Source organism: Pocillopora verrucosa, chromosome 13 (genome assembly GCF_036669915.1).
Source record: "Pocillopora verrucosa isolate sample1 chromosome 13, ASM3666991v2, whole genome shotgun sequence".
NCBI classification, from domain to species: Eukaryota; Metazoa; Cnidaria; class Anthozoa; order Scleractinia; family Pocilloporidae; genus Pocillopora; species Pocillopora verrucosa.
Window position 1 is genome coordinate 14,363,305 of NC_089324.1, and position 71,034 is coordinate 14,434,338.

At 39.0% G+C, this 71,034-nt stretch overlaps 6 protein-coding genes and 3 pseudogenes across 6 annotated transcripts; all 9 read right to left on the reverse strand.

The window, feature by feature from the left end:
- The window catches only part of LOC131777444 (E3 ubiquitin-protein ligase TRIM71-like), a 1,735-nt pseudogene extending 1,206 nt beyond the window's left edge, over window positions 1-529 (reverse strand).
- A 2,272-nt stretch (window positions 530-2,801) lies between these two features.
- Window positions 2,802-5,267, reverse strand: LOC131770804 (E3 ubiquitin-protein ligase TRIM71-like; annotated as a pseudogene).
- A 4,535-nt stretch (window positions 5,268-9,802) lies between these two features.
- On the reverse strand, window positions 9,803-11,983 carry LOC131770807 (E3 ubiquitin-protein ligase TRIM71-like). The gene has a single exon (XM_059086534.2). It carries the CDS (start codon window positions 11,981-11,983, stop codon window positions 9,803-9,805), a length of 2,181 nt encoding a protein of 726 aa, XP_058942517.2.
- A 2,695-nt stretch (window positions 11,984-14,678) lies between these two features.
- Window positions 14,679-17,109, reverse strand: LOC131770818 (E3 ubiquitin-protein ligase TRIM71-like). The gene has a single exon (XM_059086547.2). It carries the CDS (start codon window positions 17,077-17,079, stop codon window positions 14,890-14,892), a length of 2,190 nt encoding a protein of 729 aa, XP_058942530.2. The 5' UTR covers window positions 17,080-17,109; the 3' UTR covers window positions 14,679-14,889.
- Window positions 17,110-19,189: 2,080 nt separating this feature from the next.
- Window positions 19,190-21,684, reverse strand: LOC131770835 (E3 ubiquitin-protein ligase TRIM71-like). Its single transcript, XM_059086566.2, has one exon. The coding sequence runs from the start codon at window positions 21,548-21,550 to the stop codon at window positions 19,985-19,987; it is 1,566 nt and encodes a 521-aa protein (XP_058942549.2). The 5' UTR covers window positions 21,551-21,684; the 3' UTR covers window positions 19,190-19,984.
- Window positions 21,685-24,097: 2,413 nt separating this feature from the next.
- LOC131770824 (E3 ubiquitin-protein ligase TRIM71-like) lies at window positions 24,098-26,502 on the reverse strand. Its single transcript, XM_059086554.2, has one exon. It carries the CDS (start codon window positions 26,446-26,448, stop codon window positions 24,250-24,252), a length of 2,199 nt encoding a protein of 732 aa, XP_058942537.2. The 5' UTR covers window positions 26,449-26,502; the 3' UTR covers window positions 24,098-24,249.
- Window positions 26,503-32,781: 6,279 nt separating this feature from the next.
- LOC131770758 (E3 ubiquitin-protein ligase TRIM71-like) lies at window positions 32,782-34,023 on the reverse strand (annotated as a pseudogene).
- A 1,289-nt stretch (window positions 34,024-35,312) lies between these two features.
- Window positions 35,313-37,022, reverse strand: LOC131777442 (endonuclease domain-containing 1 protein-like). Its single transcript, XM_066160679.1, has 3 exons — window positions 36,977-37,022; window positions 36,514-36,902; window positions 35,313-36,164 (listed from the first exon to the last, which is right to left on the reverse strand). The coding sequence occupies exons 2-3, from the start codon at window positions 36,814-36,816 to the stop codon at window positions 35,328-35,330; spliced, it is 1,140 nt and encodes a 379-aa protein (XP_066016776.1). The 5' UTR covers window positions 36,817-36,902; window positions 36,977-37,022; the 3' UTR covers window positions 35,313-35,327.
- A 2,903-nt stretch (window positions 37,023-39,925) lies between these two features.
- LOC131770785 (flagellum-associated coiled-coil domain-containing protein 1) lies at window positions 39,926-49,733 on the reverse strand. Its single transcript, XM_059086505.2, has 21 exons — window positions 49,264-49,733; window positions 48,314-48,364; window positions 47,640-47,706; window positions 47,172-47,279; window positions 46,852-46,868; window positions 46,671-46,691; window positions 46,377-46,470; window positions 45,721-45,782; window positions 45,438-45,498; window positions 44,944-44,980; window positions 44,469-44,521; window positions 43,912-43,956; window positions 43,674-43,728; window positions 43,197-43,300; window positions 43,001-43,072; window positions 42,722-42,811; window positions 42,439-42,480; window positions 42,211-42,278; window positions 41,272-41,335; window positions 41,142-41,177; window positions 39,926-40,961 (listed from the first exon to the last, which is right to left on the reverse strand). The coding sequence occupies exons 1-21, from the start codon at window positions 49,434-49,436 to the stop codon at window positions 40,572-40,574; spliced, it is 1,710 nt and encodes a 569-aa protein (XP_058942488.2). The 5' UTR covers window positions 49,437-49,733; the 3' UTR covers window positions 39,926-40,571.
- Between the last annotated feature and the right edge of the window lie 21,301 nt (window positions 49,734-71,034).

Sequence of the window (71,034 nt, forward strand, 5' to 3'; positions counted from 1 at the left end):
TCACAGTAAGTTCACGCTCCTTTACCGCCACAATGAACGGAGAGATGAGTGTATCTCCATTAATCTTCACTTCAATGCTGTAAGCGCCGGGTAGTTTGGGTATAAATTTGACCTCGAATCTACCGTTTTCTGTGTTGGAAACAGTGACTTGTGTGACATTTTTGTCTGGTTGTATGAGAACTTCAATTTGCTGTTTGAGATCAGGCTGGTTACTAATTTCGCCATCAGGTGTTTTGGGGAATAGAATGAACTTTGCTTCTAAACCAGCCTGAAAAGTTTGATCCAGTCCCTTCAGAGTGGACCGACTTGCGTCTGCTATGTCTTTGGTGGCGATGTCGCCCAAATTGAAGCCCACAGCAGGAGTGGGGTAAAACTTGATGAACGAGGTCTGATGGTGTTGTGCAGCTTGGATTCCTCGAAGCTCCTCAAATCTCTGTTTCTAATTTGGCTTGTTTTGCATGACGTCCCAGCTCGAGCTTTTCTGTATCAAGTTTTCGGCAAAGTCGGCGACTTTGTTGTTTTGTTTCATCAGAGATCCTATGGCTTGTCGGGTCGAATTGATTTTTTGGAGTCTCTTCTAAACTTTAGTTTATATCCTTTTGATTGTGTTTGCGCTAAGATTTTTCATCTAAATTTGTTAGAGGGGTGTTGAATGGAAAGCAGAACAGGTAAAGGTGCGTGGGAAGAAGTGCCTTTGATATTAGCATAAAACGGATTATTTGTCATGATTCGTGGGTGTTTCTGTTCATGCTCTAAGACGTTTTAAGAAGTAATTTTTTATTTGGAGTCAGTTGAAAGTTATCTGTGATTGCTTTAGCTTCGCTTTACTTGGTTTTTTGATTTGTTCTGAAAATTCGTGCCACTTTCTTAAATCAATCAGATTCAAAAGTATAACCAGTCACGTTTTCAGGTCACTCGCGTTTCCCTGCACTTTGCTCTGTGATCGCTTTTATTTTGATTTTTGACTCATAAGCCATTTTCGATATATTAAAATTCAAACTTGGCTCCTTGGGCGAATAACACAAAGGAAAGCACATCGGGGTTGAGGGATTAGTTATTCATTTCTTTTTGTCATTATCCATAGCCTCAGAGCCATGTTTGTGGGATTGTACTTTATTTGACCAGGGCAATGTTTATTCGACTTCAACATCACCCAACAGTAACAACACTGGTATCATCTCTAATTCGCATTAAATCAACCTCGCTCCTATTCGGCAAAATTTTGTTCGCTTTGGCGTCTGCCTCTTTTGAAAAAATAACTAAAAAATTTAATTTTTACAACTGCCATTTACCATGGTTTTGATATCCGAAAAACGCAATCCTACCGATCCATTTAGCCTTTCCAATACGTTAAGTGGAAGGCCACACCACTTACAGAAGCCGAGTTTTACGGCGCTCTCACTCCGAGGAATCTTTATGTTGTCGTTCATTCATAAAACACACGCTTTGGGTAGATTGTTTTTAATTGTCGTGCGAAGAAACTATTGATATGAGCCACAATTCAGCCGGATTTCACCGAAAATTTCACCTTCAGACTCTTTATTAAGAATAAAAAACTTCAGGCAGAAGTGTTTAATACAACCTGCCGAACTATTTTAGTTTATGGACTATTGCGTATTGTAAACTTTGATGGTTGGACATTTTTGAAAGCTTTAAATTAAGAGAATAATCTGATTGGTTAAAAAAGACCAGTGGTCCTATTCCACCGATCAGATTATACTCTCAGTTGCACTCAAAAAGTAGGGAAAGACACTCGACTACGTCTCGTGTTTTCCCCTACATTTCTCTCTCGCTCTAGACGCCTCCTGCGTGCTCTACTACAGAACAGAGCACATTCGAATATGTTGAATATGGTTTGATCCATAATGATTTTAGATATATGAAATTCATATATTTGCACTGCGGTGAAGAAACGAATTTAAGAGATCCTCGCAGCTAAGATCACTACTGAACTAGTAGTTGAAAATAGGACCTGAAAAAAATTCAGGCCCGCACGGGATTTGAACCCATCACCTCTGCGATACCGGTGCAGCGCTCTACCAACTGAGCTAACAAACCAACTGGGAGCTGGTCAATATGTTGGGTCCAAATAAACCATCCAAGTGATGAATAATGTTTTGATGTATCAGCATCTATTTCCGCTCATGACATCTGTCAAATACAGGTAGATTTCGACGTATCAAAAACATCCTCTCTCCAATCCCTCTCTTTCACGACAACAATGGGAAGTACAATTACGAACAGTCTTACAAGCACCTTCAAGTTATAAGACAATTAGAATTTTAAAAAAGTTATCCTTTAATCCTTTAACTCCCGGACGTGATTCACATGTAACTTCTCCCTATAATATCTAAACTTTAACCAGCAAACAGGTCATGAGAATATTCAAACTTATCAGATAGAAGTTGTTATCGTGATCTAACACCAAACACTTGTAACTTATTTACAAGGAAATGTGTAGCAGCTAGAGGGGAGAATTAACAATCAGATCTTGGAGTTAAAGAGTTAATTTTACAAAATCACGCAACCGCATAAAACGGTTCTTTCTGTATTTTTTGTTTTTGGAAGCGAGGGCTATCAAGAGCTGGATATCGCATAGTACTTGTCTATTTCAGCACCAGGCACGTATCGCTATTTCGAGTAGAAGAATGCAATATGCAATATATGCAATTAGTGCTAAGTTATCGAAAGAAAATAATGAATGTAATGCGACGTATCTAGTGCAAAATATTCTTTAACAATCAGAATCTTATAATATTTACATGTGCTACATTATTACGAATATGCATAAATACCACTAACATACATAATTTTAAATCTCTAAGCTAAATAGTTCAGTTGTATTTGACAAAGCTTCTTCGAAAAGAAGAATAAACTTACAAATTCCAGTCTCCGATTATAGCACATTAGGAAAGAAACGGTGTGGGTCATTAGAAGTAGAATACAAACTGTGAAGTAAATAAGTGTCTATTGAAACAGCTACTTTAATATGAAAATTTTTTTAGAGGTAGTCACGAGAATACGTCCGTCTGGTGTTGCTGCTATTCCACGAGGATTAGGTAAATGAGTGATACTTTTACCAATGAAGCGACCGTCCAGAGAAAACTGCTGAACTCGGTTATTCCACTGATCACACACCAGAAGATAATTGAAGCTGTCTATAAGCAAACCACTAGGGTACCTAAATTGTCCATCTTGATTGCCCTGTTTGCCAAACTTGTGTAAGAATGTTCCTGACTTGTCGAAAGCCTTAATGCAATGATTTTCGGTATCGGAGATAAAAAACTTGTTTTTGTAAGGCAAGCAGCTCTTTGGGTGTTTTAATTTTTCTGCGCCGAAGTTGCCAAAGATGGAAATGGTCTTTCCCTCACGTGACATCGCCTGTTATTACAAAATTCGGTCACAACAATGCGACGATCTTCATCCAAACAAACATCACCTGGGATATCAAAATCTCCTATCCCTATACCTTCTTTCCCTAAAGTTTTCACAACAGTTCCTGTCTGAATATTAATTTGTTGTATTCTGTCGTTATTTGTGTCCACAATCAAAATCTCGTCATCGTTTGAATATGTCACGCCACGTGGGGCTATATATTCCCCTACAACCTTAATTTTTCTTAGAAATTTACCATTTTTATCGAATATGTAAACACATTGTTTACCACTGTCAGTTACAGCAATATTCCCTTTCGTATTTACCGCGATTCCAACGAGAATGTCGACCTGTTCTCCTTCTAATAAATGCAGATCCAACTCACCGACCACGATAAGTTCGCGCTCCTTCACCACCACAGTGAACGGAGAGTTAACGAGTGTATCTCCATTAATCTTCACTTCAATGCTGTAAGCACCAGGTAGTTTGGGTATAAATTTCACCTCGACTATACCGTTTTCTGTGTTGCAAACATTGACTTGTATGACATCTTCGGCTGGTTGTATGAGAACTTCAATTTGCTGTTTGAGATCAGGCTGCTTACTAATTTCTCCATAACGTGATTTGGGGAATAAAATGAACTTTGCTTCTAAACCAGCCTGAAGAGTTTGATCCAGTCCCTCTAGAGTGGACCGACTTGCGTCTGCTATGTCTTCGGTGACAATGTCGCCCAGTTTAAAGCCCACAACAGGAGTGGGGTAAAACTTGATGAACGAGGTCTGATGGTGTTGTGCAGCTTGGATTCCTCGAAGTTCCTCAACTCTCTGTTTCAAATTTGGCTTGTTTTGCATGATGTCCCAGCTCGAGCCTTTATGTACAAGGTTTTCGGCAAAGTCGGCGACTTTGTTGTTTTGTTTCATCAGCGATTCTACAGCCTCCCAAGCCGAGTTGATTTTTTGGAGTCTCGTTACGCACGTTGTCTCGATTGTTTCAATGGCTTGTCGCTCGCGCTCTCGAATCTCTGCGATCTTCTGCTCTGCTGCTTGCGAAACTTCGCGTTTAGCGAGTTGGGCATTGTCTCGCAACTCAGAAGCTGTGCGGTGAAACTGTCGAATCTTTGCCTTCAAATGGTTTTCCCTTGTTCGACTCATTAAAGCACCCGCCATGATATTTCCTTTCTCGTTGTCCGCCGCATCGTCGAGCAAAATAACTTCATGGCTTTTATGATTCGTCACGTTGCAAAGATGGCAGACACAACACTGACACTGAAGGCAGTAAAATCTCGTCATCTCTTTCTCGTGATTCTTCTCGGTGCAAAAGGGCTGTCGCTTAAACAAAGCTTCGTAGTCTTGATCTTGGAAGTCTTTAACAGGCATCACTTTGTGTCCTTCGAATGCGCCGCGCATAATTTTATGTGCGTTCAGACATTGAGAGCACATAAATCGAGCACAATCAAAGCAGTAATGGACATTGGAGCTGGTCTTGTTACAGTTGCCACAACTGACGTTTGTTCCATCGCCACTTTGTCGAACGGCAAGGATATTCAACAATCTGTTGTAAAAAAAGCTGGTTGGCAACGCTTCGAAGCGATTTCCTTGTGGCAGGTGGATTTCAGCCTGACACTCGGGGCATCGAAATCTTCCATGTCTTTGGCTCACTCTTGCGTGTTTTTCCAAACACTCACAGCAAAACGTATGAAAACACGATATAATTTTCGGTTCTTTGAAGGTCTCGAGACAAATCGAACAAGTAACTTGTTTGGTGAGGTTTCTCAAGAAGGACTCCATTGTCAGCGTTCGACAAAATTGCATGTAAACACAGCCTGTAAAAGCTATTGTTTGAAATTCTGAGAAAAACATAGCTTACGTGTAGCCGTACCCTCCCCCGCAAGGTTAAACGGAAACGAGGTTACCGCGTTTCCGCAAACCTGACACTTGTGTCAGATTATGTCAGTTAATGCAAAATAATGTCGCTTGATAATATTTTTTTGCGAAGTGGCACGTGAAGGTTATCAAGATAAACAACAGCATTGAAGTGAATTCATTTTCCCTTTTTCGGGTAAATTTGCAATTCAGCATCCAAGTTCAAATATAAACTTCGTTTTCAGGATAAAGGAAAAGATTATGAGCGATTTTTGGTATAGAGTAAGAAGAGGACGATGTTCGATTAGCATCGCTCTCGCGAAACTAGACTTTAACGTCCACGCGGTTTCTGCTTGCATTTGTAAACAGTGCTACAGTCGTCGAAAAAAGTTGGACCATTGGATCAAGGTTTTTACAGATTTCTTTTAGCAGATTGTTACGCTGCAAGCGTGAAGAAAGAGCAACTCTTTTCTCAGCCGAAAGAATCGCTGCAAGAGACCGTCTAGCTTTTATTTCGTAGCTTCGTAGTACCGTTCGCAAAGAGACCGAAAGTTGAAGGCGGACAAGCCTCTTTGCCTAAGTACATTAAGATAGTGCACTCGGTCTTCTGTGAGAGCTGTTGTCTGAAAAGTTGACTATGAAAGCATTTTGTTTAACATCTTGTTCGTTAGTATAAAAATAAATTACCAACTCCCGCCAATCAGAATTGACGAAAGAATAGGAAAAAGGGTTAACCAATGAAAAGTAATTATATATTTTATTGCACACAAAAAAATGACGTGATTTGTGTCAGGTTTGCGTAGATGTTCCCTCGCTTCCGTTTCAGTAGGGGGGGGGGGGGGGGGGAGGGTACAGCTTAACGCTGACTAAGAAAAACAGGTTTTACGTGCGTGACCTCATGAACTGAAGCTAAATAAATAATATTTATAAACTGGGCTATCATCACCCAGTCACGCTTGAGTTTCTTTTTTGTTTTAATTATTTGCATGTCTTCACGCACTACTGACTTCGAATTCTCGCTTAAGTTTTCAAGTCGTAAATTGACGTGTGGAGTAAAACCGATCTATTCCTCTTAAACCCTTTGACCCCAAAGAGTGACCAGCATCTGATTTCTCCTTACAATATCACCCCTGATTTACACATTAAGGTCACGAGAATACAAGAAGTGATCACCAACTAGGGAAGCTTTTGATTATTAAACATATTCTCCTTGTCCGCACCTAAGGAAATGTATAAAGAACAGTAAGGAGAATATACAGACTGATGTTAGGGTGTAAAGGTTTAATGTTTGGACATTTAAGAATAATGCATTCTGTAGTCATTATATGGCCGATGGAGTTTCTACTGCTTCTTTTTGCCGTACTTCGAAAAATTGTTTCCAGTGTTATAACGTTGTAAGGATTTTCTTGTAAGCAAAATATCGTTAACAGTAGACTTACTAGTGAGCTTCCTGTGCGTTCATTTTGTCAGGGAATTGAGCTGCAACGCTTTGATTTAACTTTTACAATACAACACCCAACATGGTTTCCAAAGTCTCACCATATCCCACACTAGCATGACGAGGAGAGGAAAGGAGCTGGAAACGACGATGCGATACACATCAGGTATTGTCTCTATGGCGAACCGATTTCCGCCTGATATGACGAGCATCAGAAGTTTTTCGTTCATCGCTAGTGCGTTTTTTAGTAAACCCACGTCTAAAATTGTAGAAACATGGGACAGTTTTTGGTCGCCCATACGTGTCGGAATCTAGATAAACTGAGCAAGTTTTGATAGACTGATGGCAGATACTCCTTCAACGAATTGTTGAGTAGGATGTGATAAAGAAACATCGATGTCAGCTACAACTTCCTAGCCCCAGTTGTTTGAATGTCAGATAACACTATTCAAAGGATAAAATTTCTATCCAGTGGATAACGCTATACGTTTTGCTATCACTTATCTGCTGGGTAGCGATTTATCCGTTGGATGGTGTTATCCATCCTTTATTCAAATGGGCCCTGACCAATAAAACGGAAGCTAATCTGATTTCGTTTATCGTCCGGTATCGCCGTCATGGTGAGTATCTTATCGAACACAAAGTATTCACTGGAGCTATCAGTGAGCCTTTAGTTTTAGATATTGCCGCCGGCTAGTAGGAAAACAAACTATTCTCTTTTTCAGATTTATCGGTCGAAAAAAATGGTCTCCGGGGTTTTTTACACACATCACCCCCTCCTCTGGGGCAAGATGTGGCGGGATTCCGACCAGGTGAGAAGGGGATACTCTCAGGTTGGCGCTCATTCTTTCTAGCAATATGGCCTTCTATGGTGGAAGGTTGAATTTCAGGCTATTTTAAAACTGAGTGTTAAATATTTGGAAGGAACGGTTGAATGTTATTTGAAACTATAATATCAATTCCTCAGAATTCTTCGATTTTGAGTTGGAAAGTTGTGGAAGCGTGATCTAAGATGCTAAAACACTTATCAGAACAGAGAATGCGACATTGTGGAGAATTATGTAGATGTCTAAAAATGCGAGAGGTCCTATCACTGACTAAGTGCTCACGCATCTATCCACATCCAGTGCGAACAACCCACACCTAATCCTCAACTTCATCATTAGCACCCTAAGCAATTTCCTTGTAAATTGCATTCATTGTTCTGTTACTATTGTTTTGTTTTTGTCCAATCAGCATTGTGTGATACACTTTTAAATTCAACTTTGTACTTTGTGTAAATCAAAATTGAAGATAACAGAAGAATTGTCGAAACATTTCTTTAAAAAGTGTCGTTTATTTTCTAAAACTCTTGAAGTTATGGAGAAAAACTGTTTATTCAGATTGAGCAACGGTATATTCTTCAGACCAGGCCTTTGTAACTGAGGTTGACGCATAAAAATGACACTTTGTAACAGTGAAAGTTGTCTTAAAGTTATCTAGGAAAGGAGCTGGTCATCTAAAACCGAAGAAGATTGAGTACTTACAAATCGAAAAGGTTATAGAAGCCAAGAATATTTTTTTCAAAAATTTCTGGACTTTGGAGGCAAGTAATTTTCGAAAAGCTCATGTAACCAGCATGAAACAAGAAGGTAAAAGTTGGTCATTTCATCATAAAATATCACAGTTACGCCAAATGTTCACGTCCTTACTGTGTGCCATTCAAACCTCATGATGTTAGTTCGGAGAATTTGTTGTTGGTTCACGTAATAATCCCTTAATGGTCATTTTTTCCTTATTCTTATCATTCGCCTGCTTGACATCAGTGTTGTTGTATTGATATCGTAAGGAGAAATTCACTGAAACGAATAATTCTCTTTAACACGAGCCTTGAAAGACTCATGTTAAAGAGAATTGCTTGTATTCATTCCTGATGGGCATCATATTATCTGAGTATGTTCGTTAGCTTAAAAGATTTACTACCACCAAAGATTGACCAATCTTATGTTATGTCTGTAATTGAAGGTGGTGGTTGGGTAGCCAGTGCGAGTAATGCGCGTTTGTACTTTGAGGACGATCAAGATCGCAAGCGAATCGGAACGTGGTGTGCTTCCAGCAGGGATCCATAATGGATCAAGATAGATCTGGAAAGAGTTAAGCAGATCACAGCAATAGCAACACAAGGTAACACAGTAATGATAAGTAGTGGAAGTCCTCAGAAGTATAAAGGGAGTGTAAAGGGACTTATTCCACCAATCAGATTATACTCTCAGTTGCACTCAAGAAGTAGGGAGAAACGCTTGACTATGTCTCGTGTTTTCCCCTACACCTCTTTCTTGCTCTAGCCGCTTCCTGTGTGCTTTACTACAGAACAGAGTACAGTCGAATAAATATAGCCAGTTTCTTTACTTGTCGAGTTCGCTACGTTCGAGTCCGCAACATGTTCGCCACTTACTTAATTGTACCATTCTATCATTTTACTTCCACGACTTTTTAGAACCAACATCTTATGTTAAAGAAAACTGCCTTAGTCAACCTTAAGTGGGCGCCATGTTCTAGCACATTATCGTGGTTATCATCGAGCCCAAGCATCGCTAAAAATGGAACAGCGGCATTGACAAGAGAGAGAAAGCAGAAAACCTGTAAAGACGAGTCAAAATAATTAATTTAACAGTACTTTCTTTATTATTAAACTATATATTTCAGAGTCTATAAGCACGCTAAATAGATTTCTACTCAGAGTAATGTAAACGAATGGAGTCTAAGGTACCGAATCTAGCCAGGCTACTACACACAGCACTTGAAAATCTTACTACGTAACTTTGATTACAATTATCCTCTAAAATCTTGCTTTGATTATAATTAAGAAGTAAACTACAAGGCAATTTGCGTATGATCAGTTTAACTGACTCCTAGAAAGGGTAATCACGCATTTGGGAGTATGAATTACAGATATTGCTTGTGGTTTATGGTTAAAAAGAGAAATTAGAACTGTGAGTTAACAGAGGCAGCGAATTCCGCATGTTAGTAGCGAACATGTAGCAAACTCGAACGTAGCGAACTCGGATTATTGCACATCAGGAAAGAAACAGTTCGGGTCATTAGAGGTAGAATACAAACTGCAAAGTAAATGTGTCTATTTAAACAGCTACTTTAAGATGAAAATTTTTTCACGGGTAGTCACGAGAATACGTCCATCTATTGTTGCTGCTATTTTACGAGGATTAGGTAAATGAGTGACACTTTTACCAGTGAAGCGACCGTCCAGAGAAAACTGCTGAACTCGGTTATTCTGCTGATCACACACCAGAAGATAATTAGAGCTGTCTATAAGCAAACCACACGGGTGGTTAAATTGTCCATCTTTATTGCCTTGTTTGCCAAACTTGTGTAAGAATGTTCCTGACTTGTCGAAAGCCTTGATGCAATGATCTTCGCTATCAGAGATAAAAAACTTGTTTTTGTAAGGCGAGCAGCTCAACGGTAGTAATAATTTTTCTTGGCTGATGTTTCCAAAGATGGAAATAGTCTCTCCCTCACGTGACAACACTTGTACCCTATTACTCGAAAACTCGGTTACAACAATGCGACGTTCTTCATCCAAACAAACATCCGTTGGGAGATAAAACTCTCCCATTCCTACGCCTACCTTTCCTAAAGTTTTTACAACAGTTCCTGACAGGATATTAATTTGTAGTATTCTACCGTTCTTAGTGTCTACAATCAAAATCTCGTCATCGTTCAAATATGTCACGCCAGATGGGTATCCATTAACTCCAATTTTTCTCAAACATTGACCATTTTTATCGAATATGTAAGCACAGTGTTTGCCATTGTCAATAACGGCGATGTTTTCTTTCGTATTTACCGCGATTCCAAATAGATTGTCGACCTGTTCTCCTTCTAATAAATTCAGATCCAACTCACCGACTACAGTAAGTTCACGCTCCTTCACCACCGCAGTGAACGGAGAGTTGACGAGTGTATCTCCATTAATCTTCACTTCAATGCTGTAAGCACCAGGTACTTTGGGTATAAATTTCACCTCGAATCTACCGTTTTCTGTGATGCAAACAGTGACTTGCGTGACATCTTCGGCTGGTTGTATGAGAACTTCAATTTGCTGTTTGAGATCAGGCTGGTTACTGATTTCTCCATCAGGTGTTTTGGGGGATAAAATGAACTTTGCTTCTAAACCAGCCTGAAAAGTTTGATCCAGTCCCTCTAGAGTGGACCAACTTGCGTCTGCTATGTCTTCGGTGACGATGTCGCCCAAGTTGAAGCCCATAACAGGAGTGGGGTAAAACTTGATGAAGGAGGTCTGATGGTGTTGTGCAGCTTGGATTCCTCGAAGCTCCTCAAATCTCTGTTTCAAACTTGGCTTGTTTTGCATGACGTCCCAGCTCGAGCTTTTCTGTACCAAGTTTTCGGCAAACTCGGCGACTTTATTGTTTTGTTTCATCAGAGATTCTACAGCCTCCCGAGCCGTGTTGATTCTTTGGAGTCTCGTGACGCACGTTGTCTCGATTGATTCAATGGCTTGTCGCTCGCACTCTCGAATCTCTGCAATCTTCTGCTCGGCTGCTTGCGAAACTCCACGTTTAGCCAGTTGAGCATTGTCTCGAAGCTCGGAAGCTGTGTGGTTAAACTGTCGAATCGTTTTCTTTAGATCGTTTTCCCTTGTCCGGCTCTTTGCAGCATCCACCATGATGTTTCCTTTCTCGTTGTCCGCCGCTTCGTCGAGCAAAATAGCCTCATGGCTTCTATGATCCGTCACGATGCAAAGATGGCAAACACAACACTGACACTGGAGACAGTAAAATCTCGTGATCTCTCGCTCGTGGTACTTCTTGGTGCAAAAGGGCTGTCGCTTTAACAAAGCTTCGTAATCTTGATCTTGGAAGTCTCTAACAGGCATGACTCTGTGTCCTTCGAATGCGTCGCGCATGATTTCGTGTGCGTTCAGACACTCATAGCACATAAATCGAGCACAATCAAAGCAGTAATGGACATTGGAGCTGGTCCTCTTACAGTTGCCACAAGTGACGTTTGTTCCATCGCCCCTTTGTCGAACGGTAAGGATATTCAACAAACTGTTGTGAAAAAAACTGGTTGGTAACGCTCCGAAGCGATTTCCTTGTGGCAGGTGGATTTCTGCCTGACTCTCGGGGCATCGAAATCTTCCATGTCTTTGGCTCACTCTCGCGTGTTTTTCCAAACACTGACAGCAAAACGTATGAAAACACGATATAATTTTCGGTTCTTTGTAGGTCTCGAGACAAATTGAGCAAGTAACTTGTTTGGTGAGGTTTTTCCAGAAGGACGTCATAATCAGCCTTCGACAAGATTGCATGTAAACACACCCTGAAAAAACTGTTATTTGAAATTCCGAGAAAACATAGCCTACCTGTAGCCGTACCCTCCCCCGCAAGGTGAAACGGAAGCGAGGGACCTGACACTAATCGTGTTCGGGAAGTCACTCTAATTTATGTAAAATTTGTTAGCGTGAAGGTTATCAAGATAAACAACAACATTGAAATGAATTCGTTTTCCATTTTCGGTTAAATTTGCAATTTAGCCTCCGAGTTCAAATATGTACTTTGTTTTAAGGATATAGGAAAAGATTATGAGTGACGGAATAAGAAGAGGACGATGTTGCATCGCGCTCTGGAGTTCAACGTCCACGCGGTTTCTGTTTGCAAACAGTGCCACGGTCGTCGAAAAAAGTTGGATCATTGGATCAAGATTCTTTTCGAGATAGTTACACTGCAAGCGTGAAGAGAGAGCGACTCTTTTCTCAGTCGGAAGAATCGCTGCAAGTGACAACTAGCTTTATTTTCATAGCTTCGTAGCACCATTCGCAGAGAGACCGAAAGTTGAAGGCGGACAATTCTCTTGGCCCAAGTACATTAATACAGTGCACCTGGTCTTCTGTGAGAGCGTTAACGGGCGACACAGTAAATATAGCGATCGATCACTGGCGATGCTTGATTTTACAAAGATCTTCCATGGCGAGTTGGTAACGAAACGGAGGTATCGTTTCGATCGAAACACATATCTATAGCTTTCTGCTATTCTTCTTGGAAATGTCTCTATCCCAATCTATACCGATATTTCCAGATCGCTGTTGTCTTAAAAGATGACAATGAAAGCAATTTGTTTAACATCTTGTTCGTTAGTATGGAAATAAATTACCAACTCCTGCCAATCAGAATTGACGAAAGAATTGGCAAAAGAGGTTTACCAATAAAAAGTAACTATATATTTTATTGCAAAAGAGTGACGTCACGGAACACGATTAGGGTCAGGTTTACGTAGACGTTCCCTCTCTTCCGTTTCACTTCAGGGTGGGGGAGGTTACTGCTTTACGTTGACTGAGAAAAAAAGGATGTACGTGAGTGACCTTATGAACTGAAGCTAATTGTATTGAGAAACTGGGCTGTCATCACGCAGTCACGCTTTTGTCGGAGAAGATCATGGCCAATTAGGTTTCTTTTTTTTCCTCATAATACTACCCCTGATTTAAACAATAAGGTCACAATAATACAAGAAATGATCACCAAATAGGGAAGCTTTTGATTATCAAGCATATTCTTCTTGTCAGCACCTTAGGAAATGTATAAAGAACAGTAAGGAGAATATACAGACTGATGTTAGGGTGAAAAGAGTTAATATCTGGACACTTGATAATGATGTATTCCGTGGTCATTATATGGCCGAAAGGGTTTCTACTGCTACTATTTGCCGTACTTCGAAAAATTGTTTCAAAGGTTGTGACGATGTTAGGGTTTTTTTGAAAGCAAAATACCGTTGACAGTGGACTTACTGGTGAACTTCCTGTGAGGTCAGAAAATTGAGCTGCAACGCTTTGATTTAACTTTTACACTGCAACACCCAACATGGTTTCAAGGGTCTCGCCATATCCCACAGTAGCATGGCAATAAGGGGAAAGGAGCTGGGAACGACGATGCGATACACATGAGGTATCGTCTTTATGGCAAACCAATTTCCGCCTGATATGAGGAGCATCAGAAGTTTTTCGTTCACGGCTTGTGCATTTTCCAGTACACCTACGTGTAAACGTGAAGACGGTTTTTGGTGCCCCATACATGTCGATATCTGGATAAACTGAGCAAGTTTTGCTTAGGGCGATGGCAGATACTCCTTCAACGAGTTGTTGTGTAGGATGTTGATAAGAGACATCGATGTCAGCTCTAACTTCCTGGCCCTAGTTGTTCGAAGGTAGGATAACACTCTCCACTGGATAAATATCTGTCCGGTGGATAACGCGTACATTTTGCACAATTTATCCGTTAGATAGCGTTTTTCGCCCTTTATACAACTGGGCCCTGACTATCAAAACGGAAGCTAATTTGATTTGGAAAGCGAAGCCGATCGGGTATCGTCTGCTATCGTCTTGGAGACTATCTTATCTAAGACAGTGTATTCACTGAAGCTATCATTAAACTTATATTTTTAGATGTATGAAAACAAAATCCTCTCTTTCTCAGATTTATCGATCGAAAAAAAATGTTCTGAGGGGTTTTTTAGACACATCCCCCCCTCCTCTGGGGCAAGATTTGGCAGAGTTCCGAGCAGGTGAGAAGGGGATACTCTCAGATCAGCGCTCATTCATTCTAGCAATATGGCCTTCGATGATGAAAGGTTGAATTTCAGGCTAGTTAAAAACTGAGTGTGAAATATTTGTAAGGAACGGTTCATTGTTATTTGACACTGTCATTAATACTTTGAAACGGAAAGAAAATTGATGAGGGTCAGCCAAGTTCAATTCACTGTTCACGGGTTCAATATTTCTGGTGTCAAAATTATTCAGAAATAGGAAAGACATCTTTAAAAGTCACGCAACCGCAAAAGCGTCTTTTTTGTTTTGTTTTTTTTGAGGCGGGGGGGGGGGGGGAGCGAGGCTTAACAAGAGCTATCCAGTTACTGCCAAGTTATTGTAAGAAAATAATGTATTTAATGAAACGTACTTAGCGCAAAATATTCTTTAACAATCAGAATCCTTTAATATTTACATGTGCCACATTATTACGAAACCAAATCAAATTTGAAACCTCAAAGCTAATTAGTTCAGTTATATTTAATAAACCTTCTTCGATTGGAAGAACAAACTTATAAATTTCTGTCTCCAATTATTGTAATTAGGAAAGAAACAGTTCGGGTCATTAGAAGTAGAATACAAACTGTGAAGTAAATAAGTGTCTATTGAAACAGCTACTTTAATATGAAAATTTTTTCAGGGGTAGTCACGAGAATACGTCCATCTGGTGTTGCTGCTATTCCATGAGGATGAGGTAAATGAGTGATACTTTTACCAGTGAAGCGACCGTCCAGAGAAAACTGCTGAACTCGGTTATTTTTCTCATCACACACCAGAAGATTATTGGAGCTGTCTATCAGCAAACCTCTCGGATAGTTAAATTGTCCATCTTGATTGCCTTGTTTGCCAAACTTGTGTAAGAATGTTCCTGACTTGTCGAAAACCTTAATGCAATGATTTCCGCCATCGGAGACAAAAAACTTGTTTTTGTAAGGCAGGCACCTCCACGGTTGTTCTAATTCTTCTGGGCCGATGTTTCCAAAGATGGAAATGGTCTCTCCTTGACATGACATCACCTGTATCGTTCTACTCGAAAACTCGGTCACAACAATGCGACGTTCTTCATCCAAACAAACATCAGTTGGGAGATTGAACTCTCTTGTTCCTTCACCTTCTTTTCCGAAAATTTTCACAACAGTTCCTGTCTGGATATTAACTTGCTGTATTCTGTTGTTATTTGTGTCTGCGATCAAAATCTCGTCATCGTTCAAATATGTCACGCCAAGTGGGCCTTGATATTGCCCTTTAACTCTAATTTTTCTCAGAAGTTTACCATTTTTATCCAATATGTAAACACAGTTTTTAACATTGTTAGTTACGGCAATGTTCCCTTTCGTATTTACCGCGATTCCAAATAGACCGTTGACGCGTTCTCCTTCTAATAAATCCAGATCCAACTCACCGACCACGATAAGTTTACGCTCCTTCACCGCCACAGTGAACGGAGAGTTGGCGAGTGTATCTCCATTAATCTTCACTTCAATACTGTAAGCACCGGGTACTTTGGGTATAAATATCACCTCGAATATACCGTTTTCTGTGTTGCAAACAGTGACTTGTGTGACATTTTTGTCTGGTTGTATGAGAACTTCAATTTGTTGTTTGAGATCAGGCTGGTTACTAATTTCGCCATGAGGTGTTTTGGGGAATAGAATGAACTTTGCTTCTAAACCAGCCTGAAAAGTTTGATCCAGTCCCTCTAGAGTGGACCGACTAGCGTCTGCTATGTCTTCGGTGGCGATGTCGCCCAAGTTGAAGCCCACAGCAGCAGTGGGGTAAAACTTGATGAACGAGGTCTGATGGTGTTGTGCAGCTTGGATTCCTCGAAGTTCCTCAAATCTCTGCTTCAAACTTGGCTTGTTTTGCATGACGTCCCAGCTCGAGCTTTTCTGTATCAAGTTTTCGGCAAAGTCGGCAACTTTGTTGTTTTGTTTCATCAGAGATTCTATTGCCTGTCGGGTCGAATTGATTTTTTGGAGTCTCGTCACGCACGTTGTGTCGATTGATTCAATGGCTTTCCGCTCGCGCTCTCGAATCTCTGCGATCATCTTTTCGGCTACTCGAGAGACTCCTCGTTTAGCGATGCGGGCATTTTCTTGCAGGCTGTTTGCTGTGTTTTGGAATTGTTGAAGCGTTTCCTTTAAATCTTTTTCCCTTGTTCGGCTCTCTGCGGCATCCGCCATGATGTTTCCTTTCTCGTTGTCAGCCGCTTCGTCGAGCAATTGAACTTTGTGACTTTGATGATCCGTGACGATGCAAAGATGGCAAACACAACACTGACACTGGAGGCAGTAAAATCTCGTCATCTCTCGCTCGTGGTACTTCTTGGTGCAAAAGGGCTGTCGCTTTAACAGAGCCTCGTAATCTTGATCTTGGAAGTCTTTAACAGGCATGACTTTGTGTCCCTCGAATGCATCGCGCATAATTTCATGTGCGTTCAGACATTCAGAGCACATGAATCGAGCACATTCAAAGCAGTAATGGACATTGGAGCTTGTCCTCTTACAGTTGCCACAAGTGATGTTTTTTTCATCGCCACTTTGTCGAACGGCAAGGATATTCAACAAACTGTTGTGAAAAAAACTGGTTGGCAGCGCTTCGAAGCGATTTCCTTGTGGCAGGTGGATTTCAGCCTGACACTCGGGGCATCGAAACTTTCCATGTCTTTGACTCACTCTTGCGTGTTTTTCCAAACACTCACAGCAAAACGTGTGAAAACACGATATAATTTTCGGTTCTTTGAAGGTCTCGAGACAAATCGAGCAAGTAATTTGTCTGGTAAGATTTCTCAAGAACGACTCCATTGTCAGCGTTCGACAAGATCGCTGGTAAACACAGCTTGAAAAAGCTATTGTTTGAAATTCCGAGAAAAACAGGATGTAGTTGAGTGACCATATGAACTGAAGCTAAATATATTTAGAAACTGGCCTATCATCACGCAGTCACGCTTTTGTTGTAGAAGATCATGGCCGATAAGGTTTCTTTTTATACGATTAAGAATATATGAAAGTCATATATTTGAACTGCGGATAAAGACGTGAATGAAAGTGATCCTCGCAGTAATGTGCACTACTTGGGCAGTAGTGAAAATAAGGCCTGAAAAAAAAATTCAGGCCTGTACGGGATTTTAACCCATGACCTCTGCGACACCGGTGCAGCGCTCTACCAACTGAGCTAACAAGCCAACTGTTGTTTTGTTTGTTTGCATGTTTTCAAGCATTGCTGACTTCGAATTCTCTTTACATTTTTAAGTCGTAAATTGACGCGTGGAGTTAAACTGAATTAATCCTCATTTATCCATTGACCCCCAAGAGTGACCAGCATCTGATATCTCCTTACAATGTTACTCTTGATTTAAACATAAAGGTCAAGAGAATACAAGAAATGATTACCACTTAGGGAAGCGTTTGAATGTTAAACATATTCTCCTTGTCTGTTTGGGTCGCCACTGTAAATAATTTGGCTATTGCTTTTTTTATTACTTGTCGAGGTCCAGACTCACAAGTTTTTCCAAAATTACGGGTTTGAAAGGAGCGACTAACGAACTCATAACAGAGTCCGTTGCCTTTAAGAAGTCAATAGAAAGTACTGCAATTTAAATACTACATCACGACTTTCCAAAATTACTTTCCATTAATAAAATTTTGTAAAATTAAGGTCAACTTCTAAACTTTAGTTTATATCCTTTTGATTGTGTTTGCGCTAAGAATTTTCATCTAAATTTGTTAGAGGGGTGTTGAATGAAAAGCAGAACAGGTAAAGGTGCGTAGGAAGAAGTGCCTTTGATATTAGAATAAAACGGCCTATTTGTCATGATTCGTGGGTGTTTCTGTTCATGCTCTAAGACGTTTTAAGAGGTAATTTTTTATTTGGAGTCAGTTGAAAGTTATCTGTGATTGCTTTAGCTTCGCTTTACTTGGTTTTTTGATTTGTTCTGAAAATTCGTGCCACTTTCTTAAATCAATCAGAATTAAAAGTAAAACCACTCGCGTTTTCAGGTCACTTGCGTTTTCCTGCGCTTTGCTCTGTGATCGCTTTTAATTTGTAATTTTTGACTCAGACGAAAAGTTTGATGCTCCTAGAAGAATGGAGACCTTTTACTTTACCTTACACAGCGTGCTACTCAGCCTTTATGGTCTTGTTATTTTTACAGTGGCTCGATAACAGTTGTTTCACTAACTGATTGCCAACATTTTTCATGAGCTGTGGGCGTTTTAGTCACGCTCAAAAGATTTGCGGGGCAAAACAATGATCGCACTTTCACGCATGAGTTGTCATCAGAATGTTTCACATTCACTAAAGAAGGACAATTCTAGGTGATCGTGGCTGAGGCGGCTTTTAAATTTTAGATTTTTCAACTCACCCCTTCATCAAGAAAGTTTGCCTGTGACTCCTATTTGTCTAACTGTTCAGTGTGAAAATTAATTCATGTCTTTCCATTCATTTTCGATATATTAAAATTCAAACTTGGCTCCGAGGCTTGGGCGAATAACACAAAGGAAAGCACATCGAAGTTGAGGGATTAATAATTAATTTCTTTTTGTCATTCTCCATAGCCTCAGAGCCATGTTAGTGGGATTGTACTTTATTTGACCAAGGCAATGTTTATTCGACTTCAACATCACCGTACCGTAACAACATTGGCATCGTCTGTAATTCGCATTAAATCAACCTCGCTGATGGTTGAACATTTTTTGAAAGCTTTTAATTAACAGAATAATCTGATTGATTGAAAAAGACCAGTGGTCCTCTTCCACCGATCAGATTATACTCTCAGTTGCTCTCAAGAAGTAGGGAGAGACACTCCACTACGTCTCGTGTTTCCCTCTACACTTCTTTCGTGCTCTAGCTGCTTCCTATTTGCTTTACTACAAAACAGAGCGCATTCGAATATGTTGAATATATTTTATTTTGCCAAATAAAAGCAGATTTTGATGTCTCAAAAACATCCTCTCTCCAATCCCTCTTTCACTACAATAATGGGAAGAACGATGAAGAACAGTCTTACAAGTAATAAGACTTAACTTAAAAAAGTTATCCTTTAACCTTTCACTCCCGGAAGTGATTCACGTGTAACTTCTCACTATAATATCTAAAAATTATCCAGCAAACAGGTTTTGAGAATATTCAAACTTATCAGATAGAAGTTGTTATCGTGATCTAACAGCAAACACTTGTAACTTATTTACAAGGAAATGTGTAGCAGCTAGAGGGGAGAATTAACAGTCAGATCTTGGAGTTAAATGGTTAACCTTACAAAGTCACGCAATCGCATAACGCGGTTGTTTTTGTAATTTTTTTTCTCTTGGGAGCGAGGCCTAAAAAGAGCTGGATGTCACATGGTACTCGTCTATTTCAGCACCTGGCAAGTGTCACCCTTTCTAGTAGAAGGAAGCAATATATATGTAATTACTTCTAGGTTATCGAATGAAAATAATGTATTTAATGCGACGTCTTTAGTGCAAAATATTCTTTGACAATCACAATCCTATAATATTTACCTTTGCTACATTATTAAGAATATGCATAAATGCCACCAACATACAAAATTTAAAATCGCAAAGCTAAATAGTTCAGTTGTATTCGATAGCGTTTCTTCGAAAATAAGAATAAACTTACAAATTCCAGTCTCCAACATTAGGAAAGAAACAGTTCGGTCATTAGAAGAGGAATACAAACTGCAACGTAAATAAGTGTCTATTGAAACAGCTACTTTAATATGAAAATATTTTTAGGGGTAGTCACGAGAATACGTCCATCTGGTGTTGCTGCTATTCCACGAGGTCCAGGTAAATGAGTGACACTTTTTCCAGTGAAGCGACCGTCCAGAGAAAACTGCTGAACTCGGTTATTGCGCTGATCACACACCAGAAGGCAATGGGGCCTGTCTATAAGCAAGCCATTTGGGTTGTTAAATTGTCCATCTTGATTGCCTCGTTTGCCAAACTTGTGTAAGAATGTTCCTGATTTGTCGAAAGCCTTAATGCAGTGATCTTCGCAATCGGATATGAAAAACTTGTCTTTGTAAGACAAGCAGCTCATTGGTTGTTTTAATTTTTCTGGGCCGATGTTTCCAAAGATGAAAATAGTCTCTCCCTCACGTGACATCACCTGTATCCTGCCACTACAAATCTCGGTTACAACAATGCGACGTTCTTCATCCAAACAAACATCAAAAGGGAAATGAAACCCTTCTTCTTCTACTGCTCTTCCTAAAGTGTTCACAACAGTTCCCGTTTGGATATTAATTTGTTGTATTCTTCTGTTACTTGTGTCTGTAATCAAAATCTCGTCATCGTTCAAATATGTCACGCCAAATGGGTTTATAAATTGCCCTTTAAGTCCAATTTTTCTCAAACATTTACCACTTTTGTCGAATATGTAAACGGATTTTTTACCAAGATCAGTTACGGCAATATTCCCTATCGTATTTACGGCGATTCCAGATAGTTTTTCGACTCGTTCTCCTTCTAATAAATTCAAATCCAACTTACCGACCACAGTAAGTTCACGCTCCTTCACCGCCACAGTGAACGGAGAGTTGACAAGTGTATCTCCATTAATCTTCACTTCAATGCTGTAAGCTCCGGGTACTTTGGGTATAAAGTTCACTTCGAATCTACCGTTTTCTGTGTTTTTCTGTGTGATTTGTATGATATCTTTGTCTGGTTGTATGAAAACTTTAATTTGCTCGTTGAGATCAGGCTGGTTATTTACTTCGCCATGAGGTGTTTTGGGGGATAAAATGAACTTTGCTTCTAAACCAGCATGAAAAGTTTGTTCCAGTCCCTCTGGAGTGGACCAACCTGCGTCTGCTATGTCTTCGGTGGCGATATCGCCCAAGTTGAAGCCCACGGCAGGAGAGGGGTAAAACTTGATGAACGAGGTCTGATGGTGTTGTGCAGCTTGGATTCCTCGAAGTTCTTCAAATCTCTGTTTCAAATTGTGCTTGTTTTGCATGATATCCCAGCTCGAGCTTTTCTGTACCAAGTTTTCGGCAAAGTCGGCGACTTTGTTGTTTTGTTTCATGAGAGATTCTACGGCCTCCCGAGCCGAGTTGATTTTTTGGAGTCTCGTCAAGCATGTTGTCTCGATTGATTCAATGGCTTTCCGCTCGCTCTCTCGAATCTCTGCGATCATCTTTTCGGCTGCTTGAGAGACTCCTCGTTTAGCGACGCGGGTATTTTCTTGCAGGCTGTTTGCTGTGTTTTGGAATTGTTGAAGCTTTTCCTTTAAATCTTTTTCCCTTGTTCGGCTCTCTGCGGCATCCGCCATGATGTTTCCTTTCTCGTTGTCAGCCACTTCGTCAAGCAATTGAATTTTGTGACTTTGATGATCCGTGACGATGCAAAGATGGCAAACACAACACTGACACTGGAGGCAGTAAAATCTCGTGATCTCTCGCTCGTGGTACTTCTTGGTGCAAAATGGCTGTCGTAATCTTGATCTTGGAAGTCTTTGACAGGCATCACTTTGTGTCCCTCAAAGGCGTCGCGCATAATTTCATGTGCGTTAAGACAGTCGGAACACATGAATCGGGCACAATCAAAGCAGTAATGGACATTGGAGATGGTCTTCTTACAGTTGCCACAAGTGACGTTTGTTCCATCGCCACTTTGCCGAATGGCAAGTATATTCAACAAACTGTTGTGAAAGAAACTAGTTGGCAACGCTTCGAAGCGATTTCCTTCTGGCAAGTGGATTTCTGCCTGACACTCGGGGCATCGGAATTTTCCATGCCTTTGGCTCACTCTTGCGTGTTTTTCTAAACAATCACAGCAGAATGTGTGAAAACACGATATAATTTTCGGCTCTTTGTAGGTCTCGAGACAAACTGAGCAAGTAACCTGTTTGGTGAGATTTCTCAAGAAGGACTCCATTGTCAGCGTTCAACAAGATTGCTCGTAAACACAGCCTGAAAAAGCTATTGTTTGAAATTCCGAGAAAAACAGGATGTAGTTGAGTGACCTTATGAACTGAAGCTAAATATATTTAGAAACTGGGCTATCATCATGCAGTCACGCTTTTGTTGTAGAAGATCATGGCCGATAAGGTTTCTTTTTGTTTTGTTTGTTTGCATGTTTTCACGCATTATTGACTTCGAATTCTCGGTTACGTTTTTAAGTCGTAAATTGACGTGTGGAGTTAAACTGATCTGTTCCTCATTAATTCTTTGACCTTTAAGAGAGACTAACATCTAATTTCGCCTTGTAATATCACCCCTGATTTAAACGTTACGGACACGAGAATACAAGAAATGATCACCAACTATGGAAGCGTTTGATTATTAAACATATTCTCCCTCTCAGCACCTTAGGAAATGTATAAAGAACAGTAAGGAGAATATGCAGACTGATGTTAGGGTGTAAAGGGTTAATGTTTAGACATTTGAGAATGATGCATTCTGTGGTCATTGTATGGCCGATGGGGCTCTACTGGTACTGTGTGCCGTACCTCAAAAAATTGTTTCCAGGGTTATGACGGGGTAAGGATTTTTTTTGGGCAAAATATTGTTAACAGTGGACTTACTGGCGAGCTTCCTGTGGGGAAAGTTTGTCAGATGATTGACCAGCAACGCTTTAATTTAACTTTTAACTACAGCACCCAACATGGTTCCCAGGGTCTCGCCATTTGTCACAGTAACATGACGAGAAGGGGAAACGGGCTGGGAACGACGATGCGATACTCCTGAGGGATTTTCCTTATGGCTAACCGATTGCCGCCAGATATAAGGAGCTTCAGAAGTTTTTCGTTCATGGCTTGTGCGTTTTCCAGAACACCCACGTGTAAACTTGTAGAGAGATGAGACAGTTTTTGGTGCCCCATACACGTCGATATCTAAATAAGCTGAGGAAGTTTTAAGCCGATGGCAGATACTCCTTCAAGTAATTGTTGTGCAGGATGTTGAAAAGAGACATCGATGTTAGCGATAACCTCTAAGCCCCGGTTGTTCGAAGGTCGGATAACACTATCTACTGGATAAATCTCTATCCGGTTGATAACGCAGTACGTTTTGCTGTCACTTATCCGCTGGATAGCGATTTATCCGTTGGATAGTGTTATCCACCCTTCATACAACTGGGCCCTGACCATTAAAACGGAAGCTAATTTGACTGAGTTGAAATCGAAGTTGATCAGGTATCGTCTGGAGAGTTTATTCACTGGAGCTATCAGTAAGCCTGAACTTTTCGATGTTGCCGTCGGCAAGTAGGAAAACAAACTCTTTTTTTTCAGATTTATCGGTCCAAAAAAAATGGTCTGCAGGGTTATTACGGACATCCCCACCCCCCTCCTCTGGGATGTGGCGGAATTTCGCGCAGTTGAGAAGGGATTACTCTCAGGTCGGCGCTCATTCTTTCTGGTAATATGGCTTTCGATGGTGGAAGGTTGAATTTCAGATTCATTTGAAATTGAGTTTCGAATATTTGGAAGGAACGCTTCATTGTTATTTGGCGCTATAAGATCAATTGCTTAAAATGAAAGAAAGTTGATGAGTGAGTCAGCCAAGTTCAATTCACTGTTCCCGGGTTCAATATTCCTGGTGTCAAAATTATGCAGAAATATGAAAGGCACTTTTAAAAGTCACGCAACTGCAAAAAGCGGTTCTTTCGTTTAGTTTTGTTTTTCGTTTGACGGTTTTTTTTTTCTGGGGGGGGGGGGGGGGCAGCTGGCGCGTATTACCCTTTCCAGTAGAAGAAAGCAATATATATATGCCATTACTGCGACGTATTTAGTGCCAATTATTCTTTAACGATCAGAATTCTGTAATAATTACATGTGCTGCATTATTACGAAACCAAACAAAATTTGAAACCTCAAAGCTAATTAGTTCAGTTGTATTTAATAAACCTTCTTCGATTGGAAGAATAAACTTATAAATTTCTGTCTCCAATTATTGTAATTAGGAAAGAAACAGTTTGGGTCATTAGAAGTAGAATACAAACTGTGAAGTAAATAAGTGTCTATTGAAACAGCTACTTTAATATGAAAATTTTTTTAGTGGTAGTCACGAGAATACGTCCATCTGGTGTTGCTGCTATTCCACGAGGTTCAGGTAAATGAGTGATACTTTTACCAGTGAAGTGACCGTCCAGAGAAAACTGCTGAACTCGGTTATTTTCCCCATCACACACCAGAAGATTATTGGAGCTGTCTATCAGCAAACCTCTCGGATAGTTAAATTGTCCATCTTGATTGCCTTGTTTGCCATACTTGTGTAAAAATGTTCCTGACTTGTCGAAAGCCTTAATGCAATGATTTCCGAAATCGGAGACGAAAAACTTGTTTTTGTAAGGCAAGCAGCTCCATGGTAGTTTTAATTTTTCTGAGCCGATATCTCCAAACATGGAAATAGTCTTTCCCTCACGTGACATCACCTGTATCCTTTTATTCCCAATGTCGGTTACGACAATGTGACGTTCTTCATCCAAACAAACATCAGTTGGGCGAAGAAACTCTCCAATTCGTGCACCAGCTTTTCCTAAAGTTTTCACAACAGTTTCCGTTTGGATATTAATTTGTTGTAATTTGCCTTTATTTGTGTCTGTAATCAAAATCTCTTCATCGTTCAAATATGTCACGCTAAATGAGCCATTAACTTGTCCTTTAACTCCAATTTTTCTCAGACATTTACCATTTTTATCGAATATGTAAACAAAGTCTTTAATAAAGTCAGTTACGGCAATATTCCCTTTCGTATTTACTGCGATTCCAACTAGACGGCCGACCTGTTCTCCTTCTGATAAATTCAGATCCAACTCACCGACCACAGTAAGTTCACGCTCGTTCACCGCCAGAGTGAACGGAGAGTTGGCGAGTGTATCTCCATTAATCTTCACTTCAATGCTGTAAGCACCTGGTACTTTGGGTATAAATTTGACCTCGAATCTACCGTCTTCTGCGTTATACACAGTGATTTGTGTGACATCTTTGTCTGGTTGTATGAGAACTTCAGTTTGCTGTTTGAGATCAGGCTGGTTACTTATTTCTCCATCAGGTGTTTTGGGGCATAAAATGAACTTTGCTTCTACACCAGCCTGAAGAGTTTGATCCAGTCCCTCCAGAGTGGACCGACTTGCATCTGCTATGTCTTCGGTGGCGATGTTGCCCAAGTTGAAGCCCACAGCAGGAGCGGGGTAAAACTTGATGAAGGAGGTCTGATGGTGTTGTGCAGCTTGGATTCCTCGAAGTTCTTCAAATCTCTGTTTCAAATTGTGCTTGTTTTGCATGATATCCCAGCTCGAGCTTTTCTGTACCAAGTTTTCGGCAAAGTCGGCGACTTTGTTGTTTTGTTTCATCAGAGATTCAACAGCCTCCTGAGCCGAGTTGATTCTTTGGAGTCTCGTCACGCACGTTGTCTCGATTAATTCAATGGCTTGTCGCTCGCGCTCTCGAATCTCTGCGATCTTCTGCTCTGCTGCTTGCGAGACTCCTCGTTTAGCGAGTTGGGCATTGTCTCGCAGCTCGGAAGCTGTGTGGTGAAACTGTCGAATCGTTGCCTTTAAATCGTTTTCCCTTGTTCGGCTCATTACGGCATCCGCCATGATGTTTCCCTTCTCGTTGTCCGCCGCTTCGTCGAGCAAAATAACTTCATGGCTTTTATGATCCGTCACAATGCAAAGATGGCAGACACAACATTGACACTGAAGGCAGTAAAATCTCGTCATCTCCCTTTCGTGGTACTTCTTGGTGCAAAAGGGCTGTCGCTTTAACAAAGCCTCGTAATCTTGATCTTGGAAGTCTGTAACAGGCATGACTTTGTGTCCTTCGAATGCGTCGCGCATAATTTCGTGTGCGTTCAGACATTCGGAGCACATAAATCGAGCACAGTCGAAGCAGTAATGGACATTGGAGCTGGTCCTCTTACAGTTGCCACAAGTGATGTTTGTTCCATCGCCACTTTGTCGAACGGCAAGGATATTCAACAAACTGTTGTGAAAAAAACTGGTTGGCAACGCTTCGAAGCGACTTCCTTCTGGTAAGTGGAGTTCTGCCTGACACTCGGGGCATCGGAATTTTCCATGTCTTTGGCTCACTCTTGCGTGTTTTTCCAAACACTCACAGCAGAACGTGTGAAAACACGATATAATTTTTGGTTCTTTGAAGGTTTCGAGACAAATTGAGCAAGTAACTTGTTTCGTGAGGTTTCTCATGAAGGACTCCATTGTAAACATACGAGATGATTGCTTGTAAACGCACTCTGAAAAAGCTATTGTTTGAAATTCCGAGAAAAACAGGATGTAACTGATTGACCTTGTGAACTGAAGCTAAATATATTTAGAAACTGGGGTATCATCACGCAGTCAGTCTTTTTTTGTAGAAGATCATGGCCGATTAGATTTCTTTTTCGTTTTGATTGTCTACATGTTTTCGCACATTACTGATTTCTCGCTTACGTTGTCAGGTCAAAAATTGACGCGTGGATTTAAGCTGATCTGTTTCTTAATTATGTTTGAAACATGTGAGTGATGTATTCAGTGTTCATTGTAGTCCGCCTTCGATTAAGGCAATGCTTTGAAGCAATTTCTCGCTTACGTTTTTTTGGATTTAAGCTGATTCATTTCATTAACCATTTACACCTTAACATCAGTATGCATATTCTCCATACTGTTTTTTATACATTTCCTAAGGCGCTAACAAGGAGATTTTGCTTAACAATCAAGAGCTCCTGTGCTTTTTGATCATTTTCAATATTCTCATAATCTTAATGTCTTATTTATGGGTGATACTATAAAGAGAAATTAGATGCTGGCCACTTTTAGGGGTTAAAGGGTTGATTATGTTTTAAACATTTAAGAATGATGCATTCAGTGGTCATTGTAGTCCGCCCTCGATTTAGGCAACGCTTTGAAACAATTTCCTTTTGGTATATGCATTTCTGTCTGACACTCGGGGCGTCGAAATTTTCCTTGTTTTGGCTCACATTTGCGTTTTTTTCTAAACGCTCACAGCAAAACGTGTGACCTTCTGAATTGAAACTAATTATATTTTAGAAACTGGGCTATCATCACGCAGTCACGCTTTTGTTGTAGAAGATCATGGCTGACTAGGTTACTCATTTGTATTGATTGTTTGTATGTTTTCACGCAGTACTGACCTCGAATTCTCGCTTATGTTTTCAAGTCGTAAATTGACGTGTGGAGTTAAACTGATCTATTCCTAATTAAGAGTGATAAGCATCTGATTTATCCCTATAATATCACCCCTGAATTAAACATTTAGGTCAAGAGAATACACGAAATTATCACCAGCTAAGGAAGCTTTTGATTTTTAAACATATTTTCCTTGTCAGTACCTTAGGAAATGTATAAAGAACAGTAAGGAGAATATACAGACTGATGTTAGGTTTCCGTGGTCATTAGATGGCCGATGGGGTTTCTGCTGCTACTATTTGCCGTGCATCGAAAAATTGTTTCTAGTATTATGACGCGGTGTAAGGGTATTTTTTAGGCAAAATATCGTTAACAGTAGACTAACTGGCGAGCTTTATGTGGGGACAGTACGTCAGAAAATTGAGCAACGCTTTGATTTAACTTTTAAACTACACCCTCAACATGGTTCTAAGAGTCTCGCCATATCCCACACCAGATATGCCATACACAAGAGGTATTGATTGACCACGTCTAAACCCGTAGAGAAACAGTTTTTGGTCACCCATACATGCCGATATCTAGATAAACTGAACAAGTTTTGATAAGCCAATGGCTGATACTCCTTAAACGAATTGTTGTATAGGATGTTGAAAAGCGACATCAATGACACCTATAGCTTCCAGGCTCCAGTTGTTCGAAGGTCGGATAACACTTTCCACTGAATAAAACTCTGTCCGGTGGATAACGCTATACATTTGCTATCACTTATCCGCTGGATAGCGATTTATCAGTTTAATAGTGTTATCCACCCTTTATATAACTGGGTCCTGACCAATAAAACTGAAGCTAATTTGAGTTTGAAGGTGAAGTTGATTGGGTATCGTCTTCTATCGTCACGGTCATGGAGAGTATTTTATCTAAGACAGTTTATTCACTGGAGCTATTAGTAAGCCTTCACTTTTAGATATTGCCGTCAGTAATTAGGAAAACAAACTCTCCTTTTCTCAGATTTATTGGTCTAAAAAAATGGTCTGCAGGGTTCTTACAAACATCCCCCACCCCCCCTCCTCTGGGATGAGGCGGAATTTCGCGTAGGTGAGAAGGGATTACTCTCAGTGTGGCGCTTATTCATTCGAGCAATATGGCTTTCGATGGTGGAAGGTTGAATTCAGGCTATTTTCAAACTGAGTGTTGACTATTTGGAAGGAACGGTTTATTGTTATTTGACACTAGCTATAAGATCAATTCCTTAAAATGAAAGAGTTGTTGAGTGAGTTAGCCAAGTTCAATTCACTGTTCACGGGTTCAATATTTCTGGTGTCAAAATTATACAGAAAAAGGAAAGACATCTTTACATATAATATGGGAACATCGCCCAAGACTCAACCGATGTTTCCAATTTTAAAAAGTAACTAACTCTTAGTTTTTTCTCATTTCGTGTTGGTCTGTCTAGGTATGTATAGGTACTTCGAAATAGTATTTTCTATTATTAATCAGCGAATTCTTAAAGCATTTAGAGATTTTCAAGATTTATTTTCTTTCCTATCTTTTACGCGCCTAAACCTCCCCACGGTCTATCCTCAAACATATACAACTGTTGGTAACTTGATCTTTCACGCTAACGCGGATAAAAAATAAAATTTTGTTGTTTGCTCATTGAATCAAAGGATGCGACGATTTTAAAGCAGTCGAATGAAAAGGATGATATAGAGTAGAGACGGTATGTTATTCAAACCAGGCCTGAAAACGGGTTATGGCATAAAATGACACTCAACAAGAATGAAAGTTGTGTTAAAGTTATCTAGGAAAGGAGATTGTTCTCATCGCTCGTCTGCTTGATATTATATTGATATTGTAGGGAGAAATTCTGCCTTGGTCACTCCTGGGAGTTAAAAGGTTAAAATTGGGCGAAGTCGTAGTTTCGTAGACAATCTATCGTCAAGGGCCATACGACATTAATATATTTTCGGGCAAGAAAGTGGTGAAAAGACTGGAAAATACCAAGTAGGGAAAATTGTTTGATTTAACAACAAACTCTTACAGCCAACGTGACTCAAAAACGTATAGAAGGCAGTAAATAGAATTTATATTTAGATCTTGGGAGTGAAAGGGAAAACCTCATGCTTGTGCAAACTGGCAAAACGGGTTCGTAGAAAAGGTACATCTTGGCACCCTTGCTGGTGATGAAAGCCGAATTGACGATAAGAGGCCCTAAGGCTAGACAGTTCTCCACATTTTGAGGACGATTTTTGTTCAATAACGCACAGCAACCCAGTACTGTTTCTTTTTAAAAAAAGTCAGGACTTAATTTGCTGTTTTACCTTTGCCAGGATCTTGCGCAAGTTCTCTTGGTCTTAGTTTGGATTACAAACTCCCAAACAGCGCCTTCAGTGCCTCATCAGAATGGCCCCAGGTATGCATTTTCACTTCTCTTTTAGTACTTTGTTACCAGCACGAGAATATAAACTGCTTATAATCTCTTGGTTACCGGCAATTCTAATTACATGGCAAGGATCGAAATAGGAACAAAAACCAAAACATCTCGAACTATGATTTTTGTAAAATTTTACATCGCTCCATCGAACCAAAATCAAACACAACTCAGTATTGTCAAATTTTCTATCTTAATTTCCCTTTTCCAATCCTTTTATCTTTATTCAACCTAATTTACAAAATGTACTAAAACGAATAATTCTCTATAACATGAGCGTCTCATTTTCATGCTTGTCCAGATAGAAATTCACTTTCGTATTGGCATTCATCTCTGATGGGCATCACATTATTTGAGTATGTTCGTTAGCTTAAAAGATCTACCACACCCACAGGTTGACCAATCTTATGTCTGTATATCAAGGTGGTGGTTACGTAGTCAGTGCAAGGAATGCACGTTTGTATTCTGAGGATGATCAGGATCGCAAGCGAATCAGAGCGTGCTGTGCTTCCAGCAGGGATCTACAGTGGATCAAGGTTGACCTGGAAAGAGTCAAGCAGATCACAGCAGTAGCAACGCAAGGTAACACAGTAATAGTAAGTAGTAGAAGTCTTCAAAGAGAAAGAGAGAATATTCGAATACTTCGAGGCCATTATTTTCAAAAGTACAGAATGTCGCTAAGCACCGTCTGTTTTTTCTTATGACGTTCAGTTCTTTGCCCAGGTGGCGGCTGATGGGCGTCGGCAAGCAACGCTCGTCTTTATTTTGAAGTTGATGACGACAGCAAACGAATTGGCAGTTGGTGTGCGGTGGATCTGAACCAACAGTGGCTAAGAATCGACTTAAAACAAATGAAAACCATTACTGGAATCGCTATACAAGGTGAGATAGAATGAGAAGATCAGCATAGGAATTCTCCTCTGCGATCGCTATATATATGTCTTAATTTTAGATGTGAGAAAGAATTATTTCATCAGTCGCTGATTTCTTTCTTCGCATGGCTATGGTCTTCGTGTGTCGATACCTAAGAACACATAGCTCTCCTTTTTTTGCTTTGGCTTTTGTTTGTTTTTATTGTTTTTTGTACAGATAACACATTTGACGCAAATGAAACCCTGAATTAAGATAAAACTGAACTTAGAAATTTTCTTTTCTTGGACGTGATGTGTTTGTTGAGCACGTAAAGAAGTACAAACTTGCCTTCAGCACTGACGAAACGAACATTCAGAATTACCAAGAGAATGAGGGATCCAAAGTGAGGAGCCTACAGTTCTAAGATCGAAAGAGATTTAGCATTAATACAGGGTAATATAGTGTCATCAACGGAGTTGATAACGTAAATTGGCCACCGTAAAGAGTTACAAAGCTGACGTTTCGAACGTTAGCCCTTCGTCAGAAGGGCAAACAGTATTTATTTAAACCTACCAGTGGTTTATCATAAATCCTGCAATATGATTGCGGTTGTAAGATACAAGAGCCTTTTAAGCCTTGTCACTTTACTCACCGTCTATCAAGGATTAGATAACGAGTAGGGTAGTCGCTCAGAATGCAGAATTTGGGATCGTGCGCTGGTTGTAAAACGTGATAGAAAACCAAAGTGACTCGTGAAATTGTTAAACAGCACTCATAACCGCACTCACCGTTGAGAACGTTGGAAATGATCATTTACTCTTAAGAGTTAGAGCATGGCTATTAAGAAACGCTCGATATTGACACCTCTTGCTAGCCGAGTTCGAATTCCGTACTGTATGTTATGGACCAGGTTATTTTCCGGCCGCTCGGATCTATGGCCCAGGTATGAAGTGCGCAGCTTATAAATTGGGGCTGGAGAAGACGAGGTTAGTAAACTGTTTATCATATCTTTGAGTTCAAATAGAGGGGAAGATTTGAATTCTGCAATTTCATTATATTGATCCTTCCGATCCATAAATCCTTTCCAATTAGTTGAGTGGAAGGCCACATTAGTCACGGCAGCCGACGCTCTCACCCCGAGAAATCTTCATGTTGTCGTTCATTCATAAAACACACGCTGTGACTGGTTTCTTTTAGCATTGTCATGCTAAAAAGCTTGCATGTTTATATGAGCCACAATTCAGCCGGATTTCATTGAACGTTTCACTTTCAGATTTTTAATTAAGAAAAAAACTTCAAGCAGAAGTCACAGTGTTGAATCCAACCTGCCGTACTATTTCAGTTTATGAACTATTACAGATTGTGAAAGTTTTGACAGTTTAGAAAGCTTTCAATTGAGAGAATAATCTGTTTGGTTGAATAAGACCAGTGGTCTTATACAATCAATCAGATTATTCACTCAATTGCTCCCCTACGTCTTGTGTTTCCCCCTACACTTCTTATGTGCTCTAGCCGCTTCCTACTTGCTTTACAACAAAACAAAGCACAGTCAAGGCTTCTTTGTTTGTTGAATATGTTTTAATTCATTAGCATTTATTTTCACTGATGACCATCTGCCAAATAAAGGCAGATTTTGATGTTTAAAAAAACATCCTCTTTCCATTTCCTCTTTTTCAATGCAACAATGGGGAGAACAATTAAGAACCGTCTTACAAGCGTCTTGAAGTAATGAGATAACTAGAACTATCAAAAAGTTATTCTTCAACCTCGCAAAGTCAAAAAGGGTTTGGTTTTTGTTGGCTTCTTTTTCCGGGAGCGAGGCCTAACAAGAGCTGGATGTCACATAGTACTCGTCTGTTTCATTTTTCAATTTTTCTCAGACATTTACCATTTTTATCGAATATGTAAACACAGTTTTTACCATTGTCAGAACTCGTCTGTTTCAGCATCTGACACGTATCGCCCTTTCTAATAGCAGAAAGCAATATATATGCAAATACTGCTTAGTTATTGAAAGAAAATAATGTATTTAACGCGACGTACTAAAGGCAAAATATTCTTTGACAATCAGAACCTTTTAACATTTACACGTGCTACATTATTACGAATATGCATAAACGCCACCAGCAAACCAAATTTAAATTCTCAAAGCTAATTAGTTCAGTTGTATTTGACAAAGCTTCTTCGAGAAGAAGAATAAACTTACAAATTTCAGTCTCCGATTATTGCACATTAGGAAAGAAACAATTCGGGCCATTAGAAGTAGAATACAAACTGCGAAGTAAATAAGTGTCTGTTGAAACAGCTACTTTAATATGAAAATCTTGTCAGTGGTAGTCACGAGAATACGTCCATCTGATGTTGCTGTTATTCTACGAGGATAAGGGAACTGAGTGATACTTTTGACAGTGAAGCGACCGTCCAGAGAAAACTGGTGAACTCGATTATTCAACCGATCATACACCAGAAGATTATTTGAGCTGTCTATAAGCAAACCATTCGGGTTGTTAAATTGTCCATCTTGATTGCCTCGTTTGCCAAACTTGTGTAAGAATGTTCCTGACTTGTCGAAAGCTTTAATGCAATGATTTTCCCTATCGGAGACGAAAAACTTTTTATTGTAAGGCAAGCGGCTCTTTGGGTGTTTTGATTTGTCTGGGCCGAAGTTTCGAAAGATGGAAATAGTCTCTCCCCCAGGTGACATCACCTGTATCCTGTTCCTCGACATCTCGGTTACAACCATGCGACGTTCTACATCCAAACAAACATCAGTCGGGTGATAAAACTCTCCTATTCCTACACCTATTTTCCCTAAGGTTTTCATAACAGTTCCTGTCTGGATATTAATTTGTTGTATTCTGTCGTTATTTGTGTCTGCAATCAAAATCTCGTCATCGTTCAAATATGTCAAGCCACATGGGTCTTTAAATTGCCCTTTAGCTCCAATTTTTCTCAGACATTTACCATTTATCGAACATGTAAACGCGTTCTCCTTCTAATAACTTCAGATCCAACTCACTGACCACGATAAGTTCACACTCCTTCACCGCCACAATGAACGGAGAGTTGGCGAGTGTATCTCCATTAATCTTCACTTCAATTCTGTAAGCACCGGGTACTTTGGGTATAAATTTCACCTCGAATCTACCGTTTTCTGTGTTGCAAACAGTGACTTGTGTGACATTTTTGTCTGGTCGTATATGAACTTCAATTTGCTGTTTGAGATCAGTCTGGTTACTTATTTCTCCATCAGGTGTTTTGGGGGATAAAATGAACTTTGCTTCTAAACCAGCCTGAAGAGTTTGATCCAGTCCCTCTAAAGTGGAACTTCCGCTCGGCTGCTTGCGAAACTCCGCGTTTAGCGAGTTGGGCATTGTCTCTTAACTCAGAAGCTGTGTGGTTAAAACACTGTGTGGTTGCGAAAACATTGAAGTGAATTCGTTTTCCATTTCTCGGTTAAATTTGCAATTCAGCGTCCGAGTTCAGACATGTACTTTGTTTTAAGGACAGGAAAAGATTATGAGCGATTTTGGTATAAAATTAGAAGAGGACAATGTTTGATTGGCATCGCGCTTACAAAACTAGACTTTAACGTCCACGCGGTTTCTGCTTGCATGTATAAACAGTGCCACAGTCGTCGAAAAAAGTGGGACCATTAGATCATGATTTTTAAAGATTTCTTTGAGCCGATAGTTACGCTACCAGCGTGAAGAAAGAGTAACTCTTTTCTCAGTAGAAAGAATCGCTGCAAGAAACAACTAGCTTTATTTAATAGCTTCGCAGCACCGTTCGTAAAGAGAGCGTAAGTTGAAGGCGGACAACAGCTGACAATCCTCTTGACCCAAGCACATTAAGATAGTGCACCTGGTCTTCTGTGAGAGCTTTAACGGGCGGCACAATAAATATAGTGACCGGTTTCTCCAGGAGAAGAGAGGTGATCGATCACTGGCTCTGCTTGATATAATAAAGATTTTCCATAGCAAGTTGGTAACGAAACGGAGATATCGTTACCCTCGAAAAAACATATCTATGGCTTTCTGCTGTTCCTCTTGAAATGTCTCTTTACCAATCTATCCTGATCTTTTCAGGTCGCTGTTGTCTTAAAAGATGACCATGAAAACATTTTGTTCACCATCTTGTTCGTTAGTATGAAAACAAATTACCAACTCTCGCCAATAAGAATTGACGAAAGAATCGGCAAAAGGGGTTAACCGATAAAAAGTCATTATACGTGTTTTTGCAAAAGAGTGACGTCACGGAACACGATTAGTGTCAGGTTTACGTAGACGTTCCCTCGCTTCTGTTTCACCTTTTTTTGCGGGGGGGGGGGGAGGGGAAGGAAGAGGGTACTAAGAAAAACTGGATGTACATGAGTGACATGAACTGAAGCTAATCATATTTAGAAACTGGGCTATCATTACGCAGTCACGCTTTTGTTGTAGAAGATCATGGCCGGTTGGGTTTCTGTTTTGTTTTGTTGATTGTTTGCATGTTTTCACCCATTCTGACTTCGAATTCTGGCTTACGTTTTTAAGTCGTAAATTAACGCGTGGAGTTAAACTGAATTAATCCTCATTTATCCATTGACCCCCAAGAGCGACTAGCATCTGATATCTCCTTACAATATTACTCCTGATTTAAACATAAAGGTCAAGAGAATACAAGAAATGATTACCCCCTAGGGAAGCGTTTGATTGTTAAACATATTCTCCTTGTCAGAAGTGAAGTAATAACCATTCGCAGATACACCACTTTGAATTAAATCCAACACCTCGTGAAAGATTTTGCGTTTCATGGGAGGAAGAGCTGACTGGGCCACCCCTAAGCCTTTTAATTTATTCGCTGCATTTGCCAATCGTAACTTCACAGGACCTGCAACTAGAGTTCGTGCACTTTTTGAGTTTTCCGTATTTTCATTGCAGTCATCAACAAAAATTTTGGCCGCTGTGTAGCCATTTCCAGCTTGGTTATGGTTAATAAGTTTTGCCTCCAATTGACTCACGCTCAGAATGTTCACGAAAGAGTCAGGAATATTTTCGCCGATGTAAGCAAATGAGAACCCATTCTGGGGATTGGTTGTACTTGAAGCATCACAGCAAGCCGCTGTCCAGAGGTAACTAGGGACGGTGACTCGATTGAATTCTCTGGGAGTCATGTCTCCTTCCAGGTCATGTTCTCTGTTTGGAATTCGTACTCCCTGCGGAACGATTCCCGTCACAAAATAACGTCTGGCGCCGTCAAAAGAGCAACCTTTCGTCATTGTGGTCAAAGCGACTTCTTCCATTTCCTTCCACGACTGTTGGTTAAAGCAGGGATCTTGAGGAACGGCGTTTGTCAAGGTAAAAGTTGCTGTTCTTCCTTCTCCACTTTGGTAAAAGTTTGGATTGAGGTGACCCCTGTCGTAACCTGTGTTACGATAGTCTACGTTTATCGCCTGTACTGTCTTGTAGCGTTCAGTTTGCTGGGAAGCTGTCTCCATATTTGTCTTAGGGCTGGTTTCAGGGGCTTCCAGGAGCTGTGAGGAGAAAAACAAAGAGTCTGATCATAGCTAAAATCATACAATCTTTTTAAGTAAAATCTTGGTCAAGTTGATGTCATTTAATTGGATGAACATTGGTTTATTGTCTGTTGGTGGAACCACCGAACAAGAACAGGAACACTTTTTCTCAGTGGAACATGATCTTCGGTCGATTGGTGAACAAGTAATATGAATGTACTGTTGTCGGCTTAACCTTAGAGAATTAAAAATTTTCAAATTTTTCTGGATTTTAATTCCGTTGGTTCTTCAAACTGATATTTAAATTAAGTTTCCAATCGGCAACTTGTTTCGATTCATAATTTACGAGGTTGAATGAGTTACCTACCTGAGGCTCGACAAACCATGTGGACCTTCTCTGTGGTTCGGGAGTACCCGAGTAACGACCAGGCAGGGTATAAGCTGAATACACAGGAATCCTTAAGCCGGTGCTGTACAGTGTGGCATAGTGGTAGACATTGTTATACCGTTGGCAGATGCTTTTGGGCTCAGGGACATTCCCAGCAAGCCTTGGCGGGGTACTTTTGTAAAAGTATTGCAAGCAGTTTCTGAAATCTGAGTTGACTTCACTTCTCACACCGAATGCATTTAACCACAAAATCAAGAATAGCTGGTTCAAGGTGGGTTTCATGACTCCTTAAATATCTATTGCAGAGTGGTGCTCTCTTCACCCAGTTTCCTTCTTGAGCTTTTGACGCAGGTCCTGGCCAATTATCACTATTCAAATGAATTCGAAGCTATTCAGCCGTTAGATAATATTGATTAGGTAATGAAATTTGCTGAGAGATTACCTCAAACATTATCATGGCAACCCTTGCGTGGTGATGAGGAAAGCTTTTGCTCTTTGGCCTCCTTTTGCGTTACCCGCTAAGGCCATAGCAGCTTCAATTAATCGACATGGGTGATTCTAAACTTAGAATTATGCGATACTTCCTCTTCCATTGGCCAGTCGCCACAACTAATTAATGTTTTACACGAACTTTGCGTAATTCTTGTCGAACATTCAAGACCTCATGCGTGTGTAAAGTTCAAGGAGGTTAGGAATTAATGTCTTTGTACCAGCTCATTTCTTTTTGGGCTGTCACTGTAAATAACAGGTATCTACTATGAGACAGACGCTTTTTGACTAAAAATACTGGCTATTGCTTTTTTTATTGCTTGTCGCGGTCGAGACTCACCAGTTTTCCAAAATTACGGGTTTGAAAGGAGCGACTAACGAACTCATAGCAAATTTCTTTGCCTTTAAGAAGTCAACAGAAAGTAGTCCAATATTGATTAGGTAATGAAATTTGCTAAGAGAGTACTTCAAACATCATCATGGTAACCCTTGCGTGGTGATGAGGAAAGAAAAGATCTTTACCATTTCTAATGCCCCGAAGACTCCTTTTGCTCTTCGGCCTCCTTTTGCGTTACCCGCTAAGGCCATAGCAGCTTGAATGAATCGACATAGCTGATTCTAAACTTAGTTTTATGCGATGCTTTTTTACATTGGCCAGTCGCCACAACTAATTAATGTTTTACACGAACTTTGTGTAATTCTTGTCGAACATTCAAGACCTCATGCGTGGGTGAAGTTCAAGGAGGTTAGGAATTAATGTCTTTGCACCAGCTCATTTCTCTTTGGGCTGCCTCTGTAAATAACAGGTATCTACTATGAGACAGACGCTTTTTGACTAAAAATACTGGCTATTGCTTTTTTTTATTGCTTGTCGCGGTCGAGACTCACCAGTTTTCCAAAATTACGGGTTTGAAAGGAGCGACTAACGAACTCATAGCAAAGTTTTTTGCCTTTAAGAAGTCAACAGAAAGTAATCCAATATTGATTAGGTAATGAAATTTGCTAAGAGAGTACTTCAAACATCATCATAACCCTTGCGTGGTGATGAGGAAAGAAAAGATCTTTACCATTTCTAATGCCCTGAAGACTCCTTTTGCTCTTTGGCCTCCTTTTGCGTTACCTGCTAAGGCCATAGCAGCTTGAATGAATCGACATAGCTGATTCTAAACTTAGTTTTATGCGATGCTTTCTTTTTCATTGGCCAGTCGCCACAACTAATTAATGTTTTACACGAACTTTGTGTAATTCTTGTCGAACATTCAAGACCTCATGCGTGTGTGAAGTTCAAGGAGGTTAGGAATTAATGTCTTTGTACCAGCTCATTTCTGTTTGGGCTGCCACTGTAAATAACAGGTATCTAATATGAGATAGATTCTTTTTTACTAAAAGGACTGGCTATTGCTTTTTTTATTGCTTGTCGCGGTCGAGGCTCACCAGTTTTCCAAAATTACGGGTTTAAGAGGAGCGACTAACGAACTCATAAAAATGTTTTTTTGCCTTTAAGAAGCCAACAGAAAGTAATCCAATATTGATTAGGTAATGACAGTTTCGCTTACTAATTGCCCACATTTTTCATAAAATTGTAGGCGTTTCATTCGCGCTCAAAAGATTTGAGAGGCAAAACAATGGCCGCAACTTCAAGCATGAGTTGTCATCAAAATGTTTCATATTCACTCAAGAGGGACAATTCCAGGTAATCGTGGCAGAGGCGGCTTTGAAATTTCGAGTTTTTCAACTCACTCCTTCATTAGGAAAGTTTGCCTATGACTTATATTTGACGAACTGTTCAGTATGAATACTAATTTACGTCTTTCCACTTAATAGGCCATTTTCGACATATTAAAATTCAAACTCGGCTGCGAGGCTTGGGGGAATAACACACAGGAAATCACATCGTGGTTGAGGGATTAATAGTCAATTTCCTTTTTTTTTATTCCCCCATAGCCTCGGAGCCATGTTAGAATTTTAATATATCAAAAGTGACCTCTTGTATCAAACGCTAAGAATTGAATTAACTTAATTTACTCCTAAACAACTCGACCGATGTGTACCCTATCTCGTGAACTTGTCTGCCGTATATCAAGAAAAGTTATAGCATCTTTGTTTTAAAACCTGGGCGAGAAAACTATAATAAAAATTCCTTACAAAATTCGACCGGCACACTTTACCCATTCCACGTGCATGATGCAAACTTGTAAATTTCCTTCAATGTATGCAAAATTCTAATAGTTACTGAATCAGTTTAGCATGGTCTGACTGCCTTGTATGACCCGCGATAAAATGCGTGAAAACTTGTGAGAGAATTCGTAAAGAAAGGGTTATACAGCGGCAAGAGAGGGCAAATCTCAGCCTCCCGTGAAAGGCTGCTGATGGAGGTGAGTTTATTAGTTTTAACTAAACCAACCGCACACACGAGTTAACTCTATGTGCAATGTTTGGTTTAATTTTCCAAAATCCAAGTTAACCACAAGCTTGCTTTACTATGTTATGACGGTAACACTAATCGACGGCAAATTTGAGCAACGACGAAGTCGAGTCGTAATAAATTATAGTCAAAGTTTGTGATCTCCAAGTTGTGAAGTGCTTCTCACAATAAGCTTATTAGCATTTGCTCAGCAAAACAGCCATCTTCTCAGCCGTTCTGATTTGGAACAGCCCCGTAATTACTCAATTCATGATCTTTGTGTGATCAGATACGAACGTATGTTCAATAGCCTTGCATATTTTAATTTGTAATGATCAACTGTTAGAGTGAACGAAGTTTTGATTAAGCCTTCAACTCCCAGAAGTGATCATTAAGGGTCGAAATGAATTAATTCCAGATGATATAAATGGGGGTTTGTAATCTTTTCGTAAACGAAATAATTCACTTCGAAAAAAAAAAAACCACATCAGGTTTTATTTCACATGGTTTGATGTTTATTTAGTTTTAACTCTGTGATACTTTTTCAAATTGATAATAATTCTCACTCAATGTCAATGTGGTGATGCTGTGAAATTCACTGCGTCGTTTTGCCTTCTTTCCTTAAAAAAACCATAACAAGCAGGTTTTTGAGATAATTCTGTGATGGGACCTAAAGAGTCAGCTATCAATTCATTTTCTTTCGCTATCTGTAGATGGTAACTACAAATCAGTCAAATTTTTGTAAGTCACGCCATTAGGGTGGTCACGCAACAACTCATCCCGTGACGACCTAATTGAAGCTTGCGTGCCTCCTTTGCATAGCACGACGTCATGACTACCATGTTGGGTGACTTCCACTATGGTTGCCACGTGATTTTTACTAGAATTCTAGACACTAGTGCCAAAAATCGAAAAAAGAAAAAAAAAAACAATACTTCTTTTCAAAGCAGCATTGACGATAGTGGAATGATATTGTAGATAATCAAAATTATCCACAATTTCATTTCGCTATCATTATACAAATTATCATTGACTTTCTATACAACGCACCCGATTTAAATGTGGCAGATGACACCACATCGCATTCAAAAAAGGCAGGAGTAATGAAGAAATAAAATCATACACATCATCCTCCACAACTTTCTCAACTGAGAAATTCCCTTTGAGCCCGCAAATTTTGTATTCCTTGATTTGAAATGTTTACTGGTGTCGGCACCAGACTTTCTCGAACTGCAGGACGTGCACTTGAGATCGGGGTCCTGGGGCTCAACATGGTGGCGTGGTGCGATGTATGAGGTCTCTGTTTTGTTAACTCAGACCTATAATGATCGGTTAGAATTTTTGATTTTGTTGGTTTTTTTTCCTTATTTACCACCGCTGACAGTTTTTCTGCTAAGGCAATTTCTTCTCTAGTTTCCGGTACACTCATTCGTCGCTTAAGGCGCGTGCTCCGTTCTGTACTTGGAACATCCGGGATTTCGTTTCTTAGTGCTGTTAAACTGACGTCACATCTTGTACGAGCTAAGATAACGGCCTAGTAACGAAAAAATGAATTAATTTGCAATTAATTTGCAAGAGGAGCAGAAGAAAGATAAATATTTAAGATTTCTGTTAGATAATTGAAACACGAAGATTGTGCGCTTAGTTTTTAAGTCGCTTGTCTATTTATAGCTATGATTAAAGATTAATTTCAATTTCTATCGATCATCTTTACCTGTAAGGTACTCTTGGCTGTGCGAATTGAGCTTTCCTGTGAAACCAAAACGAAATATCTGTCAACTGATTATGTTCTCACTGCAATGATCATGTAAAGCTCTCAAAATTCACTGTGATAATACTCATACTTGTTCTGCATCTTGTTCAGTCTGTAGTTTAAACATCTGTTCGCATTTCTTGATGTAATGTCGCCTAAAAAAAAAGCAAATGTAAACAATTACGCATCCAAAATTTTGATGCTAACAAAGAAAAAATGTAGAAAATAAAATTATAACCCTCATTTTGTGTATGAACCTCATCCGGTCACGTCTGTCATATTCAGAGAGAATTATTGTTTTGTTGTACATCTTCTAGTATTCCATTTTAACAACTGCAATATAACTAGCTACGCTACTTGCTATCTATTTCGAGTTTGTGCAAATCTACCAACGTTCTACCACAAGTGCAGCAATCTGATTGGCAAAGTTACTCGCTTCTGTCCCGAGATAGATAGCGCGTAGGAAAGAGAACGGCCTTACATTGGGTGTTTGTCATCCAAAACAAATAAAAAAGACATGTGCCATCTCGTTTTAGAGTTTTGAACGGCAATTTCATTTATACAATAATTGATTAATCGTTCTCGATTTCATGCATGATGGTTTAATCGGGCATCAACCATCATGTAATAGAAAACTGGAGTTCATAATCTCATTTCCATTTGAAAAAAAAAAGTTTGTACTATACATGTAGGCCACCCAATGCAGACCCTCACATGCTATTGAAAACGTCCGGTTCAGAGAGACTTGCGCACAACAATATTGCATAACTAAGCCCTCTTTCAGGCGAATACGCCGCTGAATTACATCCATTGTAGGCCTAATAAAGAAGTGACCCCCGCCCTCTCCCTCTGAGTGTACATGTTACCTTAGCATAGGCCGAGTGCCTATCATATCATGTAATTGAATTGATTCTTTGAAGTTGATAGTCTATTGACCACTGAATGTAACAGGATCAATCTAATTCTTCGAGTTTTAGAGGAAAATATTGCAAAGAGGCCATTTATAAAGTATAGTGAGCCCTAGACTTACCTTAAGTCTGTATTGTCTGACATGAGCCCTTGCATTCTCATTGAATATCTATTGTCAACTTCTTCCACCTAAAGGACAAAGACTCCACCTCATTTGACGTTCAAAAATTTGATACTTTCGTATAAAAATCCTACATTGCAATTAAAATAGAATAGCAATCTAGGACAGATTTGTCACCTGAAAACAAATATGTTCGGGACGGTGGAGGAAAAATAGTCAACGACTTACTTTCTCAGCAAAGTGTTCCTCAAAAGCGACTAATTTGACTTTCTGTGGAAAGAAGCACAATCACAACACCAGTGAACTTGCGTTATTGAGTATGAGTGAGGTGACAACATGACTTAAAATTGACCGCGTTTTTTTTTTTTTTCGCGTTGCTATGGACTTTGCCTCGTTAGTGCACGTGGCTGTCATTTGGGCTCGTCACGCAGGGCTTGATGCTCGCATGGTTAGCTTGATTGTTACAGCTACACTTAAAAGAGTAAAATTATTTGAAAAGTATAAGGAGTACCTTGTCTTCAAGTTCCATCTGAGTCTTACGAAGAATTTCTGTTTTAGTTTTCACTTTCTCTTCAAGCTCTTGTTTTTGTTGTTTAAGGGTCTGAGAGGAAAGAAAAATGTTAACATTCAATGCGATGCGAGCATAAAAGAATCACTACATTAACAGGGAAAACTTTCATCACGACAGCACGATTCATTTAAACACAAACATATATATATAGCTGCAAGAAGCTAATCCCTGTTTACAGCGTCCTTTCTAGTAATAAATACGTTGTAGATATTTTTTCACCTTCATCTCCAGAAGAGCTGACTTGAGCTGTTCAGAATCCTGCACACACTCTGCAAACTTCTCCATCAAGTGCTTTAATAATGCAAAAAAGATTATTATTAGCAACACACCCATACGCGTAAGTTTTCTAACTTAGTCACTAAGGAAATATAGGAAAAACTGATACAATTACAGATTAATTTGTTCCTATACTCACATCAACCTCTTTCTTGTGATCTTCAACCAAAATCTGTATTTGTCTCTGAAACTCCTTATTCATCCCTTCAATTTCTTTGTTTTTCTCATGAAGCATTTCTCTTCCTGTCATAATCAACACAATAAATAGCTGTGGTTCAGTACAACCCAAGTCTACCTTTTGGCCGGAGTTCTCTAACAAACTTACAACCATATATAATATCATCTGTTAAGTCCTATCGCAAATGTTCTAATCTGACTGACTACTCGTTGTCTTTTTCGTGATTTATAATATGTTAAGTGAGTAGAACAAAATAAGGCAAAAATGCGAGCCTTTCTTGAACAACTGGTAGAATTACACAAAAATTATTCGATTATTCCCTCTCCATTTCCATTTTGATTAGCGCTCCACCCTCATCGACTTTTAAGCAGTAGAAATCATAGAGAGCACATAACCTCACCGTTAAATATACCACAAACACAGGCAAATATTACTCACTCTGCTTGGCCAATTCATCTTCTAGATGCCTTTCATGCTCATGACGCAGCTCTTTCTGTAAAATAAATTTATCAAGAAATTCTGAGAGATTGACTCGTGACGTTAAAATGTACCAGATACATGAGTAGCCAAGGTTTACTGAACAACAACAATAATTCGATTTACGTGTATCAAATGCAATTGATAAACTAAGCGAATCTCATTTTTGCTGTTTATGGATGATAGAATAATACCATACCGATTTTCTCTGCCATTTGTAGTCCATCTCAGTCGCTACAGTCTCCTGTTGAAAACCCAACAATCAAGCAAGTATAAAAGTGTAGCAATCATGATAGTGCCATACTTCTGAAAGTAATCGTAACCAAGCCAACTGTTTTAAATTCAGTTTACAATTAATTCTCATGACACCACTCCCCGTCAGAATTTAAACCACCCTTCTTGAATTGGCGTTAAGCCAATGGTTACACTATTTAACTGTTACTTATAGTCAACCCATCTGGTTGACGCGCACACACAGCGCGCGGGCTCAGACATCTTCAAGTTAACAAGGTCGTTAACAAGTGGCGCGTACAATTAGCGCAAGTTATGATAAATTTTTGTGTTTTAATTGGAGAGTGACATTTCGGAGATTTTTCTTGAAAAGTTACTTTAGCTGTTTTAACTTGTTACTGGGTTTTTTAAACCGCTCATTTTTCTAAGGGCAGTTGCGAATAGAAACAATTGCCTCGTTTTGGCAACTTGAGAATTCTTCTGCCTCCTGCGCGCATCATTTTCAAAAGTTTATCTCTTCCCTACCTTGTAAGCTTCAAACGCTCCTTGAAGACTCTCCATTTCACCCTTAAGACCGGCTGTCGATACAAGTTCGGGATAAAATCATTCAAAAACATAGTCAAAGTTTTCTTACTCGTTCAGTTGCAGCAGAGTGCGGCGGGTCACAGAAATGTGGAGACAAGCGTTTCACCGTATACTTTTATAAAATTTTCCCCCTCAGCTTTGAAGCAAGCTTCAAAGCTGAGGGGGAAAAGAGTGAACACTAAAGTGCGTAATCAGCACATTCCCATCTAACGAATTTAAAGTGGACTCGTTGGGACAATTTTATAAAAGCGTTTCCCTCCTTTACTTCAACTTCATGTCTATGTCATTTTGTGTATCCCAAATAGAATATTAAGCGTAAACCTATAGCGTGTGCATACAATTGCTTCTTAAGTTTTTCGGAAAATTCATAGATTCGCTAAATTTGTCTTACGGGGGATAGTAATTCTTTCTGTACCTTTCTCAATTTCAGCACTTCTTTTTTCCTCTCGAAGCTGCAAATGTAAGAGTAGATACGAATATATTACTCAAATATCTATACACTAGTATTAGTTTAGTTCTAGTATCTAGTCGTACTACACTATGACGCGAAGCGGAGTGGTTTCCAGCTTATCTCGTGTTCTCCCAACCTCCCAATTGTTTACATCAGGCTATGTAAACACGGAAACCATTTTACATTTCTTTTATAAATTAAATAATGAAAGAGGAACGAAAACCGTGTCTACATACGCTCATGTAAAATGGTTTTATGACCAATCAGAGCGCGCGTACTATTTGAATTATTTTAATTATAAAATAATAGTCAGAGTAAGTCACTATCAAGGGTTATGATTGAGCAATCACGCACTCGCGTTAGCCAATGAGATTTCAGAATTTTGCACAGCGCTTGACGTTACATCGAAAAAGCTTATGAAAGTTTAATAAGTCTCCTATTAAAAACAACGAAGTCACCTTCTGGTCTAAAGAATTGTTTAGCTTCTCCATTTCTTCATCGTGATCATTTTCTATTGCTCTGCAACAACAAAAATTAGGAATTTCCTTAAAGTTATAAAAAAAAAAGTATTTAGATTTGAAGGATTGCTACGAAAATTTACCTCTTAAATCAAAAAGCCTATTTGGAAAGCCACAAATCGTGCTACCAAAACCAAAGAGACGTAGTTCTTCCTTTACAATTAAAGAAAGATTTTGAAGGTCGCGTCAGAGTGAAGGTGATCATGGATAAGGTTGCACTTACTTGATATGCTCTCTGTGTTCTCCATGTATCTGTTCAATATGAAGATTATGGTTCTCATCCGTCTACCAAAAAAAAAAGCAAAAAAAAAAGATGGGAACAGGTCCTTGTGGGAAAATTCTCCACTGTACTTTTCAATAAATTTGAAGTTTGAGATACATAAGCAAATTGTTTTTAACCTTTAACTCTCATAGGTGACCAAGAAAGAATTTATCCTTACAATATCGATGCAATATCGAACAGACAGGTGATGAGAATAAAAGAATATCAATCAGGGGATCATTAATTGATCCAATACCAAATTCTCTGAACTGCTCGTAACATCATAAGATTTATACAGCAGACAGTGAGGAGAATTGTGATTAAGATCTTGTCCATTAAGTTATGACTGAATGATTTTTCTCCATTTTTTAAATGCTTATGATTTACTTCAGATGTCCATTATTGTAAGTGACAGAAATATGAAACAAGATTGCACATTTGGGTCTGAGCCTAAGAATTCACCCCTTAATAAATAAAGAAAAAAGGTTCTTAACAAGACAGGATTTAAATTAAAGTAACTAACTGATCATAATCAGTTTCTTCCTAGTCATTGAGACAAATCATTAAATTTCCAACTCAAAAAAGTGATTTGCTCTAACATGGACATGTTGCCTAACCTTCTTCATGTTCATTTTGTGGTTCAACCTTTCTTCCTCTAAAATCAATGTCAAGTCATCAATCTGTTGGTGCAGTTGTTGAATGACTATATCCCTGTACAATTTGATAATATAAAGAAATAAAACTTGAATGTAAATATATACTAATATCACAAAATAATTTTTCAACCTTCATTTACATTCACTCTTGAGGGTGGGGGAGGGGGGAGAAATGAAAGTTATTCAAAATGAAGAAATTACTCTTGTCATTGTGCAAACAACTTCAATGGAAAGACAAATGTATTGTGGACTTACTTTTCATCAGGAGGCTGTGATCTAAGAAACCAAAAAAAGGAAAACTATTAAACAGCAATCAGTATCAAGAGCGTTCTAATCAAAACTGATTATGACATATAACAGACTATAAAATATGGGGTAAGTTATTGTTTAAAAAAATTATTTCAGTTTGTAAAAGCTATCGATATTGAGTACTCACTTTTTCCTTGTCTTTGCCTGGTAATAATAGAAAGGAACCAAATCAGAAGATTTTTAAATATAGACTTATCTCCATTTACTATCATTATTATTGTAAATCACACAAATACCACAGTTAAACATGAAATGCATTAAAAAAAATCATATGTAAAAGTCCAGTTGGCATTAAATATATATGAGATAAATCCTTTTTTTTTTTTTTAGTGGAGTCCAAAAACTATGGCAAATTATCATTTAAAGAAAATGGAATTCATTCAACCATGTGGAAATAACTGTAGGCAGTATGCAATTTCTCTGTTTGTAGACTGATACGGAACTCACCTTTGTGGTGCCATCCTTCAAAAAAAATTCGTCTGTTATTGTTACATTTATCTTTTCTTTACTTCTGGATAACAAATAACCAGGTGCTAACGTAATTGTCATGCTATCCTATATTGGAGAGAGAAGTAAGTCATGAAATGCATATTTTCTTCAGTAAATAAATTAAGGAGATTATACCACAAAACTTAACAAATGACAACTTTGCAGAATTACAAAAGAACAAATAAAACATTTAGCTTTTTGGGTTTAACCCTTTTAAATCCTGCAAGTGATCAGCATATAATTTCACCATACATTAATATTGCTGAATCATTCATGAAGATCACAAGAATAAAGGATGAGATTGCCAACCTAAGAAGCCTAGATTTTCGAGCAAATTCTCCTTGTCAGTACCAAAAGAAATTTATGAAGGAAAGTATAGAGAATATGGATACTCATATTCTAGGGTATAAAAGGTTACATACTCACATCATTTAAGGGTTCCTCAAGAGAATTTCTATGTTGCGCACTCTGCACTTGTCTCCACCTGGAACATCTAATGGAAATTATTTACCATTGCTATAATACCACAGAGCCTTTTTTTTTCAAGTTTTCACTTCAGTGCTATGAAATTTGTAAAATCAAAACTTGTTGTAATGAATAACAGGGTAATTAGGTGTTATCAACTGAGTTGAAAATGTAAATTTGCCACTGTAAAGAGTCTTAATGCTGATGCTTCAAGCATTAGCCCTTTGTCAGCCTTTAAATTCTTTGTCAACTCAGTTGATAAATTATCCTGCTATACTCTCCCACCAATATAGCACCACAGTTTCGCTACAAACTTAACCCCTTTATTCATAATGAATAACACCACTTCATTTTAGTAAAAATCTCCAGGGTCCCTATCACAGATGCTGCAATCTGATTGGCTTTAATTACAAATGACCTTATCTTTACCATGCTAGATGGAGAGTAGCCAATGAACAGTGTGCCCTCGTAACCATAACAGAATAATAAAATAAAAACACAAGTCTGTTTAGTGATCAATTTTGAACCACCAATAATCCTGAAGATTTACTTTTCAAGCTGAAACTCAATTTTAAAGGTTGTATATACAGCACTGACATGTGTAAAATATGTTGATAAAAGTTCTTTTAACTGACCTTGCACGAGGAGAATTGTCAAAGGTGACATTAAGTCTGCTTGGAGTGGATCTTAAGTTGTAAATAGAATGAAAAACTCAAAATCATTTGAGGAAGACCAAGTCTTAAGTTGTGCAAATAGTTTTTAGTAAACCTCAGGGGGCCATGCAGCCTGCTCCTATTTCATTTTTTATGGAGATCTCTATAATTTTCTATCAATATAATCTACCAATAATTTGATTCCCCTCTAATGTGTATCAAAGTGCTCAATATACAGGAAATAATTGAAATTGTTAATTATTCTGAATTATTTTACTGATACAAAGTTGTTCATAACTTGTAAATCATTATAGGTACATGTATCTACAACTGTAGAATAACTAACAAAGGTGGAAATCTTCCTTCTCTCTTGTTTTGGAGAAAGATTCTTCTCCTATAACATTAATGACAACTTATTGAAGAAATCAATATAGCTAGTTTCACAAAGAATATTATTAGTTTTAACTTGTGGCAACAAATCAAAATTTTTATCAATGCTCGTCTTGGGTATGAAATCATAAATTTATTGAAAGATCTTGAAATTATCCCATAAAAAAAAAACAGGCTCAAAAAAGCGAATCAGTTTACATTGTCGACAAATCCACAGAACTGCATAATCAATGTGTACACTGATTATGCAGTCAATGATTACAAACAGTTGCAAGAAATCACGAGACATGCATGTTAGGGAAATTTTTCTAAATTGCTGCCCATGATGTGAAATGAAAAATTTGAGCCGAGAAGCTCCTAAAATTCAGAATTTAAAATACATAATTTGACGACACAATGCTGATAATCAAGTTACGGTCGTACCGCAGTCCCCATGATTAGTGTTTATAGAAACTAGTAGTTACTAAACTCGACGGATTTCAAAGGTAAACAATGCTTTAGTTCGGTTAACAAATTCGGATCAAAACAGAGATGATTCTTACTTTGGCCTGGCTGTGTTTTCTGTCCATGCACGACCTTTCCTCTCTCTTGATGTTGCAGTTTGCGCTCTTCGATGCATTTCTTCGCTTCCAACTTGTCCGATTACCCATGCTGGTCTTTTGTAAGGTGGCCTTGTGCCATTAATGCAGATCGTTTCCAAAATCGTTTCAGTCATTACGACGTTAAAGCGTGATCGTGATAATGTTATCCACACAGGTAAATGGTACTAAAGATTACAATCTTCGATAATTTTTCAGCAGTATTGCGAACATCTGTCTTCGAAGTCTGCCTTCCTCCGGTCACGCAAGTAAACATCGGAATGTTGTCGTTCTCTTAGCCCTTTCGCAAATATTTCGCAGCAATCAGTGGCGAATAATCATTTTCGATTAAGTATGAATCTTCCTGGAAATTCAGCGGTAGATTTTTCTTGAAATCGTGGAGAAATTGAAAGAGTAAAACTATAAATTTTGCATGTCAAAAGCCAATAATGTTTGAAAAGTCAAATTGTCAGCGGACTAAACAATACACGTCGCAACCATGACAACCTCACAGCTCTAGAAACTATCCATTTACGCGCGCAAATTCTGGCGAAGGTAAAAAAAGTTAAAAAAGAGCTTTGGTTTGTTTAATTTTCTTTGAGCACTTTTCAAGTACTTTTAAGTCGCGAGATTCTTAACTGCCCGATGACCACAAATTTCTCATTAGATTTTGGGGTTTTCGTTTCTTATTTTGGGAGATTTTCCGTTGATCCAAGCTAATTTTTCGGCCCCATCCGTCGATTCGCAGTTTTATTTGTATAAATACGGTTCTGACTTACTTGTCTTTAAAACTTTTTAAGGAATGAAGGCACTTGGTTTTGTTTGTTTTTTTTTTTCTTTACTTATGGACCGATCTACTTTTACGGAAAGGAGAAAGGACAAATTTCATTAAGAGCTCCTCCATGGCCAGACGGTTGTTCAGTGACACGGTGAGATCTGGGTACGAGATTAATATAGAAGTGCAAAGGGCCGAATCTCATCGTGTAATACCCGAGCTTCTTTCATCAACCCACCTACCCAACCCCCCCCCCCCCCAAAAGAAAGAAAAAAAGAAAAAAAAAAGGACCTGGGCAAAACATTTTCACAACACAAAGAAAAATGCACTTGGTTTTGTTTTGTGTCATTATTTCATGATATATTTTATTATTTCATGACCGTTTGCTCTTAAAAGCATTTCTCTTCATCCATGAATAAAACAAAGAGAGATGCCTGACGCAAATGGATAATTTATTGGTACCAAGAGCAAGCGAGCCCTGATGATAAATACAGCGTTTGCAAAAAAAGCGCCGTAAAAGAGTGATAAAGGCCTGATGCTCTGCCGCTTGGGCCGGGTGGCGTTGTATGGACAGGTACAACAGTTGCGTTGCTGTATTTGTTGTATTCTAAAAAAAAAAAAAAGAAAAGGAATAATAATCAAAGATAAAAACCAAAAGAGAGAGAAAAAAAACCGAAGAAACAGGCGTCAAACTTTCCCACGGGAACAGGCTTTCTCGCTAGCACACAATCGCTTGCTGAAGCACTTGTTAAAATGTTAAAAGTGACCTGCTTCCTAGCCATTCTAAGGTAAAGAAATCATGCGCTCGTCTGATTACACGATTGCTAAGAACCTTAGTATGTTGATAAGGACACTGGCATGTCTTTTGCTATTTTGCTTCTGATGGGAGAAGTTGAAAAAAAAAAAAAAAAGCTGACCTTGCTTCGGTAGCACTAAGATACTTCGTGTCACTGACATCACTGCTGGACCAACTTTGACGGTGAAAGTGTAATCTCCAGAGTCCGATTCTTTCAAGTTTCTTATAATGAGAACAGTCAGCCAGTTTTCTTTCTTTGTAAAAGTGGTGTGGAGGAGCACACGCCCATAAACCGAAGGTAGCATCGGTATCCCACTTTTCTTCCAGCCCATGTCTTTTAGCTAAACTCACAACGAATAAAATAACAAGTTCACTTCATGGGATCATTAGTCGTAGACGTGGACAAATATAAATCGAGCCTTTGACAAATGCTCTTTCCCAAGCTGTTAGAAACCCTTGAAGAACTTTGCTACAGGTTTCGGATTCAGAGCTCAAAGTAACAACATGCAAAATCAAAATATCTGTGGCGCGGGAAAACGCGCGTTGAAATGTCGTGATTGGTTTCTGCATCTGATTGGTTAAGCAGGTGAGGCCAGTTTTCTGAGCCAGTCACAGAGCATTGAAGTTTAATAAGACCATCGCAATGCGGCTTAAATAAGACTCTCGCATGAAATTTCCCCTACCACGGATCTTTCTCACATTCAACAAGGGTAATTTAATTTTTGCAAACCAACTCACCTGTGCTTTAGGTTCACCACCTTTCACTGTAACATTTATGTTCACCACGGGTTCTCCTTCGTGAAATCTCTGGTACACAGCGTGCGGTTGAGCTATCAACCTTGGCTTGACTGGTATAGTGAAAAGTGAGGCAATACACAATTTCTATGAATAAAGTTCAGTTTTGCTGCATGCATTGGAGAAGCAAACAGTCTGCAAATGTTTGCAATCAGTGACCGTGGGCTAAATTTTTAAGAAACTAATCTCACGGTCTTAGGCGCAACTTTAACAACTCTATTTAGTTCTGTGTCCGTTTTCCTCGCGTGAACTAATTTTTTGAAAGGCAGCTGCTCATCAAAAGCACGATGTCGGCCCTTGGCTCTCTCGATCGCCTTTATCTTTGCACATGCGCAGTCCTTCAATCCTTGTGCTCACGAAAGGAACCGCTTCAGTGAGGTTTAACCGTCTTGATAAAGTGTTGCGAGTAATTGTAGTGGCTTATAGAAATTTTCAGACTGCTGAGTCATGCTGACTTTCATACCGTAGAACTTTCCAGAACATTTTATCAAGTCACGTACTTATTATGTGATACTAATGAAATAGTTCCTATGTGAGCTTTTGGAATGTTCCAGAACATTTTGTGAATATATGTAGAGACTCGTTTATGTGTTAGTAGTAGTTGTTATCGTCGAAGCCACGACTGTCTCGAAAGTTTTACCGAGAGAGAGTTATTGCGGACGATTGCTCGTTTCAAGGGACTTGAGAGACAGCAGTGAGATAATGTCAGTGGTGAGCTAGGATATAGACTGTGTTGGGCTGAATTAAGTTTATTAACGATAAGTATTGTACTGCTTTAGGATTCGCCCCTTGTTAAGAACGTTACTCGCTGTTTAATAAAGTAGTCGAGTTTGTGGAATTGTAGCGTTTTTCTGTCGGTAGGATCATACCGTAACAGAAGTATTAAGAATTTTTGAGAAAATTTATCGCATTTCATCTCCCTTACTTCGCCATTAATTAATATGAAACCCAACCAATCTTTATTGAGGCTAAATCGGAAATCTAGTAAGTTGTTTATTGGCTCAATACTTACTGATAACTCTGACTTCCACTTTCTTTTCATACTGGCAATACTTTCCCCTGGCCACAATCCTGTATGTACCCGCGGTCTCAAAACTGATCCGAGCTAATTTAAGTTTCTTTCGGAAAGACGACGAGCCATACCTTTCCCCTGATTGAATAATAAATTTAAAAAAAATTGTAAGTAATAAAACATTTACCCGGATTAATTGTTTTCGAACAGTGCCTGATTGTAGCAAAATAGGAAAATAGCACGAAAAATTATACGTTGAACGACTGATCTCTGGGGAATTAAGCAAGCCTGGGAAAACATCACTTAAAAATTAAATTTTCGTCCCTCCAAAGTATATTAAAAGTAACTAAACGTTTGCTCTGTCTCTCTCTATCAGAGAGTTCCAGCTAAAAATATGTGAAAAATTTTTCCGTCAGTGATCCCATTTTCAGAATGCGCAAATTAAGGGATATCAAGTTGTTAGTTTGGAATAGGACGGCCAGGAAATGTACAAAGTTTTAAAACGCACGTGCTGAGCTTTTGTTTTACCAATTAGACCTTTTGTTTGGCCTCGTCTTCGTTGCCGTTGCCGTCGTGGTTTGCTTAGCTAGGGCCCCTTTTCAAATTTCAGGGCCATACTGATTCGCTCACCAGGGAATGTGAATCCCTCCGTATTTGTGTCTATTAAAGTTCCATTGTGATACCAGTCAACAGTAATTAGCGTTTTGTCATTCTCAATTTTTACTTCCAGTATGTCGCTCACGTCTTTTACCGCTAAATGAGGAGATGGTGTTACCCAAGTGATTTCCGGCACGTCTGAAGAAGCAAAACAAAAATGTAAGGGTGAGTGAATATACGCAACAAGTAGTTTAAAATTCATAGAGGTCATGAAAGGCAACTCGAAGGGTTTCTTTTGTTAAACGAATGCAGTTGTTTAATTCAGACATTTAAATGTGACGTAAAGTATTTAGTGTACACATGGTTATCTTGCTTGGTTATCTTATCTTCTCAAACAGAGATAAAGCCGTGTTGTGAATACCCTATTTGCTATAAAACTTATAATAAGGCCGGCGCGATTGACGTAATGTGATGAAAGAGGGAAACATAAGTTGTAAATTGGTTCCAAGTTTCTAATCATATCGTTATATGTTCCTGAGATTTCACAGCAACCAAACTCTATTATTTTACACTCTTAATTGGCGAGAGATCACTTGAAAGTAAACTGTTTTCCGAGAGATTACAAACAAAAAACCGATAAAGGTTTTGACTAAAGCTTTTCTAAACGGATTTCAGCGAAATGACTAAAGAAAATTCATCGAAGAGCTTACCTTCGGTGACAAAAAGTCGAGTCACGGCTCTAGCCAACCCAAATCGATTGCTGACTTCTGCCTCATAAATTTTTCCCGAGTCATTGACTTCGGGGTTATAAATAGTCAAAGTGACGGAGTTCCTAACATTACGCCCTCGTATCTTTTTGTTTTTTATATATTTTATCATATACCAATCAACTCTCCAGTAATGTGGGATCTCATGATTGTTGTCATGCAAGGTGACGTTCAGTTTCACTGGAATTCCTACGCATGCGCCGAATGTTTCTGGCAGCGAAATGCGAGGCTCGTCTACATGGAAAAATGAAAACAACAAAGAAATTAACGTCTACTGAAAATCACATACTCCAAAAAAAAAAAAAAAATCAACAACAATTTCACGAAGCTTGTGGGAAAAGCTCTTAGTTTAGCTCAGAAATGGTGTATCACAGTAAGTTGCGAGTTCTTGAGATCGAATTGAATTAAGGTCAGCGAAGTTTGAAAATTGCAACATACGTTTGTGTGCTTTTACTTAACGGAAACAGTTCAAAAATTGTAACTTTTTGCGGTTCTCCTTTCTTTTGAGTTAAGGTACTCTTGTTAATGAGTTGACATGTTGGAAAGTGCGGGACATGCACTTATTATATTAATTGAACAAGGTTTTTCTGGAGAAAAATTGTCCCCTTTAAGGTACCCGCTAAAAGTGCCGATCTCGAGTTGTTTACGCGTGCCAATTTCAGACGCCCCCTTTCTGTGGAAGGAAAAGCAGTGGAGACAAGTTTGTGTCAACTGCTAAGGAAAGCTTCGACAACACTTAAAACGTTTTCGAAAATTTTGGGAATATCTATGACACTTTGAAGCGTCTCAAAATTTCACGAAAATTCTACCACTAGGAAAGCTTCTAAATTCTTCGTATTTCTTTCGAAAGTATTCGGAATATCAATAGCAAATTTTCGGACGTCTTCGGAATGTTAGCACAGCGGGCCAATACTCAAACCTCTCACCTTCATGTCTTAATTCTATATTAGCTTGGTTCCCTACTTTACTCCCAGGAACGTACACCTCAACCTTGTATGTTCCCAGGTCAGCGGGTGTTATTCTCTCAATCTCTAACACGTGACTTCCAGTAAAATCATCTCCGTAGTAGGCTTTGTCGTATGACCGGTACCGATCGCGAGCTCGGAATCGGCGTCCTTTCTCGAAAAAGTCATTGTCATTTTCAACCTTCATCGTGTATAGTAGTGATGTTTGCCGATCTGGGTCGCTAACGTGGTAATTGAATATTTGAATCCATTTTTTTTGCTCTGGATCAAATTTGGACCACTTGATCCGATACTTTTGAAATTTTTCTGAATAAGAAAATTTTTATATTAATGAGAAAAAAATGAACAAAACTTTCATATTATGAATTTTATTACGCTGTACTAATTGTTTCTAACGTTTAATTTATTTCACTGGGGAAATTTGAAAAGTGAGAGCCACGAAACAGGACCTTCATATTGTTCCATACAAGTAATATATACACTTAAGTCTTAAGTCACCACCGTTGTGTAAGAATTCATTTGAAAACTACTGAGATGTACTTAACTTGCTTAATATCGAGCTAATAAGGAGCTCAGACAAACATTAAGACTCACTCATCGCCCTGATGAAATATGGTTTGACGAATTCTCGATGCACGGTCGGGGAATAATCCTTATAACCATCAGGCACTTTCCATACATTTTCAGGCATCGCATACGATGAGAAGCACTTGTCGACGCTCTTAATGAAGTGGTCATATCCTTTCCGTTGCGCAAGTTTCGAACAGTAATAAACCACACGCTTGTCGTCCTTAATATACCCTAAAAAACGTTGGCTCCATAAACGTTCTCCTCTGTAGCTCCTCGGTTCCATTACTGTATAGTATGCTGTGGTGTTTATTTTCAGGCCGGTCGAGAGAGAAGCGAGATAACAAGGGTTATCAATTAAAAATTAAATGGAATTTTGAATGAATGGACAGGGAAAGGTTAAAAGTTTTGAAATAGATCGTGGAATAAGGAAAGATGTCGTCCATTTTTGGGAGGCAACCGAGACACTACGCGCGTTTTAATAGGTCAAAAACCATTTGTTAATAAAAACTATAAAAAAAATTGTCAATCGTGACTCGTTATCATTGGCCCAATTTAATATATATTTATCATTTTTATAAGTACTAGATGGATAGCTTACATGCACATCACGCATTTCATTGGATGTCAATGGATAGTGTACGCGTCATGCCTGTGTAATAGGACAGTACGCGTCATGTGTGCGCCCTGTTGCATTGTCGCTGAGTTCACTGTTGTTTTTTCTTCGAAAACTTACCAATGATGTATCATTATTCATCACTTAGATATCTACAATCATTATTCATCACTTGGATGATTTATTTGGACCCAACTTAATGACCAGCTTCTAGTTGGCATGTTAGCTCATTTGGTAGAGTGCTGCATCGGTATCGCAGAGGTCATGGGTTCAAATCCCATACGGGCCTGAACTTTTTCCAGGTTTTCTTTCAACTAATAGTTCAGTATTGTTTATAAGTGCGAGGATCTCTTATATTCGTTTCTTCATATATATGATTTTCATACAATCATTTTGGCTGGTTTCCTTCTTAAATTTATCCATAACCATCTTTGCCCATCTCTAACAGGACCTCCTATCGTCCAATTCTACCTGTAACCATAACTTGTAAATAACAAATTAGACTCCCGCTTCACGATCGTTCGATTTTGCCAACCACTCGTACGATTACAAACCGAATTTTACTCCACTCAGTCCCATGAGGGTCTCAATAGGGTTAAACGTTAGCCGTAAAACGGCCAAAAAATTGTAACCGTAAAAAAGATTCTGATGTTGGTCAGTTAGCCGTAAAAGCCATTATCTCACTGAGACCCTTTCCTATTGCAATTACTAGTTGTACTGTTAAAATCGTAGCCTTTGTATAAAAAGATACACAGCATTTCGTAAGTGACGCTCAAGGAAACTTCAGTTCAGATACTTTAATATACGGGATACAACTTACGTATTCCTAGAATGATCACACCGACGGACGCCACAGAACCGCTGACATAAACGACTGCAGGCTTGCTCCAGACAGGCTTCCCACCATCATAGGCTTGATCTACTCTTTGTTGTATTATAAACTGTGGGACTTCTATGTAAACAAACAATGAAGGACAAAGGATATAACATATTTTGGTGAAAAATTGATAAGTACTATTAACTTCAGTATTAAAAATACATTTGATTTGCATAGGGTCTTTTACGTGGTTTGGAATTGCTCATCCTTCCGTAAAAAAGTTTCCGCTAAACAATTTCAGTAATACTATTTTTCTCGTGAGAAAATTAGTAAAGAAAGAAAGATTGTAAATTTTTCTTCGTTGATGAAATAAAATTTGCCATCTTTCTTACTTGATATACTCGCACAACACTTTTAAAATTGATGATCCTACAGTATGCAGAATGGATGTTACATTTCCACCTACAAATGGCCCATATCGCAAAAGAGTTTTCTAAAGTTCAATAGTAAAGCATCGGTTCTCGAAATCCTGAGGTCTGAAGTTCGTAGGGAAGGCGAAACCTCCGAGGCTTCTATGTCGAATAAACATGGCCAACATCCAGACCCTTTCAAAGCTTCCGATCCAGAAGACACCTTACTTAAGTTGACTGGTGAATTGTGTGCCCTTTTTTACGAGTTGAAAACCTTGAGAATCATGAGTAATAGATGTTGGTCGGCAAGTGGCCACTTAAGCCATATGAGGGACGGCTCTCTCAGTACTTATTCAGCCATAGATTTACACTTTTTTTTTTTCTCAACTGCAAGTAAATGTCGCGAGAGCAATAAACATTCTGTCCGATGGACTAAGATTTCAGAAAGAAAACTACATCATCCAGATTTCTTACCTAACGCTGCGGCCCAAAAACCTTGAGTTTGAACCATCCAGGGACCCCCTTCAAAGTCTGTTGGTGGTTTCTTTCCTGTTATGATGAAAGTGGATCTATGTCAGCATGTGAGCAACTACACACCCACCCCTCCCCTAGCCCAACATTAACCCAAATATATCAGTCGATTGGTGCCAAGTTGGGAGGGGGGAGGGTAGGTTCACCACTGTTCAAGTTTTCTACGTTTCAATACGCTGTTACAAGTTTTTTCAAGATGTCAAAAATCGCAAATTTGATTCGTACCAATTTTGGCGGTGATAACATGGTGCCGATACACCTCTGTTCCATCACTCAACCTTCCTTTGCACACAAAATGTTTACCACTTTTTGATTTAAGGGTACGCCGTTCATCAAGGAAGAGAAGGGGACCTCCAGATGCTTTGAACTCCTTGTTAAATGCATCTTGCACCCAAGCCGTTTTACTGAAATCTAGGAGCTCCCTGAAAGAAAAAAAAAAGGAATTGAAGGAAAAGTTTTGATCGTTTACTCCTAGGAAAGAGGATAAGGAATGTGAATGAGGGTGGGGGGGGGGGGGGGGGGGAAGGAGAGAGAGAGAGGGGAGCTTGGGGTAAATAAGCTTCTTACAACAGATATCGATCATTCCTCCAAGGGATACCATCGTCAGGTGGCTTTCCGCATGTGAAGATAGCCGTTTTGTAGTATAAATTAATGGGCTCTCGATGTTTGTTTTTATCTACTCCTGTTTCCATCCTGACATATTCCACACGTTCGCTTTCTATGTCTGTGGCGAAGAGAAAAAACAAAGCCAAACGATTTATCTGTGTTTTTCACAAGATTGCCTTTCATTCTGAAGAATCTCAGGTAAGATTCCATCACAGCCCAATATTTTACTCACCGATAATTTTCTTTTCTACTTTGTCTCGCAGAGATTCACCTACAAAGTAGAAATAAAAGATTTGAGTTATTTCGTCGAGTTATTGACGCCTCGTAATACTGCAGGAGCTAACAGAAACCCTTGAGGTAATTCTAAACTGTAAGAGCATCGTACTGTGCTCCCCGGTACTTCAGGGCGAACACGAGACCATGAGTACGGTTCCATGCTTTTACTTCAAAAGAATGCAGACAATTTAGGATATAAACATAACAACATATTCAATCCAGGCGATCAAGGGAACATGGGAACTTTGCAAAATTTGAGCTGAGGACCATATTTCACAATGTTTGAAATGTGTGATGAGGAGGGAGGGGAAAGGAGAAATGGGACGAGAGAAAAACATAGGCATTAGATCATTTAAGGGTAAAAGGAAACTTACCCCTCCCCCCTCCAAGGAGATCCTTAGTTTTTTTTCCCTTTCAATCGAAAAATGGTAGATAGCTATATACCACTAGACACACGTAGATTACCAAGAATTTCGAAAGAGTTTTGAAAGATATTTATGTTCGATCAAAGAAAAATTTTTTAACTAGTTTCACTCCTGAGAGCTAGGTGCATTTAAATATAAAATAACAATATGCTAAAATTTTCCATTTTTTGAAAATACGTGTAGGATAAAGTTCCATCATTTTACTCACCAGCATCACAGCCGTAAATTTCAACTCTCATACAGATCCAGTTGTACCAGGTAACGGGGACAAAACGAACGTATCGCGCGCGAATTCTCGGATTCAGATATTGTCGTACTGTGTCCCGAGAATTCTTGTTGGCGACGAAATACTGAAAGGAAAATAAAATAGGCACTGACAACCTTAACAATACTAATCGAGCAATGAATCCAGACACTTGTAATATTCTCTTTCAGTACACACTCTTCTATGTAACTTTTTCAAGAGACAGTTATATTTTGATGGGCGTATGATCAGTTATTTGTTAAGACACGGATCGCTGTGTAGTCTCTTAGTTAAATGTTAGAAAGAAGTAGAGTAAGTTTGTAGACGCCAGCTCGGGAAAACACGAGTGAGCAAGTCACGATTGATTGTTGATTTTAGCTCAGGTCTGATTGGTTGAGAGGTTGGCAGCATGCACATCGGGGTAGGTCTTGATGAGTGGTGCGAATTTCTTAGATCAATCAAAGTTCAAACTAAAGCAAAATCAATTTAATCCATGATCACTCACAAATCAATGCTCTAAAAACAGAAAAAAAAAAACCAATTGTTTTACCCTTTCTCGTTCTTCCCAGGAAATCACATCCCATGAAAATCCATCTAAGCTGTAGTGTACTAAATATCCTGTCACAAAACGGGCTAAACCTCTGTTCGAATGTCCTTGGGTTGCAAAACCGTCGATAAACTTCTCTGACAACAAGTCGACCTCTGATGGTAGAAGTTTAAATAAAGGTACATGAGACTGAAGATTATTAAAAAATTTATAAAAAAACATTATCATTTAATGTTTTTTTTTCTAACCTACTTTCCACAACTTTTTTCTCACTATTCTTTTGTTAAGTTGTGAATAATACAGATAAGATGGTGGTAGCATGTTTTTTTAATTAAAAATTGGTTCAGCTGACAGCTGACGTATGAACCAATTGTTTTATAACATTTCAACCCGATGGAAAATTTTTTTTCGCGAGGGATTTGTTTGCTGACGTCATGAGCGTGCACAATAGGAATATAAAGCACGCTCGTGCAATGGAATTTGATTAGACAAATTTACTAGCTATGTAATAAGATCTTTTAGTTGCTCTGGGGCTCTCTCGTTACCTATACTTCATATCTTTTACACCCTGTTTTCATTTCTAATGTGTTAGATAAAAATGTTCATTTTGTTATACACTTTAAATTCATTTTTGTACTTTGTACAAATCAGAACTAAGGGTGACAGAAGAACTGTCGCAACATGTCCCATATTTTATTAAATATAAAAGATTGCTTTTAGTACCAAGGAGAACGGCTTTTAAATTGGTTGAAATGAAATAAATGTTTTGAACCAGTAGGCAATTGTTATTACAAAAAATAACGATAAACTTAAAAAGACCGCGGGCGTTAAAGGATGGCAACGAATGAAACGGATTGCTAGTAGCATCTGATTAGTTGAGATAGTGGTGCGAGTTTTATGGACCAATCACAGAGCGGAGTACAGCAAAACCATGCAATCTCGGATTACTTTAGACATTAATCGAAGATTGCTCTAAGTAACAGAAATAACTTAAGCTTGATATTTTAAGATGCGAAATTCGTGACTCTGCTTACCTAAAAACTCTTTTGGTAAAAAACTCTTGTATTTCCGGTTAGATTGTGTGTACTCGTAGTTTTCTAGCTTCTCAACGCACCATCCACCAACAACATTAAGGCGTCCATCTTTACCTTTCGTGTTAAGCTCCCTTTTTTTGACTGTTGACGCCTTTATTTGGTTGTCACGGATTCTGCGAGACACCATTCCCAAAGATGAAGAACATCCTAGCAAGAAACAAACCAACAATAAGCAGATTGCCATTAATTTTTTGTTTTTTTTCGATTTGTTATTATTTTTGTTAATTTTGGTGAAAGAGCAAATTGATTGGAAGTTTGCGAATTTAATTAATGAAAGACTTGCAGATTTTTGACAATTTAAAAAAGCAAAAATTCCTTAAATCATGTTCGGCATTTCGGCGAACAGTATGAAAAATTCGTGAATTTAAGGAAAATGCGTCTGCTAACTTGCTGAATATGAAGAACTCTCAAAATGATGAAATCTTTGTTACTTTCTTCTCTAACATTCATCTTAACTGTCCGAAAATTATTAAATAGCAATTGTAGATTTAAAGTTCTCAACCACGAGTGCAATTAACTTTATTTTCATTTCATTAAATTTTTTTTACGACAAAATATAATGAAGAACTATTTTTTATTGGCACACTTTCGTTAAATTGTGAAGTGAGATGTGTTAAGTTTTTTTTTCTTTGTTGAGAGGAATCTAGGATTATTCATTCACTAGTTTTGTGCGTCAAAACATCCAATCACACAAGTCCTATTTCTGAATAGTGTGGAAAAAGGAACGGGCTTGAAGAACTTTTAACAACAAAAGTTTTCCATGTTTATTAACTTTGACCGCACAAGAATTAAGGCATTGCAAACTATTAAGGCCGGCAAGCTAATTTTAGTTTTATAATCAATCTTTGTTCCTGAGACAACACAATATATAAGCAAACAAATATAACTAATGAATATAACCTGGCTTACGCTTCCCTCCTAGCGGCTTAGGCAATCCTAAAATTTAAGAATATTAAGTCAGTGTGCAGTGTCTTAAACATGGTGAAAACCAGCTGATCTTTACTTGTGTTGTCCTACCTCCTTAGTAATATAACTTTTTTTGTTTGTGTGACCGAGCTCTGAAGATAAGGAATTTTAAAATAGATTTGTTTGGCAGGGATGTCTCGGAAAATTCAAACTGTCATGAAACTTTGCTGCTTTTGAGCATCCTGGGTCAAAATGTGTGGGTAGCTTTGAACCTAACGATGCTAAGATTACTGAAGCTGAGTACACGAGGCTAAACTGCAAAGCTGTGGCAGTATGCTGTCTTACGAGGCGTGTTTCACGTCCTTCATCCCTTGTCCTAATTGTCAACGAACTTGCTAGTACAAGGTGTCGCCATAAATTAAGGAGTTATTCCACACCACTTTGAGGCGTTTATTGAGACCCAAAACTAACTCTCATTTGATGGAAGATACAAAATTAGTTTGGGAATATTTAAAAGGAGCCAAAAATTGTCGACAGTAGACCAAAATTAAATTTAGACCTTTGTTCAGTTGAAAGGTTTACTGCCTTTAATGTCCTTAGGTATGAGCCTCCGCAAATACTCTCGGCGCGCGAGGGGCTCTTCTTTGAATATTCCTTACGCTGATCAGCGGTGAGGCAACTGCCCCAATTTTTAGACATCTATTTATTCAATCCAGCTGCCGTAAGGAAATATCTCCTGCATACAAACTGTAAACGAGTTTGTGCTTCGTCTCCTTCGACTCCGCGAAGAAAAACGTTTACGCTAGTTGATACATTGATATCAATTTCCAATAGCAGTACGTACCAATTTCATTTCCCCATATGCTTATAGCCACGCAGCTCTCCTTTTTCTTATTGGGGGATTCCTTGATCCAGAGGGACCTTGCGTATATGGTTGGCATGATTTCCACAACAGCAACACACTGATATTTAGGGTTGTAGTCAATATAAAGGCCCTAGCAGATGTCAATATGAAAAAGCGGTTTTTTTATGGTGGAAAACATGACCGTGGGTTCTTGCGGAGTACAAAAAACAAGTAGAATCGTGTCATATGCATGGTCGCGCATGCGCGTGAAATCTTTTTCGCCCTGTGCTTGATTTAATATTGAAATTAAACTTGTTGAGTTGTTGAAGTAAATTTGTTAGTATTCCAAAGTGAATGGAGGTGAATAGTTGTTTTAGCTTATACTTAAACAGTGAGATAATGTAGGACAAACCAAACAGAGCTGGCCTTCAACGCTATCCACTGTTAAGTACATTAGAATTTACGATGATACGCATCATGCTCAATGATTCGTCTCGGGGATTATTCGACAATATTCACTGATCGTGAGGCGAATAATTATTTTAGTATAGTTGCTAAGGTGCTTTCGAGTTCTGTCGTAAATTAGTTAAGTTATTGAAACCATTCTGTTACAGTTGCTTTGGGTTAATGGTATCGAGATAGCCAGCCACTTTCTTGTTGGAATTTAGCACGTTCATCCAATTCAATCAACAAATACTTTATATCTTACTTTGAAAAGTGTTACGCCAAACTTAGTGGTATCTTTTGTGCATACTCCTCAGAATTGAATTTTCTTCAATCGAGTTTGTTAATTTCTGTGTAACATTGACAAAATGCGACGCAAGCATTCTGAAATATAGCGTCCCTGTTATAATGACCTCACGCGAGGTGCTTGGGACGAGATGTAACGCAATCCTCAACTAATAAGAGCGTGGGCATCTTTACGGTCTCCGGAGTAATTTTATCGCCGCGGTTGGCAAAAAATTTCCATCGCCGCACCGGGTACACCTGCTGGCGATTTTCGCCGATCGCCGCGACCGGCGTTAAAAATCGCCAAGTGTGTCGCCGACTTTAACCGAGATATTCGGATTCGTGATATTTCGTCTCAAATACCTCCGTGAGCCTGTCATGCACTTGATTATAGGTTCCAAAAGGACTCCAAAGTTTTCCATCGAGGCTTGAAGACAGAATCAGACGAAGCGATGACTTGTCGCTCAGGCACTTCAATGATGGGCCTTCTCTCTTTGTTTTTCCAAGAACCAGTATTCGTGTAATAGATTGCAGCTGCGCCATGTCGACGCGCAAAAATACGGAACTATGTCTGGGTGCAGAACTGCTCTGTTGAATGGAACACACAATGACATCAGAAGTACAGAAGGAGCAAGAGACACACGGGTATGCAGGGCTGAAAGACAGATAGGTAGACTAACGTACGGTTAGTCAGACACCATAAAACAGCAGACAGTTTTTCTGCCTGTCTATTGGTCGGAAGTGTAAGGCGAAACAAGAGACGTTCTTCTGTTGCTACTTGCCGGCTCGCTTGTTCCAAAATTTTACTTTAAATTAACCAAAAAGCTATAGAAAAGTCCTGGAAAAGCTCGGATATTTTGGCAAATGGCATGACAACTTTAGCTCAGCTCTATGTTTTGCACTCTGATAGAGCACGCTTCTTCATCAAATGACAGCGCGAGTTATATTTGAACTTTGTTGAATTGAAAGAAGACCTCACCGTACAAAAAAGACTTTGTCCAGGTTCACCAAATGCCAATTTATTGCGATCTTTTAGCTTCTTTTTGTCAATCGTCGCCCGGTGGAGTTGCATGCGGCCAAAATTGACAGAGTAAGGTGACCGTGATCCGCCATAAGCTGGACGAGCCCACATTCCAGTAGACTCCATTTCATCTGCATATGTGATAAAGTACGAAAATTCTGTTTTTCAATAAGTCTACACCTACCTATAAGTATATTGATACCGACAACATTGAGACCACAATTCACTACGCTTAAAAAAAAAATCATGTAGGACAGTAGAATTTTCAATAAAGTACGTTGTTATACATGTTTCTATAGAAAATCTTTTTCAGCGGACCCCCATACAGTGGACTCAGTAACCAAAACTGAGCTCATGTTCCTTCATTACATGACATCTGTATCAAAAAGTTTGCATGTTGAAAAAATTTTAGGGCGGAACCTAAAATTTCTATCATGATTTCCCTCCAAGACTACATTGTTTGCAAAAGAATATATATTCTGGTGATAAAGTTTTTTCCCGGTATTCCCGAAAGTATCAGATTTAAAAGGCTGCTGGTTATTTTTTGTGAACTCTTTGGGGTTTAAAAAGAAATCATTCGTCTATTACACCGTTTGTTGAAGTCCTAAATGTAATAACTGTCCTAAATGTAATAAAGTCCTAAATGTAATAACATTTGGTCCTAAATGTAATAAGTCTCCAATGCAATCGTTTAACTCCTTCAGTGCATTGTTGTTATGGCGGACATCCACATTGAAATGTTAGTGACAGCTGTTGCACCCAAAAAACCGCTGACCAGTATACATGTCACATTACGAGCTCGCTGATATCAATCAACGTTTTTTTACTTGTTAGACATAAGAAATATCAGTAGTCGAAGTATGGTCCTTAAAGTAGTTTATTTATCGAGGTGAAGAAAATCATTTCCAGCCCAAAGTGGGCTAGTGCTTGGCTGGAAGCTCAATAGGATGGAATCGATTGGTACGTAATCATTAAGTTTTTTCGGAAAAGAAATTGGCTACAATTGATGATGAACTAGCATGCTATTGTTGATGTTATCGTTCGTGTTAAAGTCTTTAGTAGTGATGCACCGTTTTAGAGCAGTTTGGATGATTTCACTGTGTCACATGTCAATCCAAATGAAATTTATTATTATCAGTAGCGTTGCTGAAATTTTGCACATCAATGTTATTAAGTGTCAATTGATTTTAATGAAGCATTTGAGTCCAATTTTTAAGAATGACTATCCTGATTTATTCAATTTTGAAACTGGAGTATTGCATTTCTAGCCCTCTATGGCTTTACTCCACCTCAGTAATCAGTTCATGTACCATATGACTATAAGTGGAAACTGTTTTCTTTTTTCGTTCATCTATTTATCTATTCATTTCCTCCCCTCACGGTGGGGAGAAGAGATGAAGACAAAAAATGAAATATAAACTTGAGATCAACTGTAAAATATATGTTTTCCCAATATTTCGGTTCGGGAACTGATGAACCCGTCATAACCTGTCTCAGTCCATAAAAACGCAAAAAAAAAAAAAAAAAAAAAAAAAAAAAAAAAAAGAACTCGGCCAATATCCAGCCATTTTGACCTCACGCTTGGTCAATAACGCACATGAATATATTTTATGCAGACCTGTACAAATCTGGCAAGGGAAGACAGTACAAAAAATGCCCTTCCGAGCCCAGAATTTGTCTAACGTATGAGTCGGTGGACTTCCTTTTCCTTGTAATTCGGTTCATGAAGTGTTAACTTCAGCACTGATGACAGAGGTATATCGTCAAAGTCTTTCACACTTAAGAGTCTGAGCCAATGATATAAAGAGAGCTATTGGTCAACGTTCTCATTGCTTTTGCGTACGTCAATTTGATGCCAAAAGCACACCAGTATCAGTATAAGGTTTTGTAGCCAATGCTTCTCAACCTACGTCTTTAGCAAATAAAAAGACGCTGATTAATATCGGTGAGCCTGCAATATTCCATGAACATTGGTCTTTAGTGCAACAGCTGTCACTTTAACATCTCAATGTTAGCGCAGTTAAACGATTGCATAGGAGGCTTATTACATTTAGGACCGAACGTTATTACATTTAGGGCTTTATTACATTTAGGACCAAATGTTATTACATTTAGGACTTTATTACATTTAGGACAGTTATTACATTTAGGACTTCAACACCGTTATGAAACAAACCGTTATCAAATTCATTATTGAAGAAAATAAACAACACTTTTCAAAAACATGTTTCGACAGTTCTTCTGCCATCTTTAGTTCTAATTGATACAAAGTACAAAGTTGAATTTTAAGTGTATAACAAAATGCTGATTGGACAGAACAAACAATAGTAGCAGAGCAATGTATACAATCACAAGGGAAGTTTTAAATTAACATGATAAACTTAATGATTAAGAGTAAGTTGCTCCCATTGAATGTGGATAGCTTCTTTGATTTTAAGTTGGAAAATTGTGGAAGCGTGACTAGAAGCGTGACTAGAAGCGTGACTAGAAGCGTGACTAGAAGCGTGACTAGAAGCGTGACTAGAAGCGTGATCTAAGATCACGCTTCCACAACTTTTCCAACTTAAAATCAAAGAAGCTATACACTGCCCAATTACACTGACATAACGCGTACACTGTCCAACTACAATGGTTTGACGGGTACACCAGATGTAAAGCTTTTTGTCCTACCATCCAATACGACACTTGGCAGGTAATCCTAACATATATACCCTCTGTATTTTTTTTTCAGCTTTTGGACATTTTTGGTACTGTTTCTATTTTTCTAACAAACTTTAGTGATAACAGGGGCGAGGCCGACTTTTTGACTCGTAGTCATTTTCAGCGGTTATGTAGCGCACTGACCTAAACCCTTAATGTTAAGAGATTTGCTCTTGCTGCGTCTTTGTCATTTAAGAAATCGAAAGTATGTCGTACAGAGAGTATAATTTTTCTCTCAAACTTATATTAAAATCATATTAATCAAAATCAAGCGGGCGAAAAAAAATTGCAGGCCTGAGCTAAAGAGGCTTGTAGGCTGGTTACGCTCCTTATAGAGCGGATAATCAGTTCGTTAGTTTAACGGCAACTTGTGCCATCAATGGATCCTTCCTGTAATAATTAACTCACCTGTACAACCAAATAGGTCTAATCTAATGCACGTTACGGAGTAAGGCAGCCTATCGGTTGGAATCCTTACGAATCTACTTGGAAAAATTCTAGCAGCGGACCAAAGTTTTCTAGATGGACTCGCCGCGTTTAGCTATGGAAAAAAAATGCAAAATTGAATAATTCACTGAAAGTTTATTGAACATATAGTGTAATGATATGGAGTAAAGGTAGAATATTGGATTAGAGAAAGAAAATAAGAGAAAAGAGTGGAAATTAAAGAAAACGGAGAAATAAAGGGAAAATAAGAAATGAAAGAAATAGGAAACTGTGAAGATTATGTAACAAGGTTGATTGAAATTACGGAGAAACGAGTAGTGAAGCAGTATAGAGTGGAAGGCAACGAGCAAAAGAATTGAACTGAATCAGAAACAAGTGGAAAATCTTGGAAGAGGAAGGTCAAACTAGTCTCAAAGCAGTTAGATTGGACATTGAAAAACTTGTCCGTCTTCACTCTTTGGCGATGAGTGAATTTGCGTGGAATCGAGTAGTCTCAAGACAGCTTCCTTTCGGAGTCATCGGCGTTTTCTTTTTTTTTCAAGGAAAAAGCTTGATTGAGCGGTATCCGTCTTTCCTAATTATAAAGATAAACCCCCCTCCTCTCCCTCGTCACTTTTCCCCAAAATCACAGCTAGTCAGTGTGTGGAGGAGGAGGGGGGGGGGAGGGGAGGGAGGGGGGGGGGGAAGCGGTGTGGTGAGGATTCTATCGAGAAACGTGCTCCTGATGAGGTTCAACACTTTGCTCCTAAAAGGCCTCTTTCCACTCAGGAGAAGAAATAGTACCATGCTACAAAATGTCAGGGAAAGTTAAGGAATCATTCACGGTTATCCTTAATGGACCAGTCTCCCAGGAGAAATAACATCACTAATGATACAGCTGGCAGCGCCCGTGGGCAAATAAAGCGATTCCTGCGTTCTGATTGGCTACTAGAGGGGTATGGGCCTATCTCTATCTTGCCTGCTCGGGATTGCCTGCTTTGATCCCGTGCAGGTAAGCCAAATCCTCTTGTACAGTCTCCAATCTTAATTTTGACGTTTGCTTGTCAACATTTTGAGCCTATCAAATTACGTTATTTTTCAATTTGTTTAAGGAAAAACGAGCATTCTCCATCGCAGTTAAATTTGTTTAAAAGCGCTCGAAAATAAATAAAAGAGAAGTATTTTTTGTATATGATAAATCCTTCGGTCCATAAAAAATAAAAAAGGGGGACTCGGCTGATATCCTACCATCTCACGCTTGATGAGATACGCTCTGGAGGCTGAGCTGTTTGGTCATTAAGGACCTGTTTTACACGGAGATGGGGGCCCAAGATAAGAGAGGTAACCCGCCGAGGCGTGGTCGAAAATAACCCTGCTTTTACGCAGAATCTTGCAATCCTGGGTTGAAGTATCTAGAGGCTGTTTAAACGCTTGCATCTGTTACATGAACACGACCCCGGCTGAGTGGATTATCCCATCGTGAGACCTGTACATCCGGCTGACAGGGTTAAACTACCCAGCAGACCGGGCTGCATGCCTAGACGGGTCACCCCACCTATCACGTAAACGCGATCAAGAAAAAAAAAAAGAGATTATATGGGCAGGTGGGTTACCCCACCTGGGCGGTTTACCTCACCTACTCGTAGCCTCTCACCTTCATGTTAACAGGCAAGAGTGTAAAGGGATTATCATCAAATGGACGTACCTTAATGCCTCTCCAAGACCGTTTGTCCACACTAAATCGAAGTTTGCTAGGACTCATGTTCTGACTCTTCTTCCAGTCTTCATAACGAAATAAAACAACTTTTACCCTTGTGATGTACCTGATGTAGATCAGGTCGAATTCCAGCCAGTCTGGATCGTACCATCTGAAGCTTTTAGACTCCACGCACCATTTTCCCTCATGACCCCTGCCATCGACTCCGTAATAATTTTTGTATGGCTACGAGAAAAAGAAAAATACAATTGTCACGATCGTGACATCATAGGAGGCACGTTTCATAACACGAATACTAAAGTCAAAATGTGCCGTCATTTATTGTCTTTCGGTTGCGCCTCACTCCAGTTTTTGATTGGTTTAAGTCGTTTAGAAAACTCGTGCCACCCTCTCGACCAATCATATGCACGGTATAACCGATTGCTATTCAATTATTTGCATTTTCCCGCACGTGAGGTCGTTTATATGTTTTACCTTAATTTGCAATGGCTTCTTAAGATGCTGCACTACCTGTGGTGGTGGTTTTGATTAGACTATAGGATCAAAAAACGTAATGGTAATGGCGACAAAATACGACCTCGAATGCCTACAGCTATGCAACACTATCTTAAGTGCGAAGCAATCACTGTGGTGTTTTCTTCGGTTTGTTAGCCTTCCTCGCTCCGTAATTGGTCTTGTCACGCAACATGGTCACGTCCTTACCATTGGCTGCCTAAACTGGGACCACCCTCTTGTTGCGTGATTTCAAGTCATTCAATCAGATCTTGAGTTTCAATTCAAACTTTCACGCTTTCTTTTCGATGGTTTTCAAGTTCAAAATGTCCGGTGTAAATGAGTATCAGAGAGTTAGACATCGTGAAAATTGCCCACTTGGTAAAGACTTGGCTGCGTGACAAAACCAACTAACGTCTGCGAAAAGACTTGCAATGATTGTTTACTTACAGCTGAATTGAGCGTTACTTGCCAATATTGCACGTAAATCGGATTGACGAAATGACAAAAACCTAAAAACAGAGAAAAAACTGAGTTGTTTTGAATAAATGATGGAACAAACAGAAATTGATTGCGATGAATATTGGGAAACAAAGGTCGCGTTCAATACTAAGCCGCCGTGGCTGAGGACCCGGGCACACTGTTACCAGAAAGGCTGAATGCATCCAAAAACTCGTATTCGCTTTTTTTTTCTATCAACTGGAGGGGAGGCGGAGGCGGAGGGGATTTTTCTCGTGTCGCGACGAAATTTACATGATTCTCCCAAAGATCTGTAATATTCTCATGTCCTCCCAGAGGCAGTTAATTGGCGGTTAACTTTCCCCCTTAATATTTAAGATGGACGGCTAATTCCCCACCCCCACCTCCACCCCCTGCCGATAAATAATAGCTGGGCATTTAAAGGCTTTTTGCTTTGTAAAGGGAAAAAATCTTATGTGTTGCTTATTGAAAGAGCAAAAACGCGGCCAGCGTAAAGTTTTCTCCTGTCCAAAATGGAACGAGATTCCTGTTAATTACCAATTCAAAGAAGTATGATTTACACTTTGATGAATCTGGTGGG

Excerpts from the sequence above, each read along its gene's own strand:
- LOC131770818 (XM_059086547.2), bottom strand. The coding sequence starts at position 17,079 with ATGGAGTCGTTCTTGAGAAATCTTACCAGACAAATTACTTGCTCGATT.
- LOC131770835 (XM_059086566.2), bottom strand. The coding sequence starts at position 21,550 with ATGGCGGATGCCGCAGAGAGCCGAACAAGGGAAAAAGATTTAAAGGAA.
- LOC131770807 (XM_059086534.2), bottom strand. The coding sequence starts at position 11,983 with ATGACGTCCTTCTGGAAAAACCTCACCAAACAAGTTACTTGCTCAATT.
- LOC131777442 (XM_066160679.1), bottom strand. The coding sequence starts at position 36,816 with ATGAAACCCACCTTGAACCAGCTATTCTTGATTTTGTGGTTAAATGCA. Across the intron at positions 36,165-36,513 it reads CATGGTTTGTCGAGCCTCAG|CTCCTGGAAGCCCCTGAAAC; the intron begins GTAGGTAACTCA and ends TTCTCCTCACAG.
- LOC131770824 (XM_059086554.2), bottom strand. The coding sequence starts at position 26,448 with ATGTTTACAATGGAGTCCTTCATGAGAAACCTCACGAAACAAGTTACT.
- LOC131770785 (XM_059086505.2), bottom strand. The coding sequence starts at position 49,436 with ATGACTGAAACGATTTTGGAAACGATCTGCATTAATGGCACAAGGCCA. Across the intron at positions 45,499-45,720 it reads GAACACAGAGAGCATATCAA|AGCAATAGAAAATGATCACG; the intron begins GTAAGTGCAACC and ends TTGTTGTTGCAG. Across the intron at positions 44,981-45,437 it reads ACAATTCTTTAGACCAGAAG|CTTCGAGAGGAAAAAAGAAG; the intron begins GTGACTTCGTTG and ends TTACATTTGCAG.